The 72,089-nt window shown below is 40.7% G+C and overlaps 2 protein-coding genes and 1 pseudogene across 3 annotated transcripts; all 3 read left to right on the top strand.

Annotated features, from left to right (window-relative positions):
- Window positions 1-18,834: 18,834 nt before the first annotated feature.
- NXF3 (nuclear RNA export factor 3) lies at window positions 18,835-30,109 on the top strand. Its single transcript, XM_025989208.2, has 19 exons — window positions 18,835-19,370; window positions 22,091-22,265; window positions 22,487-22,640; window positions 23,255-23,338; window positions 23,433-23,537; window positions 23,662-23,742; window positions 24,303-24,401; window positions 24,566-24,675; window positions 26,493-26,529; window positions 26,882-26,950; window positions 27,036-27,091; window positions 27,241-27,348; window positions 27,469-27,527; window positions 27,638-27,753; window positions 27,847-27,889; window positions 28,434-28,506; window positions 29,061-29,243; window positions 29,675-29,724; window positions 29,836-30,109. Exons 1-18 carry the CDS (start codon window positions 19,172-19,174, stop codon window positions 29,676-29,678), a joined length of 1,755 nt encoding a protein of 584 aa, XP_025844993.2. The 5' UTR covers window positions 18,835-19,171; the 3' UTR covers window positions 29,679-29,724; window positions 29,836-30,109.
- A 16,100-nt stretch (window positions 30,110-46,209) lies between these two features.
- LOC112912523 (protein BEX1-like) lies at window positions 46,210-47,739 on the top strand. 2 transcript variants are annotated; one of them, XM_025989207.2, is made up of 3 exons: window positions 46,210-46,330; window positions 46,676-46,760; window positions 47,110-47,739. In XM_025989207.2, the coding sequence occupies exon 3, from the start codon at window positions 47,115-47,117 to the stop codon at window positions 47,499-47,501; it is 387 nt and encodes a 128-aa protein (XP_025844992.1). In that variant the 5' UTR covers window positions 46,210-46,330; window positions 46,676-46,760; window positions 47,110-47,114; the 3' UTR covers window positions 47,502-47,739. The 2 variants fall into 2 exon arrangements, with proteins under 2 accessions (XP_025844992.1, XP_072599244.1); XM_072743143.1 differs by lacking the exon at window positions 46,676-46,760 and having other exon boundaries at window positions 46,223-46,330.
- A 12,522-nt stretch (window positions 47,740-60,261) lies between these two features.
- Window positions 60,262-61,140, top strand: LOC112912522 (eukaryotic translation initiation factor 4H pseudogene; annotated as a pseudogene).
- The last annotated feature ends 10,949 nt before the right edge of the window (window positions 61,141-72,089 follow it).

Below are 72,089 nucleotides of genomic sequence, written 5' to 3'. Positions count from 1 at the left end.
TGTAAGAGGCACAGTCCCATTCCTGTTCCTGCCTAGATGACTCTGGAAGATGGATTTTCCACTGTGATGAGTCTGAGCTTGTCATATGGGTGTATAACGGGTATAATGATGGGTCACATGGGTATATCGTCAAATGGGTATAATGATGCCATCCCCACAGAGATGTTGTGAAAGAGTACTGCACATACATAATTGTGTAATTGTGTGCATGTTTCAGCTATAAACATATAAGTGATATCAAAGTGATATGATACCCCTGAAAACCTCTTTTCTCTGAAAATAGTGTTTCTGAAATTTCTAATTTCTAATAAGGTGACTGTGGGGCTGTTTTGATATGACCAGCCATGTTGCCATGGCCATTCTTACACGTGCTTCCTGGGGCACAGGTTCTGGATTTCTCTGCAGGCCAGAAATAAGAGTGGGGCTGCTGACGGGATGCCCCTTTCCTCTCTGATAGATGTTGCCTAATGTCTCTGCGAAGGGGTTTTACCAAATTAGTTCTCCTCCAGCAGTATATGGAGTTCTCATTGCCCCATCCCAACCAATTTCCTTTGAAACAGATGCTGCATAAACAGAAACTCACTGAACAGGTTTGCTTTTCAAACTCTAGAATTATTGTAGGACCTATTCGGAGGCATACAATGGGATCACTAGCTAAACATTTAGGAATGTGTGTGAAAAATATGCCATTGAGAGAGAAGTGAGATAGGGAAAAAATGAAAAGCATTCTAACATCCTAACGAGGTGATATTACATTAGGGGTTAATATTAATAATGTTATCAAATCCATTCTTTGCAGAGATCTGGAGAAAGAAGCAGAACCTCTTTGCCATGTGTGTCTGTGCTCAGGAGCATGTGCTTTGGAGTCACACACAGTCACAAAGAGAAGAGAGCCATACCTCGCTACCAGGGTTATCCTGATATTTAATCCAGCCACCTAATGAAAAACAGGAGCTGGACCCCTTGTAAGCATTTTCCTTCATAACAAGTAGCTGTCTTTCCTCCCTGGAGCTGGGAACTCCTGTGGCAACTTGTCCTCCCCCCTCAGCCAGGGTCCCTTAACTTGGATGCTTCAGAATCACTTTGCTGATTCTTTTCTTAACCCTTGTCTGAAACTCCCTAAAAGGTGGAAATAGGACTTTTGTATGGAAGGCCATTCAGGTTATTAAGCCATAACCAGATGGGCTCCAGAGAACAAATAAAGCACCAATTGGCACCAGCAGCGTATGGGAGCGCCCTTTCCCCTTTATTCCAGCAACATCAGGTATTGCCAGCTTTTGTCTTCATTGCCCAATCCAATCTGCTCATATTCCCTAGATGCACCTCATGGGAGAGTCCTCTGAGCTGGTCGTTAAACTTACAGATTCACAGCTCTTGTTCCTCTGCAGGTTCTCCAAGAGCTGAAAGAGGAAACATGCTTCTTTGATGTTAACCTGCAGGTAAAATGAGAGGACACAAAATAACTTACTTAAGTGGAAATGGGGTGTTGATTTTAATCCGTGATCCCAAACCACGGATCAGTAGAAGAGATGGCAAATGACTGATGACACCCTACTTGCAAAGAGATGCCATCAACTGCGGATGGTGATTCCAGTGTGGGCTCCAGAGGCTGCCTCTCCTTCTCTCACTCCTTGAGTTGTTTTGTGTCATTGAAGATGTGTTCCATGTGGCTCTGAGGGCATGTGCTTCTGGGCAGTAGGGAGAGGGAGGAATGCTAGGGAAGTGTCAGCTGTGAGGGAAACCCTGAGCATAGGGGATGCTGACATAAGAAATGAGTGAAAATCAGGGTCCTAAATCATGCTGGTCAGTTATGAATGTGGTGCCTAATAATAAGGTGGCACATGCTCCCTTCTCAGAGGCATGGGAAATCCCTGTGTGGGGATGACACTTCCATCTTTGTGTAACTTGGAACCTAATTCTGAAGGCAGTCCTTGGTATGTCCTCACACGGTGGGGGTAGGGGCATTTTTGGGAAGTGGACTCCTTCAAAGGACACAGACGGTTAGAGCCATTTTTGAGACCCCGCTGCCTGTGGACAGAACAGCCTCCTCCAGCTGAGAGAAGGGCAGGAGAGAAAGCTAAGTGGGCATAGGTCTCTCTCTCTCTCTCTCTCTGCCTTTCTTTTGCCTAAAGACAACTAATGTTTATTGTGCATCTCTTTCTAATTGGACCTGCATATTTATGTAGTAATACTCCTTAACACATTAAATTAATCTGGGCATCTCCTATACACTAATAAGAATAAAAGAAAATCTAATGTATAATTCTAGTAAGAGGCCAAAGTCACACAATTAATTTCAGAGATATGATAATGACAGGATAATATCTTATTCCTATTCCTAGTTTATAAGACAATATGTAGCTTAATAAAATACTGCTTTAGTAGAACTGTGGGAGCATTTATGTTGTTTAGTAGGTGTCTCTTAAAGAAAGAGGCAACCACTGGTAAAATGACAACCAGGATCATCAACTCTGGTTGAGAAATATGTTGGCCTGAGGACTTTTACATGTTTCATAAACTTGAACTAGGGCTCAGTTTTGCTGATTCTCAGCTCTGTGTGCTCCTCCTGAAGTACTGCAGAGCTGCTCTTCAAAGGACAGGCAAGATTTCCTTCTTTTCTTAAGGCTGAATAGTGTTCCATTGTGTGTCTTGTGTACATATACACATACAAATACACACATACACTCATTTATATGTGGAAACTTTTTGAAAAGGTCAAACTCCTAGTAACAGAGAGTAGAGTGGTGGCTCCCGGGGTCTGGAAATGGGAGGAAAGGGGAGATACTGATCAAAGGATACAAACTTTCAGTTATCAGATGAATACGTTCTGGAGATCTAATGTACAGCATAGTGACTATAATTAACAACAGTGTATTGTATACTTGAAATTTGCTAAGAGAGTGATCTCAGGTGTAATCACCAAACATGCAGAAAAAGTGGTAAATATGGGAGCAGATGGATAGGTTAACTGGTTTTATTGTAATCATTTCACAGAGCACCCAAGTACCAAAACATCAGGTCACACATCCTAAATACGTATAGTTTTTAATGTGTCAAATGTAAAGAAATTAAAAAAAAAAAAACTAAAAAAGTATAAAGGCCAGTCTTGGCTCTTACTGGTTTGAAGACGCAGTTTCCTCACCAAAAGGGGGGGATTGACACCACTCCCTCACAGGTTTGTAAGAGGTAATGCCAACCTGTGTGTGCATAAAACAAGACCTGTGCAAGTATAACCCCTTCCTGTTAATGAGACACTGGGGTGACTGGAACATAGAGGGATTGGCCAATGGTGCAGTTTGCCCAGGGTACAGAGGGCTTGGCACACAGGGCTAGAAATACGGGCTGGGTCCATAGGATGTGGGGCCTTGGCAGGAAGAGGAGGTGAGGCCTGCCTTTGCAGGTGTTTTGGAGGAATGATCATCTTTATCCACTTTCCTAATAGCTCCAGCATTAACAGGAACTGCTATTCCTTCCAGGGGACATATTTGGCTCTCAGCCTCTCCTGCTATGCACAAGTCTGCCTCTGAGATCACAGCAGGACTCAGGGACACTGCTCAGGTCAGCTGGGTCCATAACATCCTGGAGAGGGTCAAGAGGTGGCAGTTAAGTCTGGGAAGTCTTCCCAGGAGTGGGGTCCTGGGTTCTGGAGCAGCCTGCTCTTTCAGAGGGGCCCACTCCACAGTGTGGACATGTCCAGTAACATCAATGAGGGAAGACAGTGAGTAAAAGGGGTGGATCAACGAGCCAAATACAGATATGGGACCAACGCCAAATAAAGATTATGTTCAGTCTTTCCACATTACACAGGATTTTTCCAAACAGAATGGGTGACACATTCTCCATATGTGTCATGAATTATTCTAACGAATAACACATGTTTTTTCACTTCAAAAGTCTGGAATACTGGGGCACCTGGGTGGCCCAGGGGTTGAGCGTCTGTCTGCCTTTGGCTCAGGCCCTGATCCAGGGGTCCTGGGATCGGGTCCTGGGATCAAATCCTTCAACAGGCTCCTTGCAGGGAGCTTACTTCTCCCTCAACCTATATCTCTGCTCTCTCAGTGTGTCTCTCATGAATAAATATATAAAAACCTTTAAAAAACCACCAAAAAGTTAGGAATATTAATATTAAAGAAAGCAGAAAGCATAATGCGGATAGATACCCTTTTGCTGGGCAGCCGGGACGGCTCAGCGGTTTAGCGCCCCCTTCAGCCCAGGGCCTGATCCTGGGCACCCAGGATCGAGTCCCACGTCGGGCTCCCTGTAGGGAGAGGAGCCTGATTCTCCCTCTGCCTCTCTCTCTCTCTCTCTCTCTCTCTCTCTCTCTCTCTCTCGCGCGCGCGCGCGCGCGCGCGCTCTCTGTCTCTGTGTGTGCCTCTCTCATGAATAAATAAATAAAATATTTTAAAAAATAAGTATTAAAAAAATACCTTTTGCTGGTCACATGGAGATTTGCAGTCCTAAAAATCTTAGATGGGGACATACAGCCAGAGTGGTGGAAAGGAGGAAGAAACAGACCTGGGCTTGAGGGGACCAGAATGAGCTGTCTCTCAGTTTCTACCCCCTGGCAGAAGTCCCTCTAAATCTGTCACTTTTTGGCGTCTGTAAGTCCCAAGACAGAAAGCCCACCCCTGCCTGAGGTGAAGAGAAAGCTGCACTTCGAGCGTATGTATGGGGTGATAGAGCTTGAGACACAAAAACGCAGACAAGCAGAATGTTGTGTTTCATTTTTTTTTATTTTTTTATTTTTATTTTTTTTAATGTTGTGTTTCAACCATAGAAACACACACACACACACACACACACACACACACACACACACACACTTTACTATCCCTAAGCAATTAGTTTTGAATTTGCTTCTCCCCCCCACCATGAGCACTCTATTCATACCTATTTCAAAAATAGTAAGTATATGTGTCTGTTTTTCTTTGTCAATCCACTTACAAATTCCTCCTTTCCAAATTATTACCTTGATGATTTTCCTGATGTAGCATTTCAAATAGTAAGTGAATGTGTATTTATAAAATAACGTTACTTGGTATCTGTCATTTTCTGATCCTCACCCTCTGAACAAAAGGGGCCTCTGTCAATAGATTGGTACGTATTCTCTAGATGTGGCTAGCTATAGGTACAGAATTAGCTTGTATTTAGAGATAAACAAATATATATTCCCATTCACATGCTTTTCCAAAATCATAATTACGTTATATATACACATCTCTATGTTGCTTTCCCATTTATTCACCTCAGTTATTATGTGCATTTCATTGGTTGTTGGGGTTTGGGTATTTATTTATTTATTTATTTATTTAAGATTTTATTTATTTATTCATGAGAGACACACACAGAGAGAGGCAGAGACACAGGCAGAGGGAGAAGCAGTCTCTATGCGGGGAGCCGGATGTGGGACTCGATCTCGGGTCTCCAGGATCACGCCCTGGGCTGAAGGCGGCGCTAAACCGCTGAGCCACCCAGGCTGCCGCTAGCTTGGACATTTAAAAATGTTTTTGTGTGCATACATTTTTTCAGTGAGTTCTCCATAGCAGTCTCATTTTCATCTCTTTGGTTAATACATGTGCTTCATATTGCAAGCCAGGTGCTTTTAGCTTTACTACGTACTTAGAAAGTGTTGCCATATTGCTCTCCAGAGTGGCTGTACACTCATCGGTGGCACCTGTCAGTTCCCCTTGCTCAAATCATGCATCCAAAGGGGGAGGTTGTGTTCCTGGTTCTAAACATTGGCCTTGGAGTCAGACAAAGAAGCCAGATGATACTGGCTCTATCTCTTAGGAGCTGTTTGAACTTAGAAACATGCTTAACTTACTCGAGCCTCAACTTTGTGGTGTGTAAATGGAAATCCTGACTCCTACCTGAAGGAAACATTGGGAGGAGTTCAAGGGGAAACGACCCTCAGGATCCCAGCATGATATTTGGCACATCATTCACAGTGTTTGCTGCCTTCCCATCCCACCTGCTCCAATATTTGACAGGATGAGGTTTCTTACCTCAATAGCATCATCACATTTTAGCGAGTATTTTCCAATATAAGAAGAAGGGAAACACACATACTCATCTATTTAACATAGGTATCTCAGTGCCATCTCTGTGGCATGCAGTGTAATGGAGCTGCACTGGGGCAAAGTTTTTAGCATTTCCATGGAACAGTTCTGCTTCGCCTGTCCTCAGTTGGTACCCTCTGTGTTCACATCAGGACTGCACCTGACCCGGGTGTCTGGGAAGTTCTTTATGCCCAGAAAGAGGTGACTGGGAATCTGCTGGGAGGGACACTGGAATGCGGGTCAGGAGCTCTTCCTGGGTCTCAATCCCTGAGCCATCCCAGGGTAAGTTCCTTCCCCCGCATGCCCTACACTGTCACATGGGTGTTCACTGAGCATCTGTCACTCTTCACACCTCCAGTGGCCCAGGGGCTGCAGAGCTTATGGTAATGGTTTCACATGGTCCAGGTCCTGGCGGAAGTTACGGTAAACCTCTGAAGAACCTCTTTAATGTATAAAGAGGATGAAGGACTCACTGGAGTCGTCAGAGATTCCCCAAAGATGAGCTGGCACTGGCACAGCGGGCAGGACTAATGGAAGCTGGATGAGAGGGAGGGGATGGGGAGTCCGCCTGACTGGTGAAAAGTGGGGGCTTCCAGGTGAGCAGACATGGCTCAGAGGTAACTGACTGGACACTCCAGGGGACTGAGACCATCCTGGGTTAGGAGTAATTGCAAGATCATTATGGATTTGCTTCTTTGTGATATTACATGATCTTCTAGGAAGTCTGGGTGAGATCAAGGCCTTGCCTGACCCAGGATATACTTGGTTAGAGGCGTGTCCTCCTACCACTACCTCACCACCACCTTTCCTTATGCAGGCTAGGGTACTAAGAAGAGCCAGGCATCACTTCTTTCTGCTTTATTTTATTTTGGAGGGATGGGGACAGTGTCTAACCTTGTCTGCTCTAGGTCTGATATGGCCATTGGAGAGGTTATGTGCTCACATCCAATCACTGTCTTCCTTCAACACAAGGTTATGGGATGATGGTGTCACAGGGCACTGTGAATGGAGGGGAATTCTGGGATCACTGAAGGCATGATGCCACTAAAGGCTTATGAGAAGCCACATGGGATCAATGGAATCCATGTTTAGGAAGACAAGTAGTGGTTATGAGTTAGGGCTGGGGCTGGGCACCACAGGGCAGGATCCCAGGGCTAAGGGTATCTGATCAATCAGAGATAAGTTCTGAGACAAAGTATTGGGAGCAGAGAGTAACACACAGGATCCGGAAGTATTCTGAGTGAAGGCACACAAGTTAGTTGGAGATGAGGGATGGAAATGGCCACTCCCCCTTGGAGTTTCTGCAGCTGCTTCTGGGCCTCCTTCTTCTCAGAGGCTCCTGGGCCCTGATGGGGGATAGGAAGGGGTCCACCACCCACCTCCACCAGCAGCCTTTGTGAGATGTGGTCCAGGTACTTGATGCCTTTGTGCTTTTATTTCATGAGCTAAGCCCACGTGAAATTCCACAACCCCAGACTCTCAGCCACCCTATCGTGAAGCAGAGTGTGCCAGGGTGTAGGGAAATGATGACAGCAGCTGCCGCCGGACCTTCCTGTCCAGACTCCCATTGGCTACCCTGTACCCTTGGTACAGCCATCTACAGTGGACTCTGCCCCTCACAGATATTTGATCCGCATGAAGATCAGATACTGCGGAAACAAGGAGTGATATAGGACTTAGGAAAATCTGCATCACCGCCCACTCCCCGAAGTGGCCAACCAATTCAAGATCATCTGCTGTCAGTGTTCTCTAGCCAAAAGACCACCAGAAACACGTCTGTAACCATATAATCTTGGGCTTGTTCCTCATTGCAGTGAGGCAGGATGCACACCATGGAGATCCATGAGGTGTCTCAATAAGAGGGCATTAGGAGTGAAGTATTATAAGATTTGGAGTTGTGCTAGGTGATTTTGGAGAGGGTTCAAGGAAGTAGGGGGATGGTCCATATTGAGTGCTACCAGGAAGTGGTAGTGATTCTATGATTGGGTATATTGACAATTTTTTTCTGAAAGGAGAGAAGCACAGGGTAAGATTAAAGCTGTAATCGATAAAGAAGCGTCAGTTACTCATATTAGCCAGGAGAAGAGGGTGCTTGGTCATTTATGTGGTTTACTTGGTGATTTTGTGTTGTTTTTACCCCCAGCTTTTTTGAGATATAATTGACATAACATTGTGCAAGTCTAAAGTGTACAGCGTGATGATTTGATATATGTACATATTTGAAATGCTTCCCACAGTAAGTTTAGTTGGCACATACATCATCTCACGTCACTTACCATTGTGTGTGTGTGTGTGTGTGTGTGTGTGTGTGTGTTGTGTGTGGCGAGAACATTCAAAATCTACTCTCTTAGTAACTTTCGAGTATACAGTACAGTATGGTGAACTGTAGTCACCAGGTCTCCAGAACCTATTAATCTTATAACTGGAAGTTTGTACCCTTTGGCTGCCATCACCAATTTCTCCCACCTCCAGCCCCTGGCAACCACCAAGCTACTCTCTGTTTCTATAAATTTGCTTTTTTTAGATTCCACGTACAAGTGAGATCATACAGTATTTGGCTTTGTCTGTCTTATTTCAGTTACCAGAGTGCCCTCAAGGTTCACCCGTGTTGTTGCAAATGACAAGACTTCCTTCTTTCTTTTGGCTGAATTCTACTCCATTGTGTATACACGTACCACATTTTCCTTATCCGTTCATCCATTGATGGACAATTAGTTTGTTTCCGTGTTATGGCTGCTGTGAATAATGCTGCAGTGAGTGTACAGGTGTAGACGACTTTTCAAGATCATAATTTCACTTCCTTCAGATATATACCCAGAGGAGGAATTGCTGAATCTTATGGTAGTCTTATTTTTAATTTTTCAAGGAACCTCTCCATACCATCTTCCACAGTGGCTGTACCACGGTTCATTTCCTCTAACAGAGCACAAGGATTCTCTTTTCTCCACATCTTGGTTACCGCTTGCTATCTCTTGTGTTTTTTATAATAGCCATCCTAACAGGCATGAGGCTATATCTCATTGTGTGTGTGTGTGTGTGTGTGTGTGCACGCGCGCGCATTGAAGGAAGGTTTATACTCAGTATATTTTCAAGTAATCACATGGTTTTTCCCATATGCTTCTACACCTATGTTGAAAAACACATATCTTACAGAAAGCTGTTACTTGATCAACACATTATACACAGTGTAGTTTCAAACAAGCACACAGCTATTCCCATATGCTCTCACACATAAGTTTAAAAACAATTCTATATGAATAAAAGAAGATGTTGTGTGAGGGATGCCTTACACACTGTGTAGTTTTTTTTAATCAAGTTTTTAATTCCAGTATAGTTAACATACAATGTTCTGTTAGTTTCAGGTGTACAATATAGTGATTCAAAAATTCCATACATTATCCAGTGATCTTCACCACAAGTGTACTCCTTAATCCTCATCACCTATTTCACCCATCCCCCAACCCACCTCCCCTCTGGTAACCATCAGATTGTTCTCCACAGTTTAGAGTTTGATTCTTGGTCTCTCTCTCTCTCTCTCTCTCTCTCTCTCTCTCTCTCTCTCTCTCTTTTTCTTTGCTCATTTCTTTTGTTTCTTAAATTTCACATATGAGCGAGATACTTTGGTATTTGTCTTCCTCTGACTGTCTTATTTCACCCAGAAATATGTATATGTATATATACATATGTATATATAACACTTCTTCATTTTCTATTCATCTACCGATGGACACTTGGGCTGTTTCCATAATTTGGCTATTGTAAATAATGCTGCTATAAACATAAGGGTTCACATATCCCTCTGAATTCATGTTTTTGTATTTTTTGTGTAGATACCCTGTGGTGCAATAACTGGATTGAAGGGTAGTTGTATTTTTTACTTTTTTGAGGAACTGCCATACTGTTTTCCATAGTGGCTGGGCCAGTTTGCATTTGCATCAACAGTGCAAGAGGGTTCCCTTTTCTGTACATCCTTACCAACACTTATTGTTTCTTGTGTTTTTGATTTTACCCATTCTGACAGGTATGAAGTGATATCTCATTGTGATTTTGTAACATTTCCCTGATGGTTAATGATCTTGAGCACCTTTTGTTTTCTTTCTTTTTAAAAAGATTTTATTTATTTGTTAGAGACAGAGAGAAAGAGAGAGAGAATTCAAGAGAGCCCAAGCAGGGGGAGCGGCAGAGGGAGAGGGAGAAGCAGACTCCCCATTGAGCAGGGAACCCGACATGGGACTCCATCCCAGGACCCTGGGATCATGACATGACCCGAAGGTAGACACTCAAGTGACTGAGCCACCCAGGACCCCAAGTACCTTTTCATATACCTGGTGGTCGTTTGTATATCACCTTTGGAATAATGTCTATTCAGGTCCTTTGACCACTTTTTGATCAGATTATTATTTTTATGTTAGAGAGTTGTATGAATTCCTTATATATTGTGGACGTTAGCCCCTTATCAGACATATGGTTTGCAAATATTTTCTCCTACTCCATAGGTTGCCTTTTAACTTTGTTGACTATTTCTCTTGCTGTGCAAAAGCTTTTTAGTTTCATGAGGCCCCACTTGTTGATTTTCGCTTTCACTGCTTTTGTGTCTTTGTATCACATGCAAAAAGTCATTGCCAAGAACATTGCTAGGGAGCTCTCCCCTTATGTTTTCTTCTGGGAGTTTTATGGTTTCAGGACTTACATCTAAGTCTTTGATCCATTTTGAATAAACTTTTGTGAGTGGTGTAAGAGAAGGGTCCAATATCATTCTTTTGCATGCGAATGTCCAGTTTTCCCAGCACCATTTCTTGAATCGACTCTCCTTTCTCCATTGGATATTCTTGGCTCTCTTATGAAATATTAGTTGACCGTTTATGCATGGCTTTGTTTTGGGGCTCTCTGTTCTGTTCCATCGGTCCATGTGTATGCTTTTATGCCAGTATCACACTGTTTGATTATGATGGCTTTGTAATGTAGTTCAAAATGAAGAGGTGGGATGCCTCCAGCTTTGCTCTTATTTCTCCAATTGCGTTGGCTATTTTGAGTCTTTTGCGGTTCCCTATGAATTTAAGGCCTTTTTTGTTCTGTTCGTGTGGGAAATGGCCTTGATATTTTGATAGGGGTTGCACTGAATCTCTGGATTATTTTGGATAGTATGGATATTTTAGCAATATTAATTCTTTCCATCCATGAACATGGAGTATCATTCCATTTATTTGTGTTTTCTTCAGTTTCTCTCATCAATTCAGCATATAAATATTTCACCTTCTTAGTTAAATTGATTCATGAGTATTTCACTGTTTTTGATGCTTTGTAAATAGGAATTTTTTTTCTTGGTATTTTTTTTAGATGGTTCTCTGTTAGTTTTAGACATGTATCTCATTTCTATATGCTGAGTGTGCATCCTGCAACATTACTGTATTCACTGTGATCTTGTTTTTTTTTTTTTTTATCTCATTGTATCATGCTCACAGAGTGACTTAGTCTGATGTTGGTGTTCTGTGTGATGGGTGATGTTCAACAGGAGAATTCTATAACCCAGCTGTGTCAGGTGATTTCATGATGGAGAATAGTTGGGTAGACAGTGAGGAAAAAATTTGAGAGACTGTATATTCTCAATGGGAGAGACAGAGATTGTTGGTGTGGACAAAGCCAGGTGTAGATGGAACCAGTGAGGACAACCAGACCAGTTATATAGAGATAAAGGCTCTACTTTTTTTTTTTTTCATCTGAGTGCATGGTGAACAAACTTGAGCACCACCATGCTAGAAAGTAATGGAAACAGGGCTCAAATCCGGCTCTGCCTCACTTCTGTGCACAGGCCTATAATCAGCGAGATTTGGTGCTGCCCTCTCTTAATGATGAGGCCAGCACAGGGGAAAAGAGTAAATTTGTCCTGGTGGCCATTTTTACATAAGGAAGTAAGGCAACAGACAGATCTTAGGCTGTGGCAGCCAGTTAAGGGTGAAGACCAGGTTGAAATAAATGAGGTGTGGCTGTTTATGCTCATACAATTCACTATCACACACCCCTGGGATTTCTACAGGAGAAAGCTTGTCATGTTTGAGGTTTTTCAACCATTTTCTTCTCATGTTCAGTTTAGTGTTTAATATACTATATAATGTGTACATCATACTTTCACCAGGAGGAAGTCGATTTCCCTTTCATTGTGGACATTCACTTCTACCCTTTAAACAAACACACTGTGCTCATGCAAATATTTTCTGTCAAATATTTTCTATTCCCAGCTCCTGAAAATGGATTGTCTCAAAGGGAGGTCAAGGATTGCTTTGTATCCAGCCATATTTGTTTTGAGAAAGTAATGGATGGTACTTAAACTGGGTTTTGGTGCACTGCCAAATTAGTCAGATTCAAGGGTTTCGTTCAAAGTGTCCATCGAAAGATGAATGGATAAAGAAGATGTGGTTTATGTATACAATGGAATATTACTCAGCCATTAGAAACGACAAATACCCACCATTTGCTTCGACGTGGATGGAACTGGAGGGTATTATGCTGAGTGAAATAAGTCAATCGGAGAAGGACAAAAATGATATGTTCTCATTCATTTGGGGAATATAAAAAATAGTGAAAGGGAATAAAGGGGAAAGGAGAAAAAATAAGTGGGAAATATCAGAAAGGGACACAGAATATGAAAGACTCCTAACTCTGGGAAACGATCTAGGGGTGGTGGGAGGGGAGGTGGGGGGGTGGGGGTGACTGGGTGTTGGGCACTGAGGTGGGCACTTGACGGGATGAGCACTGGGTGTTATTCTGTATGTTGACAAATTGAACACCAATAAAAAATAAATTTATTAAAAAAAAACAATGTACCCATGAATATGTATGAAGGCATCTTCATCTTAACCTCAAATTCTGTGTTTTGAATTACCTATTAGCAAACATGTTGTAATGCGGATTCTAACTGTAATGCTTAAAAATGAAGCTCTTTACCTTTGAGAAAACCATTCCTTTTTGAGAAGCACATATTTCCTCCAGGGCTTGTCAATGACATTCTTACAATTGTTAATTTGTTTTCCCTGAGAAAAGATGCATATAGCTTTCCTTCTCTGTTAAAAGCAATGTCTGGGTAATAGATGTCTGGGTGACAAACTGTAGAAATAAAAACAAAGAATTGTCTCAAATAGTTACAGTAAATTGAAGCTAGATTTTTAAATAGTTTCCAGGTGTCAAGAAGGGAACCCCAAAAGTTTATTATGTTTGTGAGTGTTTTGTGGCATTGCTAGTTATTTGCAGTCACCACCCCCCATCCTTGAATGTATTTTCCACACCGTCTAGACTGAGTGGGAATTCCCATTATGTTCATAAACAAAGCCTATAAAAGCATATCCAATAGTGAAGGCAAGACCAGATGAAGCAGGAGGAAGAGTAAAGGCTTTGGCTTCAGAAGATGTGGGTTCCATTCTGGGCTCGGCCAATGAATAGGAGCATGACATGTGACAGCATGGAACATTAAGGCCCCAAGTGCCAGCTTCCCTGTTCAGGGATTGTGGATTCTCTTCTTCATAGGGTCTTTGCCAGAATTTATTGAAATCACAAGGCAGTGAAGGCCACACAGGTGCTTAGACCTCAGCCGTGCCTGGAATCTGAGGCTCGGTTTCCTCATCTGTAAAGAAGGAATCACCATGTGGACTTTGTGGTTATATCAAAGGGATTAAATGTTATTATGTAGATTAAAATGTAATTCAGTGTCATAATACGCACATAGTTAGTGAGAGTATAAAGAAAGATGAGATCTCCTCAGGGCTTAATGGAAATTTTGCTTCCTTCTTTAATATTTTTTAATGATATTTGAAATTCATTAAATATTCTGAAATATGTTTAAGAGCATTCCACAAAGCAAATCACTTAAAAACTTCCAAACTTATTAGAGAGGATATGGAGGAAAAGGTACACTGTTGATGGGAATGTACATTGGTACAGCTGCTGTGGGAAACAGTATGGAGCTTCCTCAGAAACTTAAAAATAGAATTACTATGTGATCCAATAATTCCACTACTGAGTATATAGCCAAAGAAAATGAAAACACTAATTCGAAAAGATATATGCACCCCTATGTTTATTGCAGCATTATTTACAATAGCCAAGATATGGAAGCAACCCAAATGTCCATCCACAGGTGAATGGATAAAGGAGATACACACACTATATATATACTATGCTATATATAGTATATATACCCACACATATGATATATATATATATATATATACACAGTATGATATGTATATAAAATATATGGTGTATATATGGTGTATATACCATGGTGTGTGTGTATGCGTGTGTGTGATGGAATATCACTCAACCATAAAAAAGAATGAGATCTTGCCATTTGCAACAACATGGACTGACCTAGAGGATATAATGTTAAGTGAAATAAGTCAGTCAGAGAAAGACAAAGAGAAATAACATATAATTATAATATATTATTAAATTACATATTATAACATATTATGTCACTCATAGGTAAAATTTAAGGAACAAAACAAATGACTGGAGACAAAAAGAGACAGACAGGAAGAAAAAGAAAGAAGAAAGAAAGAAGGAAGAAAGAAAGAAAGAAAGAAAGAAGAAAGAAAGAAAGAAAGAAAGAAAGAAAGAAAGAAAGAAAGAAAGAAAAGAGAAGAGAAGAGAAGAGAAGAAAAGAAAAGAAAAGAAAAGAAAAGAAAAGAAAAGAAAAGGAAAGGAACGGAACAAAAAAAAAAAAAAAAAAAAAGAAAGGAACGGAACGAAACGTAACAGACTTTTAAATAAAGAGAACAAATTGGTGGTTACCAGAGAGGAGATGGGTGGAGGGTTGAGTGAAATACATAAAGGGAATTAAGAGTTCACTTAATGATAATATTATGATAAGCACTGAGTAATAATGTACAGAATTGTTGAATCATTATATTGTACACATGAATCTAATATAATACTATATGTTAATTATGCTTCAATTTGAAAAAATATCACGACTGCCACCACAAACAACAACTTTCTAACTTACAATTCTACCTCTGGAAGGTTCATGTGTTGTCTGCCATGCAAAACCATATCTCCTAAAAATCATAGGCTGTCATTATAGTACTCTCACTGGATCTTTTAGACAAGGAAGCATTAAACTGCAGCCTTGACAGCTTCTCTGAAGTACACACCCTAGTTGTTGTCCGTGGAACAACTCTACAGTTCAATTTCTGAACTGACCTGTGTCCTGGACATCTCCCTCAAAAGTAGAAGTGGCAAATCTGTGGCAAATCGTCAGGTAAAATATTTTTAAAACTTCAGAATCTTTAGTCCACTGTCTGAAGAAGCCACAGCCCATGAGAATGTTTGACCTCATGGTCTTTCATCCCCTTTCACATGAAAAGTGTATCTGGAGATGGTAAGGGTGACGGAGTTACTAGATGCCTAAAGGTATTCAAACCAGTAGGATGTGTCTGAGACGTCTCACAGGAAGGGAATGCTTAAACTGAGATTGGAAGCTAAGGAGGCATCAGCCAGCAGGAGAGGAGAGGGTGGAGACTAACCAGATACAGCAGGAAGGAAATACCTTGTAACCTGGTTCATCCCTTGGGAAATCCAGTGTGGAAATCCTTTACACAGCAGTTTGGCATGCTGAGAAAAACTTCGTAATACTTAACAGGACAATTGTAGAAAGTTTCTGAACCCTTTCTGCCCTCTCTGCTCCCACCTCAGGCCTATAATATCCACCAGCCCTGTAAGAGGTGTGTGATATTATTACTATGATTTCTCTCTGTGAAACCATAAAGAGGAAAATCATGAGGTAAGACAGTTTGAGCATGATTTTATATTACATGCTGTTTCATCACTCACGGTGCAAATTTTAACTTTTTGTCAATTCTTTTCTCCTTTTCCCAGATAATATTTTTCACTGGGGAAAATTCAGGAATTGGAGGTCTGTGCCATCTGATGAACACATCTAGAATGGCAGCTTGGATATCACTTAGCAGGGAACCTTGGGAGGAGAAAGGGATAAGGTCCCGATCAGAGGGAAACTTCTGGAAGATTTTGCGGAAAATGAAATATTAAGGGTGAGTCAGAACCCACATACATTAAATCCAGTAGCAAGAACTTTTCTCCAGGCCCTCCCTCCTGACTATGACAGGAAACTGATGTGTTTGTGATTGAGAGACAAAAGTAATGTGGAAAAAGAAAATAGATTTAGATATATACAGTTAAGCCACATACATGCACATGATTTTTGTAATAAAATTTCCAACCAGGTATATACTAACTACAATACTATGAAATCTTTTATCAGTTATTCTTTGGATGTCAAGTTAATGTATTTATTTCAAAATCAAATGCAGCATAGGAATGTGTATTTACTGGAAAAATACTTTTGTATGCATTTTTTATCTTGTTACACAGCAAGATGTATTTCCTTGGTAATTTTGTTTATATTCCCCAGATATACTTCCCTGTACACAGTAATATATAAGTATATTTACATGAACATATATATCATTCCAAATTTTGATCGCAATATACTGTTCTCCATATGTTTTGTACGTGTATTTATGTATATGCGTATATGGAAATATATGCACACACAAACATACATACACCCATGTGTAATTGTTTTCGTACATGTTTAATCTTATGTTTGTAATGTATGGTGCTCATTTGAATTATTTCAATGGACTTTGAACCACATTCTTCTATCAATCAGATTTGTTTATATAACAATATTAAACAATTGCCTTTAAAACACATTCCATGCATTTCCCCCCTAAGTTTGCATTTCTTTACATGTGACCTTTCTGTTTGGGATTGAGAAGGGTTTTTTTTGTTTTTGTTTTTTTATTTAACTTCCCTTTAATTTGTCCAATAAAGTTTGTAACAGGGCTCAAAATTTTTCCTGGGTCACATATCTGGTTTTGAATGCCCCAGGTGTTCCTGTCCTACTAACAGGGCACTCAAACAGTCTTTTCCCCAATGTCTTTGTCTTGAAGATGATGGTGGAGGTGAAATCCCATTCCTCAGGCCTGGAGGCCTGGAGGCCTGGAGAGAGGTCCACATGGATAACACTGTGCTGGGGTGGTGTGTGGGGCCCAAGCAGAAGCAGAGGAAAAGTAACCTCCACGGAGGGAAGGAAATGATCATTTACATAATTATTTTAAGCCAGAGGCTCCCTACATGGTATCTCGAATAACCTGACAAGTATTCAGTTATTTTCCCCATTATTTACACATGTAGAATTAGGTCTGAGGCCTTTTTCCATTGTGCCCTGAAGCCTTCAATGCTTTGAATGAAGAATTCCCATTGGGCTAGTACTTGACGCAACCCTAAGTATTTCTTGTTTTGTTTTCTGTCATAGCTATATTATTTTTAAATGAAGAAAAACCATGAAAGCTAAAGCAATGTCTGTACTACCAAAAGAAAAAAAGTTAAAAGCTTGAAAAGGTAGGAATGAATATTTGCAAACAATATTACAGAATTTGTGCTAGTGGGCTAGAAAATGAAGGACTTTTGTTTATCAGTGGAGAAAGGGACAAATGATAACAAATAATTTACGTAAAAAGCAAAGTACTTCTCCAGTAAACATCTGGAAAGATGCCACACTGCATCAACTGAAGAAATGGCAATCTGGAGATGTTGTAATAAGTAAGTGAAAAAATAAATTTGCAGAAAATTATTTATGTGATTGCAAATTTTTAAAAGTATGTATCTGTAGCCACGTAAGTACACAAATATTTTAAGGTAGGTGTACACACTACCTAAACAGAAACACCTCTGGAAAATGTGCACCAATCTATTTACGTCGGATATCTTGGATACCTGTGAGCTGGAGTGAGGGGATCATATAGATGGAAGGTGCAGAATGATTTCATTTTCTAAGTATACATTTTTAATGTTTAGCATTTTGCAATTAGGCAAATTTGTTGAGGGGAACACTTGAATATATCTAATAGCCAATTCACAAGAAAAGTTCACATGTATTTACCATGTTATGAAAATGTTCCCATGATACTGCTTAATAAACAAATACAAACTTCAGCTTTTGATTTGACAGTTTATCTGTATATGTGTGTGCTTCTGTCTTACCCTTCCCTTACCCCAAATGTTCACGCTCTCCTGTGCAAAGTTTTCTTCACCTCTCCCAGGGACTGAATTTTCTCTCTCAGGGCATGGAGATCCAGAAAGGGATTGTGGACAAAGAGTAGAACATTCCAAAGGTAGTGGAAAATTCCAGAAAGTTCTGGCTAATGCACCGGAGCCCAAGCGCCTCCCTCCTTCTTTCTGCCTTGCAAAGCCCTCTGGTCGGAGACTTTCAGAGCTACAGTTCTGGCTCTGACCACTACACTGACTGTACTTTTTTTTTTGTAAAGGAAAAGGCACGATTTGTTTCATTCTACTCTCATTACGGTGACCAACCAAACTCTGTTTGCTATCTCCTTTATAGTTTCCAGGTCTGCTATGTGTGTGTGTTTTGCTTTATGGTTTTGGTTTTGGTTTTGGCTGGTGTGTGTGTGTGTGTGTGTGTGTGTGTGTGTGTGTGTTTGCTTGCTATTATCTCTCTGGAATGAGGTGGAGACGATGCCAGCCATATAATTATTTTCAGAATATTCTGTTATTTTGCTCTAACTTAAAAAAAAGTCCCAATATTGAAGCAAGAATTTAGCTAGGCTACGTATGCATGGACATGTCACCGCCATTCTGTGGAGCTCAGTTGCAGTCTCTGTTTCTCCAAGTAGCATCTGAATGACCCCAAACAAGCTCTGGCACCTCATTAAACCTCAAGAAACCTCGAAAAGCTGGTGACTGCGATATCAGAGTCCCCTTGTTAAGGAATACATGACAGAGCAGATGCAATGTAACAAGTCCAGAGTCTGGCCTACAGCTGGCACTCAGAGTTCTCTGGATTCACAGAATGAGGGAACAAGATGTATTGCAGTGGATACAGAGTCTGGCATACAGAGTCCCCTGTGTTTGTAGCTATAAGTACCTGGGTCCGGTCCCACCCCTCCTGACTCTAGTTGGCCTTTTCTGCAGGGCAGATTCAGTTGGAAACAGTTCCCTGGTAGGCTGGTAGCAAACTCAGGGGACAGTAATTATAAGAAGTAAAGTCGCCTCCGGCGCCTGAGGTTGTCTTCTCCATGCCTTTGAAGAAGGGACTTCCCATAAAGACTCCATCTTGCTTGTGTGGCGCTGACAAAGGGGTTCGGGACCTCCCCTCCCCTTCCTCAGCAGCCGTCGTTGATCTCCAAACCTCCAGCTCCAGACCCCACGGACTCTCTTCACAAGCAAACCGGGAAGACATTGGTGACGGATCACTGCCTTCAGTCCACACCATGGGTGAGTTGGTCAGCATGAGGCCTTGGTCTCAGATCCCCAGAGGGTATGAGGGGTTCTGGGCCCCTTCCCAAACCACATCACCCCACAGGACACCCAGCCAACCCCCTTTTAGAGAAAGGGTGGAGTGGCCCAGGCTGACTATTCTCCACTCTCTTGAAATGGGCTAAGTGGGCCCTGACGTTCCCATCCTGGTTCCATTCCACATGGAAAACTTCCCCTCCTATGGAAGTGGTCATGGCTGAGGTGAATTTTCTTCACTGGTTGAGGGGATAGACCTGATTTATGTGGTCTTCACAGGTCCAGAGTTTGGAGAGTGGGGAGGGTCTCCTAGGTTGGTGAGGTAGGAGGCAAATGGGAGGGGGTGTTGGTATAAATTAACATTCTCTGGATGCCTGCTAGAGGCTGGGGACAGGCAGAGCACCCACCATTACCCTTGACTCTTACATCAACTATTCAGGGTAGACTGTATTACCCCCATAGAAGTTTCTTGAGGTTTGTTTTATAACCCAGCATATGACCTCTTCTGGAATGTTCCACGTGTAGTGGTCATGTGCCCTGTTCCACGCCAATTAAGTAAATTTGTTAGTTTACTTAATTCTCATTTTAAAATATCCACCTAGTGGAATTTATGTCTGCCATTTTATAGGTCACTCAAGGAGGTGTGTTAATGTTTCCCACTGTAATGGTGAATTTATCCATTTCTCCTTTTGCTGTGATCACTTGCTTTGCACCTTTTGGCTCTGTGTTAAGACACGCACACAAATTTAGAATTTTGTACTAATGGCTTCTTTTTACATTGAAACTTTTATAATAATGAAACATCCCTCTTTTCTTTAGCAATGTTTTTCCCCCTTGAATTAATACCTTTCCCTTTAGTAATATGGTTACACCAGCTTGCAGTACATTAGTGTGTAAATGGTACACATTTTGCCTTGTTTTAGTTTTATTTTCAAATTTTCTAGACAATTAAACTTTGCATGTGTCTCTTTTAAGGAGCATTTGATGGAATTTTTTTTTTCTAGGTTCATAATATCTGGTTTTCTATTTGGAATATCCAGTCTGAAACTTTTAATGTAAATATAGGTATAACTTGATTTCTATACAGCGTGTTAACTGCACATTTATTTCTGCCTGTTGTAAGGCCCTTTTCCTCTCCTTTCCTTGAAATTATTTAGTATTTTTTTAGAGGGAAGGAGAGGTGGGGAGGGGCAGGGGAGAGGGAGAGAGAGAGAGAATGGCTCTCTCTGAGATCATGACCTGAGCCAAAATCAAGAGTCGCACCCTTGGGGCACCTGGGTGGCTCAGTCAGTTAAGCCGCGACTCTTGGTTGCAGCTCACATCTTGATCTTGGGGTCATGATATCAGGGTTGTGAGAGAGAGCCCCGCCTTGGGTTCCATGCTCAGCGTGAACTCTGCTGGAGATGATCTCCCTTTCCTTCTCACTCTGCCCCTCCCCTGACCCCTCCTCTTTCTCTGTCTGTCTGTCTGTCTGTCTCTCTCTCTCTCTCATGAATAAATAATAAAATCTTTTTAAAAAATTGGACCACTTAACCAACTAAGCCACCCAGGCACCCCTATATTAGTATTAAATTGTTACCTTATTTGGCCGGACAGTTAAACATTCTCATAGTATTTACCCTTAATACCATAATGTACTTTTTTGCCTTTTCACGGTCTGATGTAAATTACTTCTTTAAAGCTCTTCATTTAGACAGTGAAGGAATGTTGAAACACTTTGATTCCACTCACACCCTCCCAAGGTATTGCCATGAATTTTAATTCTATGTATATTTAAACCCCTAGAAGAAATTAGCCTCATGGTGCTATATAGTCGATACTCATTTAGACTTGCCTACATATTCACAAATGCCATTCATTAGTCTTTCTTTCCTGCATCTCTGTGCCTCCACGTGGGATCATATTTCTTCTGCCTGAAGGAGAACCTTTAATATTTCTTTTAGTCTGAGTCTTCTGGTCACAAATTTTCCCAGTTTCGCTACATTAACATCATTGTGAAATGTACATCTTTTCTTTAGGAATGTTTTTCCTTAAAGCATACTTTGTCTCCTCTTAGTATTGTTATACTGACTTGATTATCCCGTTACTTTGGGAAGGTTCTCAAGCAAGATCTCTTCAAATGCCACTTCTCCACGTTTCCCTCTCCTTCATTCTGGGACTCAAATGAAGCAGGTGTTAGCTATGCCTACTACATCTCATTTAATTCTCTCCTCTCTCTTCTGGTATTATCCATATGATGTCTCTCCAGGCTATTCTGGATATTTTCATTAAATCTAACTTTCACTTCTCTAATTCTTTCTTCAGGTGGGAACTCACTCTTGACCCTTGAACCATAACACCAAACTTTCAGGGTGGATTTTGTTATCCCCCAAGGCAGAGGAGGGAACTGTGAATTAGAGGTGCTAAGCAACCTGTCCCAGGTCACCTAGCCTGAAAAGGGCAGAGCAGGGGGCTAACATCACAGATGAAACCCTAGGCCCAACCCCTTTCCTCTGTGCTCGATCTCTTCATGGCTGCAAATGCTCCCCACGTCTCATCCTCCCAGGAAAGGGAACCACAGTGAAGTTTTTCAACCTTTTTGGCGCTGTGCCCTATTTTGGTTTTGGATGATAAAAGTCAGTGATATTTCTTCATTAGCCATGGTATTTCCCCAGAACCTTTTGTGGCATTTGGGACCACTGACGTGTTGTTCTCAATTTCAGGGCATAATAACGTAGGTAACTCCCTGCAAAGAAGAGCAAGATGCTGGAGTATTTACCAAAGGAGATATAACAACTGGTCTGAACAAGTCAGTTCTGGCATTCGTCCTTCATCCCACCAGCAGCAAGATGGAGATCCAGCAACAAATGGCACTCACATGAGCACGCGAGTAAGATAGTAAGTGACCAGTCAGCATAGCTGAAATGTACCAGCCAGTGGAACACATAGCCTTGTAGTTGAATACGTCAGTCTCTTCTCCAACCTGGAAGAGTGAAGAATGATAGAATCAGGATAATGATTGAGCAAACTTTATTGTACCCTGGGATCAGTGGGAAAATGTGTAATAGAAGACTTTCTGAGCACATGTGGACTACTTTCTTCTCTCCACTTGCCCACAGCACTCCCTATGCCATTCCACCGTGTCATTGGAGAGGCAATTTTCAGAAACAAGACCAAGTCCAAGCTAACATGGAGGGAGAGCAAAAGCCTCCAGAGAGAAAAATGGAGGGGGAGAGGCAGGATGAGACCTCGGGGAGCTGGTTCAAGATCATAGTGAGTGTCTTGGCAAAAGGGGCCTAATATGCAGAAGAAGGTGAACAGAGGAAATTGTGTTGGACTCATGTAGAGATGCTGGGTACTTTTCTGGGGCAGAGGAGTGGGTAAGCAGTCTTTTTATTAACAGGAGTTAACATCCTAGATCAAGTAAGGGCAGACTCAGAGAAGCAATATAAAGGGAACAGACTGACTACAGGGAGAATCCGGTAGGTTGTCTAAGAGCAGAGGAGACTACAGCCAGGGAGATGGAGCAACTCCACACCGGAAGGCTCAGTTTAACTCTAGCTGAATGTGGGAGGAGGTTGAGTCTCTGGTGTCCCCGTTGGAGAGGCAGGCTAAGGCACCCTGCCCTGAGCTAAGATCACTTGGAACTTTATAAAAGGAAGTACATGTTAAACATCTTAAGTTGATTATTTGAAGAAAAGCGTTTGAATGGAAAGGAAATCTATGTCTGGTACAAACGTTTGCAATAATGGATAATGTCCTATCAGAAGAAATTATTTTAAAGCCCCCCCAAAAAAATGTATGGGACGAAGACAATGGTCTTCCCTAACCTTCTCTTAACCTTGGACTCCATTATGTGAATCTCTTCTCCCGTCTCTGCCTCCTAGATTCCATTCGGCATCAAATATGAAGAGACGTGGCTGCTGAATCTGATTCAGGGACAATGCAGTGTCCCCTTCACCCCAGTTGAAGTAAGAGAAGACAGTGAGGCAGATGAGAAGAAACAGGGCAGATGAGCAGTGTCTTGGGTCTCATATTCTCTTTCTCTTGCCATTCTCACTCTAGTTTCACTATGAGAAAATGCAGGCCCAGTTCTTTGTTGAGAATGCCAGCATTGCCTTTGCATTGAAGAGTGTCAACGGGAAGATCTGGGATGAGAATAATGAAAGGGTGCGTGCCAAGGGCATGACTGTGGCTAGTTGGGGGCAGGAGGGCAAGAGAGGGGTGAGGTCTTGCGTGATCCCAAGGCTCAGGTTTCCTGGTACTTACCCAGCCCCTCTTGTGTTCCCTACAGGTCTCTGTCTTTGTCTACCCCTCTGACGCACCCCACTCTGTGCAGAAGGAGCTGATGTCAGAAAAGGTGGAGCAAACAAAGGTAATGCAGACTCAAGACTAGTTGTGCATCCACATCCAGACCCACATCTTCTTCCCACACCTATCGCCCCCCCCCCCATCTCCACCTCAAACTCAGAGCCACTGACCCCATCTCTAACTCTGCAGCGGACCATGAACAAATGATACGTAGTTTCCCAGCAACCTCTTAAGAGCCAGAGAGTCCCCTATGCCTCTGGTATGCCCACAGCAGTAATTCTAGGGCATGTGAGGGCATAGGGGTCTGTCTGGGAGGGAGACATAGGGATGGTAACGTGGGGAGGGGTTGGAGCTAGAGCTGTACCAGCCGGGCCTCTCCTCAGCCTTCTGATTGCCTCCTCTGGGCTTCTCGGAGACTTGATCACCCATGATATTGCAATGGTACTGAATCCTAGAAACAGCATGGCTGCCTCCCTGCAGACCCATGGAAAGAACATTTCCAAGGTGAGGACTCAAGCCCAGTGCTGAGACTGATGGTGAAGTGGGAGAGGTTAGGTAGAAGAGGCACATTGGCCCCAGATATTCCCCGTTGGGGTCCTCACTCTAACTTTTTCCTCATCATAGCTTTTGCCCTTGAACCCAAGCAACAAGAAGCCTTACCAGCGGGATGGCCCATCCAGCATTATGCAGAATGCCTCCAGTATCAAGCCGTTGAACAGTGAGGTGAGGTGTGGTACCCAGGTCCCTCTTTGAAAGGAAGGCGGGAGTGCTCACGGAGTGGTGACAAGAGTCAGGAAGTGGACTTGTTGGAAAAGGGAAGGGTTGTGGGTGCAGGATCATCCTGGCCATCTTTCTCTGCTCCATGTGTTTCCTCCCTATAATTATAGGTGAAATCCACAAGGGAGTTGGACAAGAGCAAAAGCCTGCAGCCAGAAGAGATGAGTGCCAACAGAAGCTCCCTGTGCACCGCCTTTCCTGATAAATCAACCAACATAAGGTCAGTTGTACACTATGTCACCCCATGGGACTCTGAACTATGCCTTATGATGCCTGTTTGGAGGAGGCAGCAGCTCTGTTCCTTTGGGGGGGGGGGACCAGAGGCCCTATGCTCTCCTCCCTCTGTCCCTCACCTGTGCTTAGAGGTCTCCTTCCCTTCCTCTGACCTGCTCACCTGTTTGTATGGTCTGGGATCTGTTTGCAGGCTATCTGCACACAGTTTTCTCTAGCGTGCCCTCTGCAAAGTGTGATCCATGAAGCAGGGCTCCCCTTCCTCACTAGGACCAGAATGACCACCTTGAACCACATGCTGTGACCTGGACAGAGAAGGGCCCTCTAGCCCAGAGCCTCATGCTGAGACAGGCCTTCCAACTGCCTCCTGAGACAGCATTTCCCTCCCTTGTTTTGAGAGGGAGCCTCCTTTCCTTGAACCAAATGTATTGCCCGCCCCCCCCAACCCGCCCAATCTCAGGCAGCCATGATGGCTTTCCTGCCCCATGCTGAGGGCTGAGGTCCTGGGGAGCTGTTCCCTGAGGTCCTCTTCCTCTGGCCCAAAGCCAATATCTGGGCCCTCCCTGGGAGACACCAGGGTTCCCTGAGTCAGGGGGCCAGAAGTGGGTGACTGCCAGTGAGCCGAGGGCTTTCCTGAAGCAGGGATGGAAGGCAGAGGGCAGAAGTGCTTGAGCATAATGAAAGACAGGCCTCTCAGAGGCACTTCCCCCTCCCCTCCTTCCACACATCTCATCAACCCGACTGGTCCTTCAGGGGAGCCCTGGGGATCCTGACATTGGTATAATTCCTCAGGCTAGGAACCAACTGAGACAGGCACAGGTGCACAAGGGCCATCAGGAGGGAAAGCAGGGATCATAAGAGGAGGCCACAGAACCTCAGCCGTGCTGACCTGGGGCTTGACCTTCTACTCCTTCTGGGACAGGTCTCCTGCCCCCATGGTTGCCTTGTTCCCCATGCCCAGCTTGGATTGAGCTCACACAGGTGACAAAGTTTCAACCAGCATCCAATGGGCCCCCAGCCCAACACATGCATGTTTTCCATTCTTACCTTGGGTGCTAGGGCCAGCCAGGGCAGATGAAGGAAAAGGCTGCAGCCATGGGGCCATTTCCTCCTTCTCTCTTCCTTCCTGACCCCCGCCACCATGGTAGAGCTTCTTTCCCTTCCCTTTGCTTTGCTTTCTCTTCCTCTTAGTCTGTGGTTCTCCTATGTTTCTCTCGCCTTTCTCCTCCTACCCTCTCCCCCTCTTCTGTCTTTATCTCCCTCCCTCTCCCTCCCTGCCTCCTGGTTCTTGCCTCACTCACTCCCATGCCCCAGCATCCTGGGCCATCCCTTGGTGGTGGTGGTGGGGGGGTCATAGTGCTGCAGAATGCTGGACCCCTAGTGAGGTAGCAGAGTCCTGGGCGCCCACCCCATTCCCCCTTCTCTCTGGAGCCTTCGGTAGGGATCTGAAGGAAAGAAGGGAGGCAGGGAGGGGAATTCAGCCCTGGAGCCTGAGCTCCAAATGTTGCTTCTGGTGGCACTGGAGAAGGGAGTCAGGGCAGTCTAGGTGGGAGCCGCCCAGGCGGAAAGAGAGGGAGGAGGGGGTGGGGGGGAGAAATGGAATCAGAGAGGAGGGGAAGAGAGTGTGTGCTTTCCCTATAGGTCAATCCACAGTGGAGGTGCCAAGGGCCCCGGAAGGCTGGGACACTGTGGTGTAGGTGGGACATACTGGGCTGTGAGTCAGTTGTAAGTGTGCTTGCTCCTATGACGAAGGACACTTGCAAAGAAAGTTTCACTAACTTTTCTATTTTGTCTGGATTTATGCAGCTCCATCCTGGAATTGTTTCCCAAGTTATTATGCCTGGTAGGTGTATTCCTTGATCATTGACTTCTCTACTGGCACCGATGCTTCCCACAACCTGCCCTGAAGCCATCTAGGTCTTGCAGAAGTTACAATTTTCATGACCCTTAGACCTCATGGAGGTACAGATTCGTGTGGGAACCCGACAAGGGCTCCAGATCTCCTTCAACCATGTTCTCCACAGGCATCAGGGACCTCAAGACGACGATCCCAAATGTAGTCTTGCCCATGTAATTTCAAGGGCCATTTTACACCTGGCCTCTGACCCTCACCCTCTCTGGGGCCCATCCTTTCCCTGATTGTCCAGTACCAGCTCCTGGTCTACACTGCCCACTTCCTCTTTTCCTTTTCCCAGGATAGCCAGGAGTCGCCTTCACCAACCAGCATTGGTATTGCAGCTCACAAGAAGTTACCAACCTGCAAGGTGAGAAGGGTGGATCAAGCAGGGTTTTGGGTGGTGCGTGAGGAAGGGGTATCAGCCATGGTCCTGAGGACCATTGTGATTTCAGGGAAGCTTCTTTGGATCTGATGCACTGAAGAGTCTAATCCTGCAATTCCTACTGCAGTAAGTACTCCTGGGAATCTGGGGAAGGGGATGGCTAGGATGGGTGAGGTCACCCAAGCTCAGGACTGCTGACTGGGTCTTGAAATCTCATTTGGGGTCTAGACCACAGAGATAGACTATCCTCATTGCCACCCCCCATCCCCCCACAGGTACTACTTGATCTACGACTCTGGAGACCGTCAGGGTCTCCTCAGTGCCTACCACGATGAGGCCTGCTTCTCCCTGACCACTCCCTTCAACCCCAAGGACCCAGCCCTGTGAGTAGCAAAACTCAGACTCTGCTCCTGGGCCCTGTGGCTCCCCAGCAGACACAGGGCAGCTCCTGGAAACACTCACACTGGCCAGACCACCACCTCTTGTTCCCTTTTCTCTCCTAGAAGCAGCTTGTGTGAATACTTCAAGGAGAGCAGGAATTTGAAGAAACTTAAGGACCCCTGTGCGTGTGTGATGGGGAATACTGGACAGGGAAAGGGGGTGTGAGGAGATAATTATAGGGTCCCAGGTGTGGCAACCCCTGACCTTTGCTCCTTTCTCCTCTCTTCATAGCCCTGCGTGTTCAGCTGCTGAAGCATACGAAGTGTGACATCGTGCGCTCCCTCTGTGTGCTGCCCAAAACTCAGCATGACCTCAGCTTCTTCGTGGTGGACATGTGGTTCCAGACGGTGAGCATCAGTCTCCTCCCTCAGGGCAACCCCAGAAAGCCACAGGTGGGTAGAAAGTTTAGGTGACTTAGCACCTGGGCTCTTCTCTTTCAGGACATGATGATCTGCTTCTCCGTCAATGGGGTGTTCAAGGAAGGTGCGTGTGTGTAGAACCTCCTCCCCAGACGCCCCCACTGCTCTCCCCACTGCTAGCTGGGCTCCCTCTCAGAACTCTCCCAGCTTTTCTGGTGCCTTCCCTCCCCTTCCTATTCCTGCTATGTTCTCCCATCTCCACTCTGCCCTCAAATCATCCCGGTCTGAACTAGGTCTGTGCCTGTCTGCCCCACATAGTCTGGGCATTAGGGACACGGTCTGTGGAGTTTGACGGCTCTCATCCTAGATCCTTACTCTGTGACCTTGGGCTCTTAACCTGTAAGTTTCCTCATTTGCTAATGGAGCTAATGATGCCTATCTCTTGAGCAGCTGTGAAAAGTGCATCAAATGCACTTGATAGGGTCCCTGTCACTGGTAGAGTCCCTGTCACAGGGAATAGATTGCCTTCCCCATCCAGAACACCTTGACTCCCCAGAGAACAAGTGTCCCCTTCAGCATGAATATCAACTCAGACCCTGACTGGGGAATGCTGTGTGAGTATGTAAACATGTGGGATGCTAAGGGGGTATTGTTGTGTGTTGCTGAAGTGGAAGGAATGTCTCAGGATTCTGTTCGCGCCTTCACCCGGACCTTCATCGCTACCCCTGTCAGCAATTACAGGTGAGTGCTTTGTTGTGGGTGTAACACCCAGTTCAGTATGAGTTTGGGGGTATGGGAATGGGGAGGTACAGTCTTTGGGGTGTTCTCAATATTGTGAAAAACCATCAGGTACATCCAAGGAATCACGTCTCCTAGTGATTAAGAGCATTGGCTCTGAAATCAGATTATGGGTTCTTTCCCTGATCCCCACACTCACTAGCTTTGTGACCTTTGCCAAGTCACATGATCTTTTTGTGACACAGTGTCTTCCTCTGAAAATGGAGATTAGACCGTCCACTCCTTGGCAGGTGTGTTCGGTAAATATGGACGTAAAATTGTCCGTGGTTTGGGGATAAACCTATAAATGTAGTGAAATTGGTTAGACAATCTCTCTAAAGGTTGGCTCTCTGAGGGGTGAAGGAAAAATAGAGGTACCGGCCAAGGAACCTGGGTGGCGTGCCCAGTAGGGGTATGGAAAGAATCTGGTTTCTGAGTGGCAGTGGGAGCAGGATCGTTGTTGGGGTGTGGGGTTGTCTATCTGTCCAGTTTCTAAGGTCCCATTTTTTTTCCTTCAGCCTGTGCATCATGAATGATGACCTGTTTGTGAGGGACGCCAGCCCCAAGGAAACCCAGAGCACATTCTCTATCCCAGTGCCCGCACGCTCCTGCAGTTCCTGGCCCACCCTCTGCCAGAAGCAGCAGGAAGTGGTACAGATTTTCTCCACTCAGTCTGGGATGAATCTCCAGTGGCTTCAGAAGTGAGTGTTGGGGGTGCATGGGGATAGGAGGGAGCTGGGAGGAACCAAGATTGAATCATGTCAACTTGCAGGTAATTTGTTTTGCTCATTTATTTCACTAATTATCACCCTGAACATTATCCTTTCATTACTTATAAGCTGAGCTCTTCCTTCCTTCCTTCCTTCCTTCCTTCCTTCCTTCCTTTCTAGCTAGCTTCATTTTGTTTGTTGTTTTACTTTCCTAAATCCATGGACCTGTGCCTTTATTGACAAACATTTTGGTTTCAGGAGTTTTTCCCAGTGCTCACTGTGCCACAGGGTTCATTCCATTGCCTACATTGTGATAAATGTGGTGGCATGTTTCTTTTGCATAGGTTGGGAAATGGTACTGTGCAGTTAGATTGTGTCTGCTTTAGTTTTAATGGATATCACCTATGCTTTCTCCACACTAGGTAACTTCATGACAGCCAGTGGGACTACACAGGTTCTCACTTGGCCCAAGGTGAGGCTGAGGAATTCAGGCCAAATGAGCCGAAACTGGGTGGCCTGGGGATGAAACTCAGGGCTCCTGGCTCTGCTGATCTCCCAACTCCTTCTCTTCACTTCCCTCCAGGCCAAGCACACAATCCCAAAGGAGGCCCTCACCCAGACTCATCCAGGATCCTGAGAACGCAGCCCTGACAAGAAACTCTTGGATGTAGTCATCTTCATCTTCATCATCTTTGTTGTCTTTTTTCTGTAGCCTGAGTTAGTTGACTGAGTGGGAGGTTTGCTTGGGGCTGGGATGCCAACGTTTAACTGACACTAATCCGCTCAAAGACCAGTTGTGTATTTTCCCACTCAGGATCCTTGATTCTCTTCTTAATAAATAGTGACATAGCATGTTATGTTGAATCTATGCAAAATCCATTCGAGGCCTGTATTTTGATCACTGGTCCACAGAGAAAGAAAAGGAGAGTCAAAGAGGCTCAGTGACTCTTGGAAAACAGTAAGGGTAGAGGCTCAAAAACTGGACCTCTCTAACGCCCAGGCTATGTGTGTGCCCTGTGGCTGTGTGGCTACCACAGTGGGGCATGTTCTCTCTCACTCTGTCATACCTGGGGATGCTTTTCTGTGCCCCTAGTGTATTAGTCAAATAGTTTTAGGCAGAGAACAGTATTCCTTCTTAGCCATAAAAATCTATTCAAATTTAGCAACAATCCATTTAGGGAAAAACAGCAGTAAAGAGCACAAGAGAACCTGAGGAGAAAAGACTTGTCTTCATATATTACTGACATTGACACATAAAGACATAAGTAGAGAGAAAGGAAACTGATATTAAAATTGTTAATAAGATCATTAGGAATACCCAAGGAAATATATCAAAAGCTCTGTAAGCATAATAATCTACAAAATCACAACTGCAAATATTGTGATAAGGTAATAAGTGACAAAAGAAAGGTAATGATTGTATTATCAGAGATATGTGTGTGTGTGTGTGTGTGTGTGTGTGTGTGTGTGTGTGTGTGTGTAAATGCATGGTATCATGCATGTTTTCTGTACTGATGTATTAGTTTCCTAGGACTGCCATAACATTACAATAAAATAAATTAAAATTTAAAATTTCAAAAGTTGATCATCTCACCATTCTGCATGTCCAAAATCAAAATTACGGTGCTAGAAGGGCCATTTTCCTTTGAAGGCTCTTGGAAGAATCCTTTCTTGCCTCTTCCAGCTTTTGGGTTTTCCTGGTGATTTTTCCTGTGTGACAACATAACTCATATCTCTGCCTCCATCATACCATGGCCACATCTCATCTAAATATCAATTTTTTAGAAGATTTTATTTATCTATTAATGAGAGACACAGAGTCAAGGAAGAGACATAGACAGAGGGAGAAACAGGCTCCTCACAGGGAACCCAATGTGGGACTCCATCCAGGAACTCCAGGATCACATCCTGGGCCAAAGGCGTCTAGATGCTCAACCACTGAGCCACCTAGGAGCCCATAAATATTAATTTTAAAAGTCCCAAATCTCATCATCTAAATCAGGTGTGGGTGAGACTTAAGTTGGGTAAAATTTTTCTCCATCTTGGACCTATAAAACTTGAAAACAAGTTATTTGCTTCCAAAATAAATGGTGGTAAATTCATCTGATATACATTCTCATTTTGAAAGGGAGAACTTGAAAGGATTGAAAAAAAATTGACTATTCCCAAGTAAATTTGAAATTCCAGGAAAGTAAATTCTGATAGGTTTCAACAGCCTGGAATAATCCTCTGTGGCTTGAGGCTCTATTCTATGGGCCCATCACAGTTGCCCTGTGTTCTCTGGACTCTGCCTCTATATCTGTGTCTTTGCCCTCATAATCATTCTATATTTTTCTTGAGGAATGACCCATATTAGCAGCCAAGTAGCTCTATCATCATGTTTCCTACCTTTAGAATCCTAGAAGTCTGACAGCCTTCCTTCACTTTGTGCCTCCTTTGTTATCTTCAAGTCAAATTGGCAGTGTTATAAGTCCAAAGTAGTCTAACACTCTTCTTAAAAACCTTGTGAATCTTCCATGTATGACTAGGAAATCCATGCCATCAGACAAGGGGTTTTTCCACAGATATTTACTGGATAACCTCATCTTTATTTCTGGAATCTGCTGAGAAATTGATTGGATCCATTAGCCACACATCTAATGTCTTGAGCAAAGGGTGGTCAACCATAAGCAGCTCTTTTTCCAGAACACACTTAAAATCTTTTGCAACCTAAATATGCTGAGAAGTAACAATTCAATCTTCAATTTAACTCTTTCTTCTCACCTTTTACTGTAAACAGCAAGGAGAAACACTGCTTGGAAATCTCCTCAGCAAAATAAGCAAGTTTATTGTTTAGAAATTCTACTTTACATCCAACAAAACATAATTCAGCCAAGTTTTCTCACATCTTATAACAAAGATTGCCTTTCCTACATTTTCCAATAATATGCTCTTCATTTTTGAGACCTCACCAGAAGCACTGTATTTTCACGAACAGTCTCTTCAAGACCACCTAGGCTTTTTCTGTCATGTACTTCAATTTTTTCCATTTTCTACCCATTTCCCAATTTCAAAGCTATATCCACATTTTTAGGTATTTGTTGTCACAGCCCATCATTCCAGATGCTAGAATCTGTATTAGTTTCCTAGGACTGCCATAACAAAGTACCATGAAGCAGATGTCTTAAAACAATAGAGATTAATTCTCACATTCTGGAAGCCAAGAATCCAAAATCACAGTACCAGCAGTGCCATGCTCCATCTAAAGGCTCTAAGGGAAATTCTCTCTTGCCTCTTCCAGATTCTGGTGGCTGTGGGGTTTCCTTAGCTTGTGGCAGCATAACTCAAGTCTCTGCCTCCAATTCACATGGCCTTCTTCCCTCTAATTTTGTCTTCTCCTTTTCCGTTTTTTTTTTTAAATTTATTTAAGGAAATTTGTCATTAGATTTAGAATCCACCTTAATTCAGGCTGCTGTCATTTTGAGATTCCTATCTTAATTACATCTGCAAAGACCTTTCAGATCACCACTTCCTGGGAAGCCTTCATGTTGTTGATTTCTGCAGTTGAGTAACCAGAAATCCTCTTAGGTAAGAACATCCCAAGAGTCATGAAGGGCCTGACACCCACAGAAAGTCCAAATGCACTACTTTTTGTTTACTTCATGCCTACTCTCCATTTTCATAACTTTCAATTGGGACTCACTACCCATAGACAGCCAACAGAGGTTGTCATCCTGTTGTACTTTGTGCAAGGTAACTGTTTCTTGCACCAGCTAAAATGAAAGTACTTATCATTTTTTGAGTAATATTTACTGTTTTATACCCACAGAGACAGTCCAAGAGATAGATTGTCATATATAAGCATGTGGGGTACTGAGATTTTGGTGAAAGAACTTCAGATACCATCTATTTAGAGCCATAGTTGACACAATTAACCATGCCAGGATCCCCTAATGTCTCACACCTCTATTGAAATCCCTGCCTCTCCATCCAAAAATCACACACCCACTCAATCAAAATTGGTTAGGTTTGAGGTCACATTGGTTAGGTTTGAGGTTAGGTATGAGTCAGGGCAGAACAGATCCCTTATGGCCCAGTTAATGTCTACCATTGCCAGTTCTAATACCTTTTGTCTTAGGAAGGACATGACTTGGTGCTTTAGGTTGAGAATTAAAATCACAATCCCATTTCTTATTTCATATACTTTTATGACCCCAGTTTTTATCATTTATGTTGTCCATCCCTTTTGTACCAGCAAAAAAATATTGCTTTAAGAGATACCAATTGCCCTTCTACATCATCTTTGGTATGTTCTTTTGGCCAACATTATCCTCTAGGATAAAAACTGAAATAGTTGGATTAGGTTTTTAAATGCATTCTGCCAATCTATGTCTTTTGATAAGGGAGACTAATTTACATTTATATTAAACTTATATTTACATTTAAAGCAATTACTGATAAGGAAGAACTTACTGTTGCCATGTTATTGTTTTCTGTGTGTCTTATAGTTTTTTGTGTGCCTCATTTTCTCCATGATGGCCTTCCTTTGTCCTTAGTTGATTTTTTTGTAGTGACACATTTTTATTCTCTTATTTCCTTTTTTGTATATCCTATAAATACTTACTCTAGTTACTGTAAACATGATATATAAGATCCAAAGTTTTAACAATCTATTTTAAACCAATAGCAACTTAACTTGAATCACATACAAAACTCTACAACTTTCCAACTGTCTCCTTCCCTCATTTGATGTTATTGATGTCACAAATAATATCTTTATATATTGTGTATCCATTAATATAGATTATGTTTTTGTCTTTTAAATCCTGTAAAAGAGTAAAAAGTAAATTTTCAACCCAAAGTTACAATCATGCTTTTTTTATATTTGCACAAGTAATTTCCTTTTCTACCTTTCCAAACTCTCTCAGTTTGTGTTTCAGAATGTTTTAATTTTCCCTCATATTTGAAGGACACTTGCTGGGCAAAGAATTCACATTGATATGGTTTTTTTCATTCACCATTTTAAATATATTATCATGTTGCCTTCTGGCCTGCAAGTTACTACTAAGAAAACCACTGATAATCGTTTTGAATAAATCTGATGATAGTGGAAATGTTTATTTTATTTTGGATCTTAGATATATAGCATTCATTCTGGCACCATTATCTACAATGCTAATTGCAAAATTGTTGTTTTTTTCAAACATTGCTTCACTCTATACACACACATGCAAAAGTGTAATTAGAGCTAATAAACGAATTCAGTAATGTTTCAGGATACAAGGTCAATATATGCAAATCAGTTATATATCTATACTTGTCAATGAACAATCTGAAAATGAAATTGAGAACACTATTTTATGTACAATAGCATCAAAAGGAATACAATACTGGGGAGCAAATTTAACTAAGAAAGTGCAAGACTTGATATTTGAAAACTACAACACACTTGAAAGAAATTTAAAATACTAATAAATGGAAATATGTTTATGTTCATGAATTGGAAGACTTAATTTTTTAGATAAAAATATACTTTGATGTTTTCTATAGATTTAGCACCATCTCTATCAAAATTCCAAGTACCTTCTTTGCAAAAACTGACAATCATATCTTAAAATTCATAATGAAATGCATGAGACACACAGTAGCTAAAACAATCTTAAAAAATCAGAAGACAGGGCAGCCCGGGTGGCTCAGTGGTTTAGCACCACCTTCGGCCCAGGTTGTGATCCTGGAGACCTGGGATCGAGTCTCACGTTGGGCTCCCTGCATGGAGCCTGCTTCTCTCTCTGCCTCTCTCTCTCTTTCTCTCTCTCTCACTCTGTGTTTCTCATGAATAAATAAAATCTTAAAAAAAAATTAAAAAAATCAGAAGACATTTATAGATCTTACACTTCTAAATTTCAAATTTTACTACAAAGCAATAGCAATTAAGACAAGTGTGGTACTTGCAAAAAGATAGATATATAACAATGGAATAGAATTAAAAGTCCAGAAATAAAACCATGTGACTATTGTCAAAGTATAACACAAAACTCTTAAACATACAGATTAATTATTTGTGATCTTGAGTTAGGCAGAAGTTTCTTAGGTATCACAACAAAAAAAATTACCAACAAAGGAAAAAAGTAAATAATTTGTACTTTATTGAAATTAAAAGCTATTGTGTTTTAAATGGCACGATTTAAGAAGGTGTAAGATAACCCAAACAATGGGCTGAAATATTTGCAAATTATATATATATGATCAGGGATTTCTACCTAGAATATATAAAAACTCTCATATCTCAAGAATAATAAAAAGAAAAAATTCAGTTTAAAAATGGGAAATCAGGACAACTACATGCAAAAGAATGAAACTTGACCACTATCTTACACCATACACAAAAATTAACTCAAAATAGATTAAAGACTTGAATATAGGACCTGAAGCCATCTAGAAGAAAACACAGGTGGTTAGCTTATTGACATAGGTCTTTGGCTTTTTAAAAAATCTGACACCAAAACAAGAACAACAAAAGCAAAAATAAACAAGTGGAACTACATCAAGCTAAAAAGCTTCTGAACATCAAAAGAAACCACCAACAAAATGAAAATGCAACCTAACGAATGGAAAAAAAATTTGCAAATCATATACCTGACAAAAGTTTAATATTCAAAATGTATAAAGAACTCATACAACTCAACAGAAAATCAACAAACAATATCATTTAAAATGAGCAGATCTGGGATGCCTGGGTGGCTCAGTTGGTTAAGCCTCTGCCTTCGGCTCAGGTCATGATCCCAGGGTCCTAGGATCAGCAGGGAGCCAGCTTCTCCCTCTCCCTCTGCTGCTCCCCTGCTTGTGTTCTCTTGCTCTCTCTGTCAAATAAATAAATAAAATCTTAAAAAATAAAATAAATAAATAAAATGAGCAGATCTGAATAGATATTTTTCCATAGAAGACATAAATATGGATGACAGGTACATGAAAAGATGCTCAACATTATTAATCATCAGGGAAATGGAAACCAAAACCACAATGAGTTATCCCCTCATGCCTGTTAGAACGGCTATTATCAGAAAGATGATAAATAATAAGTGTTGGTGAGGATATGGAGAAAACAGAACTATTGTGCACTGCTGACGGGAATGTAAATTAGTGCAGCCAGTATAGAAACAGTATGGAGGTTCCTCAAAAAATTAAAAATGGAACTACCCTACAATCTGGCAATTCTACTCTGGATATTTATTTAAAGAAATAAAAATATCAACTTTAAAAGATATATGCACCCCCATGTTCATCGCAGCATTATTTACAATACCCAAAACATGGAAGTAACCTGTGTCCATTGATGGATACATGTATAAATGTGTGTATATATATACACACACAATATACATACACAATGTAATATTATTCAGGCATAAAAATGGGATTATGCTGTTTGCAAACACATGGATGGACCTTGAAGACATTATGCTAAGTAAAATAAATCAGGGAAAGAAAAATGTTGTATGATCTCTCTTATATGTGAACTCTAAAAAGAAATAAAGAAGAAAGCAAGAAGCAAGGAAGCAAACTTTTAGATGCAGAGAACAGATTGGTGGTTACCAGAGGCAGGCAGTAGAGGGTGGGAGAAATAGGCAAAAGGAGTCAAAAGATAAAAAGAAGTGAAAAAGATGGAAAGGTGAAACTGAAGAGTGAGAAAAAAATTATGGAACATCCACACAAAGAGTATTATACTGTGTATTAGATAGATAATACTTCATTATCTTAGTATAGTAGATTGCTAGTAAATATCAGTAAGTAAAATATGAAAATGGAGAAGTATATGTAACATATGCACTATTTATCCAAAACAGGGGCATACCAAATTTATGTATACATAAATTTTTTATGTATACATAAATTTTTTATCTATACATAAATTTTTAAAAAATTATTTGCTTACATATATTTATTAAATGAAGAAAAAAGAAATAGGAGTAAGATGAGTAAAGGAAAAGAGGAGTACAGTATTGGGGACTGTTTAAAAAAAAGGCCCAAAATGAAGTTACTTATGTTAGCTAAGCCCCATATGCTCAAACCAAGACTTAAATTACAGGTTTTGTTTGTTTGTTTATTTAGAGAAGGAGAGAGAAGGGGGAGGGGCAGAGGGAGAAGGAGAGAGAACATATTAAGCAGGCTCCATGCTCAGCACAGAGCCCGACACAGGGCTTGATCTCACAACTCTGAGATCATGATCCGAACCGAAATCAAGAGTCAGATGCTTAACCAAGTGAGCCACCCAGGCGCCCCTTAAATTACAGTTTTTGATTTTTCAGAAATTTAATCTTAAGCCACTCAATCAGGAATCACCTAAGTAGCACTAGTTAGGTGTCTGTGCTCCAAAGGAAAGTGTTTGCTAGTATGTCTTCCTTGTTCCTGCCACCTCCTGCCTAAAAAAAATTTAATTTTGTACAGTTCCTCAGACCTCCTTTTTGTCTGCTGAATTAAATGCTGCTTGATTCCTAAATAAATGAATACAGTCAATAAGATCCTAAAAATTAATCAGTTGATTTTTTTAACAGTTTTGGTGGCAGCAATGGGATCTGAGGCAGATTTCCGAGACTTTGGGGACAATGAGAAATAGGCATTGAGACCTGCAAACTCTTTGAGTTCTCTGTCTTTCCCATCATTTCTGAGGACCATGGGTAACTTCTTCTTGATTTGGAGCTCTGCTCACTTTCCATTGAGCTCCTGAGATAATTGACACTTCAGTTCAAAGCCTAGCAGGTCAACCTGAACTAGCAGATGCTTCCACCTAGAATCCAAGTCCTCAGCCTTTGGTTAGTCCACAGTTCCCATTTGTTTGGAGACTGCTGTTTCAGTCGGTAGTTCCACTTTGGGAACTGCTGGTGGTACATACCTAAGGCCTTTTCTTGGTCAGTACCATCTCTATCTCTTTGGTTTCTGCTGGTGCCCAGAGTCCTATTTCCACAATTTCTGTTAGTTTCTGTTAATATACACATAAGATAAAGTAAGAATAGATCTATTGTAAATGAGAATCTCAGAAACCAGGGCCATAAAATTGGTGGGCATGGGTGAGCGATCAAAAGCTGTTAGAGCAGTCATCACCTAAGACTTGTGTTAGAATATGTTGATCATGGAATGAGTTAGATTGACACTAGGTCATCTGAAAACCTCAAGAAAATTTCCAAGCAATGAGATACACTTTCATATGTACAAACCCTAACCCAGCTGCACATCACTCTTAGGTATTAATTTGCCTCCAAGAGACCCAAGGCTTAGCTAAAGAAATGGAATCCTCAAGTTCCAAAGAACTGAACACACCACCTTCCAGCACACCTGCTTATTTTATGTCTAAGAAATTTGGTCCTGGAAGCTGTAGATACTACAGAAAAATGGCAAAATCTTAATAAGGACAACCTAGAATTACAATGGCCATTATGCAGAATGTTCCAATTAGAAAAGATTATTTAAGAAGTGCACTTGAAATTAAGTGTTCCCAAATCAAACAGAATGGGACACCTATTTTAACTGGTATTCAGAAGCCTCCATAAGGTTTCAGCCTCCAGAATCAATAGCTTGATTGAAGATGTTATTACAGGGATCCCTGGGTGGCGCAGCAGTTTAGCGCCTGCCTTTGGCTCAGGGCGCGATCCTGGAGACCCGGGATCGAATCCCACATCGGGCTCCCGGTGCATGGAGCCTGCTTCTCCCTCTGCCTGTGTCTCTGCCTCTCTCTCTCTCTCTCTCTCTCTCTCTCTCTCTCTCTCTCTGTGACTATCATAAATAAATAAAAAAAATTGAAAATGTTATTACAAATAGCCAGTGAAAAATCAAAGACACAAGAGCTACCTAAAACAAAAGACTATAAGACTGACATGATTCCTACTGCTCCCCTCTATCCTCCTTTACCTAAGTTTTCACAGTATACTAATTCTTTATCTAAATTGTCCTTCTACTTTGAAGAAAGTATTAAACAGTTAACTCTTAAAATAAAACCACTCGAGGCTGCAGGTGATCCTCTCCATGTATCTTTTACTCCTTTGTCAAAGATTTAACTAATGGCTATAGTTAATTTCTTAAACCCAGGGAGTATCCTCAAAATTTTTCAGAAGAATTTAGATTCCTCATAAGAGCTTATAATCCTTGGCTGCAAGATCTTTATCAACTTGTGCACACACTGGTAGGACCTGATGAAGTCCAAAAAAGGATGTGGAAGCAGAATGGCAAAACTCTGAGGATGATATTTGAGATCCTTGATCTTCGACATGGTCCCCTTATGGACCAGAAAAGGCTTGTAAAATAGCAAACCATCTTTTAAAAGCTATTCCTAAGGTCATGCCTGCCTTCAATCATTGGCCTATTATTCAAACATGCAAACAAAAGAAAGATGAATCCGTGGCAGACTTTAAAGCTTGTCTGGAAGCTCTCTTTCTATGGCATTCTGGGTTCCATACAATAAGTGATGTTTTCCAACCTGCTCTAGCTGCCTTATTTGAAAATGGATTATCTTCTGAGATTAGTGGGTTAAGAGACAGAAAATAGTATGGAAAGCCACTTGTCTGACTGAATTCATGGTCATTGCTGTGCATTTTGAAAGGATGTTGGAACAAGACTATAAACAAAAGTCCAAGTTATTAGCCTTATAGCTGCAACAGCTCCAAGGCCAGAAGCCCAAAACAACACCTGCACCTCCTCCATTACATCTTCTTAGGAGTTCATCATCAAAACACTAACTCAGGAAGCAGTGTTATTTGAAATCAACTGGGACACTGAGAAAAAGGTTGTCCTCAAAGGTTTTGTGCAAATCCTTCAACATCAACTTAAATGCTTTCATTTCTACCCTCTAAGAAGAGCCCCCATATAGATCTCTTCCAAGATTGACAGGACTGAAGGATTCTCTGGTACACTGCTATCAGTATGTCCCTTAAAAAACCAAGAGGAAACTAAAATCAAGATTAATGGAAAATCTTGCCAACGTCTGGTAGATACTGGAGCTACTTTAAACCCCAGTCTCATAAGACAATAAATCTCTCTGAATACAGAAGAAACTTCTAATAGTGGAGGTATCTAATAAAATTCAGAGAAAGCCTCTATCTCAATTAGTGCAATTGACTCTGGAACCTTTCACCGAAAAACATTTCTTTTTGCTATGTGACACAGCTCCAGTCAATGTATTAGGTAGAGATCTCCTTTCCAAATTGAAGAGGCTGATATATTTTGCCTCAAACAGAGAGCTTACTTTAGAATTTTCTGACCAAACTGAACCTAATATTTATGTTTCTCACAATCTTTCTTTGATATAGAATAGGAATAATTCTAGGAAATGATCTTTAATTTAATCCAGGTGTTTGAAGATTCATGGGCTAATTCTAACACTAACAATTGGAGAATAGAAAATGGAGAACCTATAAAAGTTCAGATAGACATAACTAAACCTCTTCCCAAATCACCTCAATATCCACTACAGCCCAAGGCCATATAGTGCCTCATGCCAGTAATTGCCTATCTTGCCTCTCAGAAGGCTATTGTCTCTTTAAGGGTTGAAACCCAACTATCACTTGCCCTCCATGCTCTTCTAGTGGTGAGTCAGCTGGCTTTTAAAACTCCAGGTTCCAATGGAATACTACTCAGCCATCAGAAACAAGGAATACCCACCATTTGCTTCAATGTGGATAGAATTGGAGGGTATTAAGCTGAGTGAAGTAAGTCAATCAGAGAAGGACAAACATATGGTTCCACTCGTATAGGGAATATAAAAAATAGTGAAAGGGACTAAAAGGGAAAGGAGAGAAAATGAGTGGGAAATATCAGAGATGGTGACAGAACATAAGAGACTCCTAACTCTGGGAAACGAACAAGGGGTAGTGGAAGGGGAGGTGGGCGGGGGAATGGGGTGACTGGATGACCGGCACTGAGGGGGGCACTTGACAGGATGAGCACTGCGTCTTATACTATATGTTGGCAAATCGAACTCCAATAAAAAATATACAAATAAAATTAAATATTCATAAGAAACTAATAAAATAAAATAAAATAAAACTGAAACTCCAGTTTCCAAATTCCACTGGTTATACAAACTCATGAATTCATCCCCTCTGGTTTTCAAGGACAGATGTTTGGCGATTTGTTTTCCACCCACCCCCACCCCCAACTCCAGGTATTCCCTGGTGCTTTCCCCTCTCTGTGACTGCAGTTGCCTCCTTCCTGCGGGCAGCTTCCTACTACCGTTTCTGCCCTTCCTAACCTCTTAGATGTGGCTTCTTTTCTACATTTAGTTGTGGAGTTTGTTCTGCCAGTCTTCAGCTTGCTCTCCTGTTTATTTATTTGGCTGTGAGTGATACCTAGTTGTAAACATGGAATGGTGTGAGCTTAGGTCCTTCTACTTTGCCATCTTCCCAAACTCCAGAAATGGCATTTATTAACAAACTCCACATGCTCTCCAATATCTTCTTAATTCTGAATTGACTCAGCAGTTTTCTGCAATCAGGCTATCCTTCTATGAGAACCTCCTGCTTTTACCACCTAATCTCCATCTTAAACATTGCAACACTCTTAATCTTATAGTTACTACCCTTGCCTGACAAGGGCAAAGCCCATGACTCGGAAGTAATAATGTTGAATTTTAGGACACTGCATCCTGATTTTCGAGATGCCTCTTTGACTAATCCCAATGGAATTTTGTTTGTTGATGGATCATATTGTAAAAATGAAAATCAGAATTTCCAGGCAGGCTATACTGTTACTATCCAGTACGTACTACTTGAGAGGCTAAACTTTCCTAAGCTAAATCAACTTAACAACCAGAGCTCTATATCTTTATCAGAATATGCCAATTATCAAAAGGACATATTATTAATATTTATATTGACAGCCAGTATGCCTTTGGGGCCATCTGTGTTTTGGGGATGTTATAGAAACCAAGGGCTTTCCTTTATATCCACTGAGACTTCAATCAAAAATAGACAGCAAGCAAATGATCTTCTTGCAGCTATTCTCTTACCTTCTGAAACTGTTGTGACCAAAATTGAGGCTCACAGGAAAAGGACTGAAATTAAGTATCAGGGAAATGCCCTGGATGACTTTTGTGCAAAGGCAGCAAGAACAGAAAGTATAAAGGCTTTGGCATATATAGATAAAGTCCATTCCTCTTCTGCAAAAAATAATCTCTTGTTGCCAGACGTTTGTCATCTTGATGTGCTGTGACACGGCAGCAATCTCCTCCTGATTCAGAAAAATCACAGTGTGCAAACAATGGTTGTAAATTCAATGAACAATTGGAGCCATGAGAAACCCAAGATTGTCATTTGTTTTTATTAATACAAACCCCAACTTTTGGTTCTTGCATTCTTTCATCAGACATTATTCAGCTTAAAGGACTCAAATTATGCAAAACACACCACTAGAACAATGAGCAAAGAACACAAACACAATCAAGTTACACACACAAAAAGAATATCTAAAAACCTTGAGAAAGATTCTCAAGTATATTAATGAAATGAAAAATAAGGTGAGATTTTTGTATATTTTATTTTTAAAATAAATTTAATTAATTTAATTTACTAGATTTGCAAAGATGAAAAAGATTGATAATGCTTGGGTTGGTTTTGTGCCTCTGCCACAAAACTCCCCAAAACCTTTGGAATTTCCTAAGAGATACGAGCAATAAAAGTGTGTTTTTTGTTATAATATTTGGTCTTTTGTCACTTCAGAGCCAAAAAACTGAAATGAGTGTCATTGTTACTTATAACAAGTCCCTTTCAACCACAACTGAGTTTATTAATAAGGTGACTTTTGGAAATCCCCTAAAGATATGAGGCTGCTTGCCAGGAGAAACAACCATGATTGGAGGGCTGGAACTTTCCGTCCCACTCCCTGGATTTCCAAGGAGGGGAGATGTGCAGGAAAGATTGAATCAATCCTCAATAGCCAATGATTCAATCAATCATATCTGTGTAATGAAGCCTCATAAAAACTCAAAAAGGATGGGATTCAGAGAGCTTCCAAGTTAGTGAACCACATGCTGCTGAGCAGGGTTGAAAACTCCATGGTGACAGAAGCTCCTTTGTTCAAGATCTCACACTATGTATTTCATTTACCTATTGATTTATATTCTTTGTGATAAATGAGTACTCTAGTGAGTAAACTGGTTTCTGGAGTTCTGTGAGCCTGTCCAACATATTAATCAAACCTAAGGAGGGAGCACAAGTAATAACTTGAACTTGTTATTGGCATCTGAAGTGGAGGGCAATCTTGCAGGATTGAGCCCTTAAGCTGTAGAATCTGATACTATCTCCAAATACATAGTGTCAGAATTGAATTAACTCAGGTGATACCAGAGAATTGCTTGGTGGTTTGGCAACAAAACACACACATTGGAATGGGAACAGAACTATAACATGAAAAGATGCTCAACATCATTAATTATCTAGGAAATGCCAATCAAAACTATCATGAGATACTACTTCATCTTCACTAATATGACTAGAAGCAAACTTTCAGAAAATAACAAATGTTGATGAGGATGTAGAGATAACAGAATCTTCATATACTGCTGGTAAGAAAGTTTAAAATGATCAACCACTTTGGAAAAACATTTAGCAGTTCCTCAAATGATTAATTGTTTTGTTGCCATGAACTCTGAACACATTGTGCTAAATGAAGAAGTCAATCCCAAAAGAACACATATTGTATGATTTAATTTAGGTGAAATATCCAGAATAGGGAAATCTATAGAGACATATTATGTCAATGGTGCCTTGGCTTGAAGAGAATTGTGGAATGGGGAGTGATTAGTGAAGGTGTACTTTTTGAGTTTCTTTTTGATGTACTGAAATGTCCTAAAATTGACTATGGTGATGAATGAACATTTCTTTAAGTATATTAGAAACCATTAAATGTACACTTTAAGTTGGCAGATCTTATGGTATGTAAACTATAGTTCCATACTGCTGTTTTAAAAAGATATGAGAGTCTTAGCCAGATGTGATTATTAATTGATAATTAATAGGAACAATGATGAATAATTAGAGGAGCAATGATGAGGGATTCAAGGATAATGCCCAGATTCTGGGTTTGCCAATGGGTGGATACTAGGCAGAAAACAATTGAAAAAGAAGCAGGTCTAAGGTGAAAGTCAAGAGCTAGAAAGAGAGTGAGACAGCATATATAGAGATTTTAAAAAGAATTAATGATTTTATTTATTTGTTCATGAGAGACACAGAAAGAAAGGCAGAGACATAGGCAGAGGGAGAAGCAGGCTCCATGCAGGAGCCCGACGGGGGACTCATCCTAGGACCCCGGGATCATGCCCTGAGCCCAAGGCAGACACTCAAGCACTGAGGCACCCAGTAGTCCTAAGATTTTAAAACTTTTTTAGAGGTGATGAATCATGGCCTCTTTGAGAATCAGCTAAGAAGTTTGGCCCCTCTCCCCAACAGAAATGTGAATATATTACCACCTTCTCACATATACAGATAATATTTGAATATCTGTTCCACAGACTTCTGTGTTGAAAATAACAAGTTTACTCAGGATGGTCAGTAGTCAGTGTTCCTTGGTCTCTGGCATAAATGAGGGAGTACCAGGGTGAGTATAGATTGGCAAATAGTGACCCTACAGCAAGGCCTGGTTCTTCCTGAGTGCCCTGGAGGTGGGGAGGATAGGGTGAGGATCCCAGCAGTCTGCACTTCCTAACCCAGGTTAAAGATAGCAGGAATGTCCCACAGAGTCTTCCACCTGGACAAGGTAACAGAAAGAACAGGCCGACTTGGGAGGCTTTCCCCACAGCAATCAAATCTCTACTGTTCTTGGAATCCTCTACCATAGAGGTATAGAAGAGGTATGAGAACAGAGCCCTGCCCCTACACATCTGTCTGGGAGGTGAGTCACTAGGTGGGAATTTTTTTTGGGGGGGGGGAATAAAAAAACTAAAGGAATTTACTTAGGTCATTACCTTGATCACTTGTCTATCTGTATTCTTGGATTAAGCAGTCAAGAGCCTGAATGTAGGAAATAAAAGGCCCTTGTATGTGGCATTGGGAAGACAGGCACCTTCCCGATTTCTTGTCAGGGCAGGGACAATCTATCTCTGCATCCCTCAACCTGCCACTGCCTCAGAGCACTTCCCTTTGCTTAGGTATTCAAAATCATCAATAATGGCCATCAAATTTCAGCAGATGGCTTCAGTTGTCAGCAAATACTTTTCCATACATAATGAATGTTATCATAGAATAAAATATAAATGTTTATTAACAAATCTTAAAATTTGTTTCAGAAATAGGGGAAACAGTGGATTATTTATATAGAATGACCAAAATCTGACACCTGGATTTCTCTTTGAGCATTTTCAAAACACTGTTCGTGTTCAGGAAGATTCCCTGTCCCCCAATGCACCCCTCCCCACCTTTTTTCACAAAATATTAAAACAAGGTAAAATGTTCTAAAATGAAGTTTTGTGAAAAATAAAATAAAAAATAAAATAAAATGAAGTTTTGTGGAGCCCAGAGAAAATATTTTCTGTGTGATGCAGAACATAAAAAATGAGTTTCCCGTGTTGAAGCATGTCTTATAAGAGTGAAACCTCATAATTATGTTTCTTGAGCAATACTTATTTTAAAAAGATAATAAAGAGAAAATTTTAGGAAGCAGATACACAACTAGGGAGAAGAGAAGAAAAAACTGAAAAGACCAAACCAATGCCAAGGCCTTGGGGAGAGGGGGAGGGTGATATGCAGACCTTCCCTGGTACCCAAAGATGGGCAAATCCCAACCGCTAAGCAGTGAGGCCACTAGCTGGCCCTCAGATTGGAGAGTACAAAAACTGAGTGACTGACAATACGGTGAGGGTCGTGGCACAGTGCACAAACCCACAGAGGGGTAGTTGGTACATAGGGGACGTGGGGGTCAAGGTCCATTAGAGCTCCCTGCCCCGTCCAGAGGGAGTGGAGTGGGAGGGGAGAGAGCTCATCCGTGACGCGGGGCGCTCACGTGACGTGGAGCTGCAGAGCAACGCAGCCTTCAGTGCAGTCGTCACTCTCCTCTGGGTACCAGCTCCCAGCTGTTCTGCGCCCGGCGGGCTGGCGTCAGTCCCGAGGAAAGCGGAGCAGGTAAGGGCTCCGGGGCCGGCTCCTAGGATCAGCGCAGGGGGTCCGGGCCAGCTTTCTTCACCCTCGGCATTCTTGGGGACATCCGTAGTGGCCCCCTGGGGTGGGGGTGCTGGGGCGGCCAGAGGGCAGCAGAGCAACTAAGAGCGACTGGAAATCACCCCCGACTACCTGCAGGAAAATAGTGAACCTCCCGGGCGGGGTGGGGGGACGCTAGGGTTGAGAGCCGGAGATGGGGATTAGGGGGGCGGCCAGGGGGGCCCGGGACCCGGAAGGGACCAGGTGGTGGCAGGTCGGCGCCAAACGCTTCGCAACACTCCCCACTCCCTCCACGCTGGCCCTTTGCAGGACTGCGGGCCTAGGTGTCAAGTGACGAGGCGGCGCCCACACGGCGAGAATCGGGAGAAGGAGGAGACAGCAAGGATAGGCCCAGGTCGGTGCGGGGGACAGAGTGGGGGTCGGGTGCAGAGCCGAGTTTGAGGCCCCCTCCCATCTACGTCATCCCCTGTCCCCCATCCTCCATTTTGGTGACTGCAGAAGCCTGGGGATGGAACTGTAGGAAAATGGTGGGTTTGGAGGGAGGTAAGACAGAGAAGAGAGAGAAGGGGGAGGGTCCGAACTGGAGGCCCCCTAGAGGGCGCACAAGGCTTTTCAGGTAGGAAATGAAATTTTTAAAAACCGTTGATATCCAGGGCTCTGAAAGATGAGCAGTAAGGCTTCTGTCCTCGGTGCTGACCTGTCCACCAAAAACTCAACCCCTTCTTTTATCTTTTGTCTCCTAGGAGCAATGGCGTCCCAAGAGGAACACGCAGTAAAAAATCTCAACATGGAAAATACTGACCAGGAGAATAAAAAATATGATGAAAAGGAGCAAAATACTAATAACGGAGAGCCCTTGGCCCTCCCTTTGGAAACTGGTGAATATTGTGTGCCTAGAGTAAATCGTAGGCGGTTCCGTGTTAGGAAGCCCATCCTGCAGTATAGGTGGGATGTGATTCAGAGGCTTGAAGAGCCACAGGGAAGGATGAGAGAAGAGAATATGGAAAAGATTGGGGAGGAGATGAGACAACTCATGCAAAAACTGAAGGAAAAGCAGTTCAGTCATAGTCTACAGGCAGTTAGCACTGACCCTCCTCACCGTGACCATCAGGATGAGTTTTGCCTTATGCCTTGAATTCTGATATTAACCCTGAGATTAATAGGGAGACTCTTGCTTTCTAAACTTAAGTGTTCGTGATATACGTTTGTTGTAAACTTTTTGATGTCACTCATTTCTGATATGTCTATTATTACTTAGAGTTAATTGTGTTTTTGACCCAATCTGTAAGATTTTGTTAGCAGGAGAATTTTACCTATTGCATGGAAAGATGCTCATATATTGTGAAACCAATAAAGCAGTTTTAAAAAAGCAACCTCTGTATTTTTACTTCAAATCTTATATTTACGTATTTAGTACATGAAGAAAAAATGCTGAAATTAAATATACCAAAAGGATTTATTTAATACAGGGACTCATTTTTGTGAGATGAGTTGATGTGTTTTCTTTTATATTTTCTGTATTTTTAGAAGAAATGGAAACTATTTTTAATGACCTTGAAAGTAGGAGGGTCACATAATAAATAATTGGTTATGAAATTTGGATATTTTAGCCAGAAGAATATACCCAAGAATTCTTTATAAATTAAGGACTCTGCTTGTTTCACATGACTGCAATAGGATCAGGTATGTGAGCTATGTTTACCTATTTTTGTCCTCATCTCCACCTATTAGGCAAGACCGCCTATGCTCAAATTTTCCTTTCAGATATTTATCAGAGTTTCCAAAGATAACTCTCACCAGTCCAGTATCTTCTTCTGCTGGTCAAGCTGAATTCTGCCTGGCAAGAGGTAGGCTCTTAACAAAATACAGTTAATAATGATTGAGTTAGGAGCTTTAAGTTCTTGTCTCAGTTCAGTCCCTAAATAAAATAAACTTGGATATGCAGCTTCACCTGAGGAGTATGTGGGAGGATCACCTAAGGAATTTCTTGAAAATCTAGACTCTTGGGGTGCTTGGGTGGATTAGTCAGTTAAGCTCAGGTTTTGGCTCAGGTCATGATCTCAGGGTGGTGAGATTAGTTAGGCATCTTCCATGCTCAGTGAAGAGTCTGCTTGATATTTTCTCTCTCCCTCTTTCTCTGCCCCCACTCCCACGTTCCTTTATGCTCACTCTCTAGCTCTCTCTCAAGTAAATAAATCTTAAAAAAAAAAGAAATGTAGACTCTTGGTCCTCCCCTAAATCTACTGAATGGAGATCCAGAACTTTAATATTTAGCAAGAAATCCTGGTAATTCTGATGTACATTAATGTCTAAAGGGCTGCTAGGTGTATATATTTATTGTCTCAACTCTTAAATAGGAACCATAATGAAGAACATAAAGGTGAATACCTGAATTCAGTGGAAAGAAGCATTAAAATGTAAAGAGTAAGAAAATTTAAAAGGCCTTTAGATTCACTATATAAAAATTAAAAGTATGTACTCTGAAAAATGGGAATATTGAGCTGCATGTGGTTATTAAGAACTTGAAACATGGTTAACACAATATGAGATGTGCAAAGTGTAAAGCATACAGAAGATTTTTTTAAAATTTTTTATTGGAGTTCAATTTGCCAACATATAGCATAACACCCAGTGTCCATCCCGTCAAGTGCCCCCCTCAGTGCCCGTCACCCAGTCACCCCCACTCCCCACCCACCTCCCTTTCCACCACCCCTTGTTCGTTTCTCAGAGTTAGGAGTCTCTCATGTTCTGTCTCCCTTTCTGATATTTCCCACTCATTTTTCCTCCTTTCCCCTTTATTCCCTTTAACTATTTTTTATTTTCCCCAAATGAATGAGACCATATAATGTTTGTCCTTCTCAGATTGACTTACTTCACTCAGCATAATACCCTCCAGTTCCATCCATGTTGAAGCAAATGGTGGGAATTTGTCATTTCTAATGGCTGAGTAATATTCCATTGTATACATAGACCACAGCTTCTTTATCCATTCATCTTTCGATGGACACCGAGGCTCCTTCCACAGTTTGGATATTGTGGACATTGCTGCTATAAACATTGGGGTGCAGGTGTCCCGGCGTTTCACTACGTCTGTATCTTTGGGGGAAATCCCCAGCAGTGCAACTGTTGGGTCTAGGGCAGTTCTATTTTTAACTCTTTGAGGAACCTCCACACAGTTTTCCAGAGTGGCTGTACCAGTTCACATTCCTACCAACACTGCAAGAGGGTTCCTTCCCCTTTCTCCACATCCTCTCCCAACATTTGTTGTTTCCTGCCTTGTTAATTTTCCCATTCTCACTGGTGTGAGGTGGTATCTCATTGTGGTTTTGATTTGTATTTCCATGATGGCCAGTGATGCGAGGCATTTTCTCATGTGCTTTTTGGGCATGTCTATGTCTTCCTCTGAGATTTCTCTTCATGTCTTCTGCCCATTTCATGAATGGATTGTTTATTTCTTTGCTGTTTAATAAGTTCTTTGTAGATCTTGGATACTAGCCCTTTATCTGATACGTCATTTGCAAATATCTTCTCCCATTCCATAGGTTGTCTTTTACTTTTTTGTTGACTGTTTCTTTTGCTGTGCAGAAGCTTCTTATCTTGATGAAGTCCCAAAAATTCATTTTTGCTTTTCTTTCCTTCATGGATGTATCTTGCAAGAAGTTGCTGTGGCCAAGTTCAAAAAGGGTGTTGCGTGTTCTCCTCTAGGATTTTGATGGAATCTTGTCTCACATTTAGATCTTTCATCCATTTTGGGCTTATGTTTGTATATGGTGTAAGAGAATGGTCTAGTTTCATTCTTCTGCATGTGGATATCCAGTTTTCCCCGCACCATTTATTGAAGAGACTGTCTTTTTTCCAGTGGATAGTCTTTCCTGCTTTGTCGAATATTAGTTGACCATAAAGTTGTGGGTCCACTTCTGGATTCTCTATTCTGTTCCATTGATCTATGTGTCTGTTTTTTGTGCCAGGACCACCCTGCCTTGATAAAGACAGCTTTGTAGTACAACCTGAAATCTGGCATTGTGATGCCCCCAGATATGGTTTTCCTTTTTTAATATTTCCCTGGCTATTCGGGGTTTTTTCTGATTCCACACAAATCTTAAGATGATTTGTTTCAACTCTCTGAAGAAAGTCCATGGTATTTTGATAGGGATTGCATTAAATGTGTAAATTGTCCTGGGTAACATTGACATTTTCACAATATTAATTCTTCCAATCCAGGAGCATGGAATATTTTTCCATCTCTTTGTGTCTTCTTCAATTTCCTTCAGAAGTGTTCTGTAGTTTTTAGGGTATAGATCCTTTACCTCTTTGGTTATGTTTATTCCTAGGTATCTTATGCTTTTGGGTGCAATTGTCAATGGGATTGACTCCTTGATTTCTCTTTCTTCAGTCTCATTGTTAGTGTATAGAGAGATGCTACTGATTTCTGGGCATTGATTTTGTTTCCTGCCACACTGCCGAATTGCTGTATGAGATCTAGCAATCTTGGGTTGGACTCTTTTGGGTTGTCTAGGTACAGTATCATGTCATCTGCGAAGAGGGAGAGTTTGACTTCTTTGCCAATTTGAATGCCTTTTATTTCTTTTTGTGGCTTGATTGCTGAGGCGAGCACTTCTAGTACTATGTTGAATAGCAGTGGTAAGAGTAGACATCCCTGTCTTGTTCCTGATCTTAGGGGAAAGGCTCCCAGTGTTTCCCCATTGAGAATGATATTTGCTGTGGACTTTTAGCAGATGGCTTTTAAGATGCTGAGGAATATTCCCTCTATCGCTACACTCTGAAGAGTTTTGATCAGGAATGGAAGCTGTATTTTGTCATATGCTTTGTCTGTATCTATTGAGAGGGTCATATGGTTCTTGGTTTTTCCCTTGTTGATATGATCAGTCACATTGAATGCTTTGAGTGTAACCTTGCATCCCAGGATAAATCCCATTTGGTCATGGTGAATAATCTTCTTAATGTACTGTTGGATCCTATTGGCTTGTATTTTGTTGACAATGTTTGCTTCTGTGTTCATCAGGGATATTGGGCTAGAATTCTCCTTTTGGTGGGGTCTTTGTGTGGTTTTGGAATTAAGATGATGCTGGCCTCATAGAATGAGTTGGGAAGTGTTCCATCCCTTTCTGTCTTTCAGAACAGCTTTAGTAGAATAGGTATGGTTTCTTCTTTAAACGTTTGATAGAATTCCCCTGGGAAGCCATCTGTTCCTGGACTTTTGTGTCTAGGGAGGTTTTTTATGACTGCTTCAATATCCTTCCTGGTTATCGGCCTGTTCAGGTTTTCTCTTTCTTCCTGTTCAGTATTGGTAGTTTGTGGTTTTCCAGAAATGCGTCCATTTCTTCTAGATTGCCTAATTTATTGGCATATAGCTACTCATAATAAGTTTTTAAAATCGTTTGTATTTCCTTGGTATTGGTGGTGATCTCTCCTTTCTCATTCATGATTTTATTAATTTGAGTCTTTTCTCCTTCTTCTTTCTAATAAGGCTGGCTAATGGTTTATCTATCTTATTAATTCTTCCAAAGAACCAACTCCTGGTTTTGTTACTCTGTTCCACAGTTCTTCTGGTCTCTATTTCATGGAGTCCTACTCGAGTCTTTATTAACCTTCTTCTTCTGCTGCGTGAAGTTTTCATATGCTGTTCCTTCTCCAGCTCCTTTAGGTGTAAGGTTAGCTTTTGTATTTGAGTTCTTTCCAGTTTTTGGATGGATGCTTGTAATGCGATGTATTTCCCCCTCAGGACTGCTTTTTGCTGTATCCCAAAAATTTTGAACGGTTGTATCTTCATTCTCATTAGTCTCCATGAATCTTTTTAATTCTTCTCTAATTTCCTGGTTGACCCTTTCATCTTTTAGTAGGATGGTCCTTAACCTCCACGTGTTTGAAATCCTTCCAAGAAAAAAAGTAAAAGTTAAACAATTTTACAGCTGACTAATAGTTACGTGGAAAAAATGACCAGTTTCATTGGTAAGGAAGGATATGCAAATGAGACCAAAATTTTTTTTTAAAGTGACAAGTTGGTAAATAATTTTAATAATAGCAACCAACATTTATTGATCATTATTATAATCTAAATATTTTACATGACTTATTCAATTTCCCTAACCACATAAGTTGCATGAGGATACTATTGTTAGGCCATTTTATAGTTAAGAAGAATGAACCACATACCCAAAGCCATGTGACTATTAACTTGTGGAGCTGGAATTTGAACACAGTGTGACTTTTGAATCCAAGTCATTATTAGTGATTTATACCTAGAGATAAGGGTTCCTTCATATAGTGAAAACATAAAAGAGCGTGGGCAGTTTCATACAGTGTTGGTGAGACTGAAAACTGGTTCAACTTTTCTGAAATATAGTTTGAAAATATGTATCAAAAGTCTTAAAACAATTCTCTAGTCTTTAATCAGAAATTCTATGCTTATGACTACATTCCAGGTGAGAAATCATAAAAATGATTTGTATTGGAACTGTGAAAACATCCAAATGTGCAAGCATGTAAATAAGATGATCCTTGAACAATGCAGAGGTTAAGGGTGCTAACACCCTGCACAGTCAAAATTCCACATATAATTTTTGACCTCTAAAAACCTAATTACTAATAGCATACTGTTGATTGGAAGCCTTACCAAAAATATAAAGTCAGTTAACACATATTCTTCATGTTATATGGATATATAACATAATATATATTAGTATAAAATATATATTTTAGGGATCCCTGGGTGGCTCAGCAGTTCAGCGCCTGTCTTTGGCCCGGGGCGTGATCCTGGGGTTCCAGGATCGAGTCCCATATCAGGCTCCCTCCATGGAGCCTGCTTCTCCCTCTGCCTGTGTCTCTGCTTCTCTCTCTCTATCATGAATGAATGAATGAATAAATAAATAAATAAATATCTTAATAAAGAATTAAACTTCTAAAAATATATATATATATATTTTTTACATATATAGTATTTTTATGATAAAGTAAGCTAGAGAAAAGTAAATGTTATTAGGAAAATCGTAAGGGGGACGCCTGGGTGGCCCAGTGGTTGAGTGTCCTGGGATTGAGTCCCACATAGGGTTTCCTGCATGGAGCCTGCTTCTCCCTCTGCCTATGTCTCTGCCTCTCTCCCTCTCTCTGTCTCTCATGAATAAAATAAAATCATTAAAAAAAAGGAAAATCATAAGGAAGAGAAAAATATATTTACAGTATTGTACTGCAAAAAATTCACCTATAAATCAACCCATACATTTCAAACTGATGTTGTTCAAGGGTCAATTGTTTATGGAAGAGCAGGATGTTTACTTTAGCAATTTTGAAAAATCAAAAACCTGGATATGACTTTAACACTAATAAGGGAAAGATAAATACATAAGATGCATTAATACTTTGGAAAGCTATCTGGCCATTATAAATAATGTAGTAGTTCTGAATAGGAAGAAATGGAAAATTCTCTAATATTGTTATTTTAATTATATTGAGTAGGGAATATCAGCTGTATGTAAAGAATAATGGACTAAAATTTGCTTAAATATTAAGGAAGTTTATTTTTCACATAGGAGAAGGAGCAGAAATAAGTAGAACAGGCTTCAGGGCTGATTGATTCAGGACTTCACCAAGGACCCTGGTTTCCATCTCTGGTTAACTTCTACCATGCCTGGTGTCAGCTTCATCCTAAGGCTGGTGTTTACCCCTGATGCAACAAGATGGCTATTGTGGTGATTGAGGATATATTCATTTCTGTTTCTGCCCCTCAGGAGAGAAAGGATAACCTCTTTCCCAACCATGGAATATAAGACCTCTTCAATCTGACTGGGCCATTTTAAGATCATTAGTCATCCTCAACCAGTAACAGTCTTCAGAGAAATTCCAAATCCTGACAGGTTCAGAATAGTTAGAGCCTGCCTGCTGAAGGTATTACTAAGGAGGGGTGGGGAGGCAATTTATATATTTGGAGTTTAGTTAAGAGATGAAAGAAGAAGCTGATGTTGGATAAGCATACACTATACTGGGAGCTCAAAAATGGGAAGGACTCAGAGTACTCTGTACCTCCAATAGGCCCTGAGTGTAAGATCAACAGCAAGAAGACATACTGAATAACCTTTGAAAGGAGAAGCAGGGCATAAAAAACTAAAGTAGTCCAGAAATGCTAATTCAGAGGGAAGAGAGTAAGAATGAGAGTGAGAGCAAGAATAATGAATATGATTCAACAGAGTCTTCCCAACTAAGAGAAACCTAAGAGATTCCTGGAACCCTGGGATTAAAGAATCAAAAGGAAGAGCAGTTTCTCCAGAGTTTAGTAAAACCATTCACTAGGGTTAAGTGGAAGTCACGTGTGTCTATGCCCAGAGATGCCCAAGAAGCCAGTCAATGAGGAACAGAACCATGTGGAGGGAATTCTAAGAAAATTAATTTTTAACAAAACTTCCACTTTTGTAACATTAATACTACCTGCCTTCACAAATTCTTGACCTGCTTCATGGACTGGTGCAAGATGTGTTGGGCACATCCCTTCCTCCTAAAGTACATTGAAAGTCAGCCTTGAATGTTCTTGATAATATCTCTTAAAAGCAAATACTTGAGTTGTTTTAGCTTTGAATCTTACCAGAGTTTTTGGAGATTTTCATGGAGCATTGTTTGCTCACTTAGCAGACTCATGACCTCTACCTCAGCCAAGCTACTCTATCCCTCACCAGCCCTTTCCAGAACTTCTCTTCATCCTCCCGATATTTCAAGGCTCAACCTAGATCCTTCTTCCTCAGGACAGCTTCCCTGGCTCTATGAGTACCACCCTTTTCTTATTCCTATTAAGCTCACAAGACTTCATAGTTTTTAAATTTATTTTTTCCCAGAAGTTGGTATGTGCAATAGTGGACCTGCCCAGGCACCTCATGTGCTGCTTTCCCTGTGATGTCTTAGATTATGTTTTATAAATGTTTTGTATCTTTCACAGATTCACTGAGTGATCAGTAAACTGGTCTCTGTTTCTCCTCTTGATCTTCTCTATTCCAGTCTCTATCTGACAATACAAGTAGTATTTTATTTTTTATTTTTTTTAGAGATTTATTTTTTATCTCTTTGAAAGGGGTCAGAGGGTGAAGAGAGAGAATCCCAAGCCAACTCCTCACTGAGTGCAGAGCCCAACACAGAGTTCAATCCCACAACCCTGAGGTCATGATCTGAACCAAAATAAAGAGTTGAACGCTTAACCAATTGAGCCACCCAGGCACCCCAATCCAAGTAGTATTGTAAAGGAGAATTAGAATGTGCTCTTCCCATCAATTATATCCCTTAACATGCCTCCATTGCATTTAAATATTTAAAAACAAAACAAAACAAAACAAATCTTTACCCTGGCCTTCAGCTCTGCAAGACCCAGCTCCTGGCCACTTCTCCCACTCAACTGGGCTACTCTCCCCCTCTATTGATAAGCTCCAGACACACTGGGTTCCTTTGGTTCTAAATGGGCCAAGGACTTTCCTACTCTAGAGCATGTACACATACTGCTTCTCCTTCTGGAAGGCTAATCACTTCCCCCTGGCTAATTCTTATTTACCCTTTAGGACTCAACTTAGTTTTATGGCTTCTGAGAGTCCCTCTCTCATTCCTTGATCTATCCCTTCATGCTCTCTCTTGCAGAACCATGTTCTCTATCACAATTTAGGATTATGTTTTTATAATGTTTCTCTTCCCCCACTAGACTGTACATTTCATGCTCAGAGGGACCATGTCTACCTTATTCATCAGGACATATTCAACATCTAGCCCAGTGCCTGACACATGGTAGGTCCCAAGAGATAGTAGGTCGAATGCCACGAAACTGATACTTTTTAAAATTAAAACCAGGCATATGTTGGGGCACCTGGGTGGCTTTGTTGGTTGAGTTTCCAACTCTTGGTTTCAGCTCAGATGATCTCAGAGTCATGAGATTGAGCCCTGCATCAGGCTCTGTGCTCAGTGTGGAGTCTGCTTGAGACTCTCTCTCCTTCTCCATGTGCCCATCCTCACTGTGTGCTCTCTCTCTCTCTCTCTCTCTAAAAATACATAAACAAACAAACAAATAATCTTTAAAAAACAGGAATATATCAGCAACCTCATAAGTTTCAACCTAATACTTTTTGAACAAATGAAAAATGAGGCAGGTGAATTATTAAGAGAATGAGAAAGTAGCCTCAGGAGTATGTTCTAGTCCCACATTACTATTTAATCCCATGACCCTGAGATCATGAACTGAACCAAAATCAAGAGTTGAATGCTTAACCAATTGAGCCACCCAGGCACCCCTATTCAAGTAGTATTTTAAAGGAGAATTAGAATGTGCTTTTCCCATCAGTTATATCCCTTAACATGCCTCCATTGCATTTAAATATTTAAAAACAAAATAAAACAAAACAAATCTTTACCCCGGCCTTCAGCTCTGCAAGACTCAGGAATCTGGTTGAGTTGCTGGTCTGAGGATGTTCCCCCTAAAAGAAGGAGCACCTCTAATCTTTGTCATATGTATCTCTGTAGTGAACTCCTTTAAGTCTATGCCTTGCACCCATAGGCCCTTGTGTCCTTCCTTATGCTCTATCTCCTCCCATGATCTTTCATGTTTTCTTCCCCTTTCACAACTGTCTTTGACAACTAATTCATCAGGGGCATAGAGACTTCTACATGATGTGTCTACTCCATTTCTTTGCTGATAAAGTACTGAGTTTTCTTTACTAGGTCATAATAGAATTTGTTTTATTCAAGTGAAAAACCAAAAAGAGGAATCAAAGACACTATTGAATGATGAAGGAATGAACTACTTACCCTGAATGGATTGTAGCATTAGAATGGAGTACCTTTGAGGTGTTGGAGACAGAACCTAAAGGATTTCAGGGCTGCCTCCACTTCACACTCCCATTTTTCCTTTCTTCTATCCAAGGAACTGCAAGTATGGCAATTATGTGACTCTTAACTCTTAACTCATCCTCCTGAGAGAGGAGGAGGGTCACAGAATCTACCAGAGGAACCAGGGGTTTAAAAAGTTTGAAAATTACTGTCTTGAGCCAAAAAAAAAAATCAGATTTTAGAACAATTTCCTAGGTGTCTCAAAAAGATTGAACTCAGTTCCAAGAGGACCTAATGTTGGAGTATTAATTTTGGCTACCAGTATTTGATATAATGTAGGAGCTGCATACATACACAATGAAGAGTTGAATGAATGATTTGAGGATACACCAGCCAATGAAAAACATTAAAGTATAACTTCCTACTTTTTTTTCAATTTGTGTGTATATATTTCAAACAGAAGTAGGTTCATTTTGCATATACTGTGTCAAAATATTCCATTATGAAAAAATCAGATTGTTTTGTTGTTGACGATGTTTTTTTGTCTTTCCAGATTAAAAGTACACATTTCAACTTTAGGTTTCCAGTTCAGTATGGAAGGAGCTTGAAGGCCATCACGACCATTGTCATTGAAACAAAAAAGCTGACAAATCAAAAATCAACAATTCTTATACTACTGCAGAATTGAAATCACAGAACAAACTACTGCCCTTACAAACTGGAGAGATAGATAGGTGTATATAGAGAATCACAGCTTACTGGAGCAGAAATTCAGGATGAAATCACTGCTGAAGCCAGCATCATAGTAGAGAAATAAACTATAATTGATCAATTATTAGAGGCTTATTTTGGACAAGTTTAAGAATTAAAAATTCGAGGTGAATCCAGTCTTTTTTTTTTTTAATTTTTTTTAATTTATTTATGATAGTCATCAGAGAGAGAGAGAGAGAGAGGCAGAGACAGAGGGAGAAGCAGGCTCCATGCACCGGGAGCCTGACGTGGGATTCGATCCCGGGTCTCCAGGATCACGCCCTGGGCCAAAGGCAGGCGCTAAACCGCTGCGCCACCCAGGGATCCCGGTGAATCCAGTCTTAAGGGGTACTCCACGTTTTCATGAATTTTACCTCCAAGAGTCCTACCAGCTTCTCACAATGAAGATCAGAGTAAAATATGGTCCTGATTCCAGTAAGAAGAGGGAAAATATAGCCATTTCAAAAAACACGCAGAGCATTCTGTTCTTTTTATCCATCTCTAGTCTTCCTGGCTCACCTACTTATGGAGGGAGAACTGAGAAGCACTTTTGAAGGTCATAGCCCATTGCACAAGCTCAAAATGGATCGAAAACCTAAATGTGAGATCTAAAATAATGAAACTCTAAAAAAAAAAGGCTTCACAACATTGGATTGATTTGGCAATGGGTTCTTGGATATGACACCAAAGACACAGGTAACAACAAAAAAATTAAACAAATTAGACTTCAAGAACATTTAAAAATTTTATGCATCAAAGACTCTATCGGCAGAGTAAAACAGCAAGCCATAGAATGAGAGAAAATATTTGCAAATCATATTTTCTGAAAATCATATTTTTAATAAAAGATTAATATCTAGACATTTCTCCAAAGAAGATATACAAATGGCCAATAAGCTCATAAAAAATGGTCAACATCACTATTCACCAGGGAAATGCCAACTAAAACTATTATGAGATACCACCACTCACCTTTTAGTATAGCTACTATCAGAAAAAAAAAAAAGAAAACAACACATGTTGGTAAGCTCGTGGATCCTTATGCACTGTTGATGGGAATGTAAAATGGTAAGGCTTTGTGGGAAACACTATGGTGGTTCTGCCAAAATTTTAAAATAGAATTACCATACTATTCATGAATTACATTTCTGGGTATATACCCCGAAGAATATAAAGCAGAATCTCAAAGAGATATCTGTACCCTACCTTTATAGCAGCATTATTCATAATAGCTAAGATGTGGAAGCAACCTAAATGTTCATTGAAAAATGAATGGATAAGCAAAATGTGGTTTATACATACAGTGAAATATTATTCAGCCTTAAAAAGGAAGGAAATTCTGGAACACATGAGTGGCTCAGTCAGTTAAGCATCCAACTCTTGATTTTGGTCTCAGGGTTGTGAGATGGAGTCCTGCATGGGGTTCTGTGCTCAATTGGGAGTCTACTTGAGATTTTCTCTCTCCCTCTGACCCTCCTCTCCTCTCTAAAATAAATGAATAAATATTTTTTAAAAAAAATAAAAGGAAAGGGAGATCCCTGGCTGGCTCAGTGGTTTAGCACCTGCCTTCAGCCTAGGGCGTGATCCTGGAGTCCCAAGATCGAGTCCCACATTGGGCTCCTGCATGAAGCCTGCTTCTCCCTCTCCTTCTGCTTGTGTCTCTGCTTCTCTCTGTGTGTGTCTCTCATGAATAAATAAAAAAAAATCTTTAAAAAAATAAAAAAATAAAAGGGAAGGAAATTCTGACATATGCTACAGTGTAAGTGAATACTGAGGACAGTATGCTAAGTGAAATAAGCCAGTCACAAAAAGACAAGAACTGTATGAGTCCACTTATATGAAGCGCTTAGAATGGTCAAACTTATACAGACAACAGGTAGAATGGTGTTTGTTGGGTACTGGTGTGAGGAGAAAATGGGAAGTTATTATGTATTGGAGATAGGGTTTCAGTCATATAAGAAGAAAATAATTCTGGAGATAGATGGTGGTGATGATTGCACAACATTATGAATATATTTAATACCACTGATGCATATACTTAAAAATGATGATGGTAAATTATATATTTTTCTTTTAATACAATAAAAAATTAAAATTCATTTAAAATATAGGTACACAAATATAGGGCATGGAAAGTAAAATCCTTTGGTATTCCACTCTTTCTATGACAACTGGTATTAAAGTTCTATTGCAGGTTTTGTTTTTTGTCTATGCATCTCTTAGTACTTGTTATGTAGTAATTCTTCTTTTTAAAAAGATGTCACATATACATGCCATTCAATCTGCTTTGTTTAATTAAAATTAATATACACGGGTTCCTCTCGGAGCGGAGACGGCAAATGGCGGATTTCGATACCTACGATGATCCGGCCTACAGCAGCTTCGGCGGCGGCCAAGGGTCCCACGGCAGTGCATGGTTCCCGCAGCCAGAAGGAGCTGCCCACAGAGCCCCCGTACACAGCGTATGTAGGAAATCTACCTTTTAATACAGTTCAGAGAGACATAGATGCTATCTTTAAGGATCTCAGCATAAGAAGTGTGCGGCTAGTCAGAGACAAAGACACAGACAAATTTAAAGGATTCTGCTATGTAGAATTTGATGAGGTGGATTCCCTTAAGGAAGCCTTGACATACGATGGTGCACTGTTGGGTGATCGGTCACTTCGTGTGGACATTGCAGAAGGCAGAAAACAAGATAAAGGTGGCTTTGGATTCAGGAAAGGTGGACCAGATGACAGAGGCTTCAGGGATGACTTCTTAGGAGGCAGGGGAGGGAGTCGCCCAGGTGACCGGCGAACAGGCCCCCCAATGGGGAGTCGGTTCTGAGATGGCCCTCCCTTTCGAGGTTCCAATACGGACTTCAGAGAACCAACAGAAGAGGAGAGAGCACAGAGGCCACGGCTCCAGCTGAAGCCTCGAACAGTTGCAACGCCCCTCAATCAAGTAGCCAATCCCAACTCTGCTATCTTCGGGGGAGCCAGGCCCAGAGAGGAAGTCGTTCACAAGGAGCAAGAATGAGCTTGAGGTTGGGAGGGAATGGGGTGTGGGGGAGTTAGCTCGAGACCACAACCTGGCCAGCCCCTTGGGTTGGCAGTCCTGCAGCCACCATTCCTGTGCCTGACTTTTGTCCTCCTTTCTTATAAGGGAAACACAGCTTGTGAGTGCATGTCAGCAGTTAACAAGTGGTTTTTAGTACATTCTTGGCTTTGCTGAACCTATCTAGTGCCTGTTCGTGCTTTTTTTTTTTTTTTTCTGCCATTCCTTTCGCCTTTTCCTTCTGTCTTTTCTCCTTCCTGCTTCTTGTTTCTTTCCAGTATATGAGTGTCTCCTGAGGGACAAAGCAGCCACCCATGGGCGTTCTCTGGATGGAGGTGCTGCTCCATTTTTCTCCTTTGCTTTCTCTTTACTTTAGAGCACTGGCCAGACCCAGGTGTTTCTTTGATTTTTCTAGCGCTTCTCTTCTAACCTGCATGTAGAGTTCTGTATTGCTGTGGCTTCCATGGGGAGGGGGGAAAAAGATGAAGAGGAAAGAAAAAAACAGGAAAGAAATCACAAATTGGGTAGCATCTTTATTCCGCTGTGATCAACATGCAGAATTTAAGGCACCTTGTTTTCAAAACAAGAGTAAAATACCTGTTGATCCTTGCAAATTCCTTCCTATTCCTATTTATAAGCAGCCCTGTCTCTGTTACTCCTGCCCAGAACGGATTTTTCAAGCAGAAGAGGCTCTCAATTCAAACATGGAACCCAAAAGAAGGGGATAGAGGTGTGGAGTGTCGGTGAGGAACTTGGATCAGGCCAGCTGAGCACATTGCTGTGTTCACACCCGCCAGTGTCCCAGGCTGCTCCCCTCCTTCCTAGCAGTAGTAGACATGCCTCTGGCCGGCTAGACACAGAACCTCCATCTGCTATCCCTCCTGCTGGCCAGGGTGCTATGGGGGCACTGACGGGTGGCCGTGGCAGAGCCGTGCCAGGGCTGCACTGCCCCTCCTCAGATCCCCGCCATGCGTGGGTCCTGCCTCTCTCCCTTGAATTTGTCCGTCCCCCGGTGTAACAGTGAGATACTGTGCTTCCCACCTTCCCTGAGTTTTATAATGAAAATGGGCCTAAAATCTGGCACTTTATTGTTTCACTTAATGAATTGAGGATTCTACTATGCAGAACTGTCCAGAACCTTCAGATAGCTGGTAGGTGGCTGTCTGTCACTGAGTCTCCTCTTTGGGGCAAATTTTCTTGATCCCACACACACTGTGTTCGGCACTTGGCCAGGGGCCCGGCAGTGTGCTGGGCCTTTGCTTTTGAGCTGGAACACACCTGTATGTGAACAACTTCCAGTTCCGCAGCACTGAGCCCTGCTCCTCCCCTTGGGAGCAGCTTGGGGCCTGCCAGCAGCTAGAGCCTGGGGAGGAGACCCTGGTGACCAGGGGTCACGGGGTAGCCCGGCCTGGGCAGCACACTGGGCTGCGGCAGTGCTTGTCACCAGCTGGCTGCCTCGGCTTCTCTTACCGTGTCTTTGTCCCAAGGTTTCAGCAATTACAGAACTCCCTCCCCTCCTTCCTTTCCCCCTGCCACCTCTGCTTCTGAAATAAGAACCATTTGTGTGACACCAATACTTAAGAAAGACATGCATTATGTGGTTGTAATCAAACCTGATGCTTTCAGATGACCTACTTACATCTTCAATGTGGAAAAGATTAAGAACAAAACAAAATCATCTAAACTTCTGGGCCATCCAGTTGACTTTTAAAATGTAAGAATGGAATTCCAAACACTTAACACATTCAGCTATATGTAAAAGAAAACCTTACGTAATAAAAAAATAATATACACAAATATGTCTACCTAGTGCTCTAAATTTATACCTCTCTATACAAATATACAACAAAATAAGGCAAAAACTAGGGCATAAAGATGCTAAAACAAATATCTATAAAAACACCACAAAAAATGCTCTTGAAAAAGTAGTCTATAGTGTTTCGCTCCAGTGAAGTACATCTTTTTAACCATGTAATTGTACATAAAAGGTATATTCTTGCTGGCAAGCTAACTTTCAATCTCCTTGCACCTCTCATCTGTTGTCTGAATAATTTCCTAGTTAACATTACCTCAGAGTACAGTCTGCCTCATTTTTGTCCCTTTGGCTCCCACTTATATTTTATAAACATTGTGTACATGTAGAGATATAATGAAGGTACCAGATAACCAATAGCCCAACCACGCTGTTAACATTGTGCAATGTTTCCCCCTGTAGGTTTTTCATAGGAAATAGAAGGCCTGCTGGACACAAAAATAGTGCTTGTTTCCCATCTACTTCACCATTAGTGAAATCTGACAACCCTGTGGCCCATGAATGATTGGCCTGGGTGGAAGAAAGGGAAAACTTTCTCAACTTGATAAATAACATCTCACTGAAATTGTCCTCAATTAGGTTACCATCCATTCTCCCTGTCCATGTTTCCAAAATGGAAAGTTATCTGGTTCCTTCCCCAGCAGGAGGGTGGCCATGCAGTATTTAGAATTAAAACCCAGCTGGGCCTTCAAACACCCCCAACCCCCGTCTCAGACATATTTTTTGGTGACCCCACTCCTAAAAGGAATTTTAGTGTTGGAAAATAAGATTAAATGTTTTTACCTTTTTTACATATGGAAAATGTAGTCAGATATAAATAATGCACATAATAATTCTACCACTCACTGATAATCATTGTAATATTTATGTGTTACATTAATATTTCTGTCCTTTTATTGTTAAAAAAATCTACCATACAGGATGATTGTGAGCACACATATAAACCATATGCATATAATAATAATAATAATAATAATACATATATATAAATATGTCAAGTATATAAGCCTATATATTAATATATGGATATAGATAACTATATTAAATATTATATATATGTGTGTATGTGATTAGCAAGGAGAAAATGTTTCAATAGTAATTATCATTATCTTTGACTATTATTCAGTTGCATTTTTCTATATATGTGCATCTATGCACATGTGTATGTATTCTATATATGTGCATAGGTGCACATATGTATGTATTACACACACAATAAAAATTAAATAGAACTATACTGTAGATACTTTAGTATATAGCTCTGCTCTTTTCTAAATACTTTACCAAATGACCCAGGACCATTTATCTCTTCACTCATCTCAGATGACATCTTACTGACCCAGTCATAAAAGGAATATGTAACCATATTCCACTGGGGAGATAACATATTCAACCCTTTACATGAAGAAGGAGTCTTCTGGGGATGCTAGTAGTGTGTATATTTCAATCAAGTATAAAGAAGAAAGTGCATATAATCAGGGATTCCCACTAAGCACTGACAACTAGTTTAATAAATAGGTATGATATCAATATTTCTACATTTTGGTTTCTTTGGCTTGACAAAAATGTATGCTATAAGGCTTTTATAAGAAATAAGTTTATATAAATGAGACTGTTTAAAAGTATGTCTGGCATAGAATAAATACTCAATCAGTATTGCCACTACTAACAGGTCCATATTATTTATATATATGTATATAAATGCATACATACATAAATTGCATATAAATTTTTGGCCAAAAAAAGTCATATTGCATATGCTGTGAGAAAAAAGATAATCTTACTTTATCCAAATGGTTACTTAGCATATAAAATGTTGTTCAACATCATTATTCATTGGGAAAATGCAAATTAAAGCCAAATGCAATGTTCTCAGCAATGGCTTAAATTAAAACTAACAAAACCAACTGTTGATGAGAATGTGAAATAGGTGGAACTCTCTGATAGGGTATGAATTGATGCAAGCACTTTGTTAAACAGTATCTATGAAAGCTGAACTTGCACACATCTGATAGCCTACCAACTGCACCCGTAGGTATATTCTCGACGAATAATTTTTTGAGCACCAGAAGTATATGCAGAGAAGTGTTCATATAAGCATCATTCATAATAACCTAAAGCTGAAAACAACCAAATGCCCATCAGCAAGAACTAATAAATTAAGCTTGGTAAAGTCAAAGAATGGACTACTGTAGAACAATGAAAATAAATTATTGCAAAATGTGATAATTTGAATAACAGACCTAAAGAAGTCAGGCACAAAAAAGTTCATACTCTATGATTTCTTTTTTGTAAAGATCAAAAACAGGCAAACTAATCTATGACACAGCCATCAGAATAGTAGTGAACGTTACACAGAGGGAGTGGTAGTAATGACTTGGAGGAGGACATGGAGGAGCCCTCGGGGGTACCAATAATGTTCTGTATCTGGATCAGGGTGGTTGTTATGTGATGGTGTTTATAAAAATTTATGTTGTTGGACTCAGGCCCTGTACAGCCCTAATACCCCATGTTTCTGAGAGATGAAGGGTTTGGCTAAGGATTTTTATTTTACAGAGTGGAAACTTCCTATTGTTAATGGTGTGCATCTTCATTATGCATCTGTGATTTCAGGTAAAACTTGTAGATCCTCTCAGTTTGAAAGACAGAGTTAATCATCTAAAAACAAAAACTATAGGCATTGGCTGTCCAGGCCTAAAGGTAGGTTGAGAAGTTAACTTGGATGAATACAGTTCAGATCTTGATGTTTGTTCCCTTTACCTATCCCCAATACCAAAATTAAACAAGAAACAAGCAAACAAAAATACAGAGGTTCTAATGCTGTCAGGTTTGGAAACAAACAACCTATAGGGTATAGTATCCTGATTGTGTGGTCACAGTGTTTAAGGTTCTCAGAGACTTGGCTGGCCCTATCTTTCTATAATTCCTCAATTTATCCATACAAATGTCTTACAGTGAATTAACGCTGGATTATCTATGGTAACCACAAAGTATACCATTGCACATTCTTTCATCTGTACCATGGACCAGACCTGACGTGCTCCCTTGGAGAACTTTCCTTGACTATTTATCCTTTCTCAGCTCAAATGGCACCTCCTTCTTAAAGTTGCACGACAATCCCATCTCACCATGTGGAGGTACCACCTCATGCTCTGTTCACCCACAGCATGCCACTTGTCCTTCTAGTATGTTCCTCTGATGCAGGTAGTGTGAGGACTATCAGGAAAGAATGCTAAATATCAGAGGGTGGTAAATTTAGGTAATAAGCACTTTGGTGACTTATTACCTAAAAATTAAAATTATTCCTTGTACTTTATTGTACATATATAAATGTATATATATTTGCCATATTGCATTTTAAAATGATTAAAATTTAGGTAATAAGCACTTTGGTGTCTTATTGCATTTTAAAGTGTCTTATTGCATTTAAAATTTAGGTAATAAGCACTTTGGTGTCTTATTACCTAAAAATTAAAATTATTCCTTGTACTTTATTGTACATATATAAATGTATATATATTTGCCATATTGCATTTTAAAATGATTTTAGTGAAAGTATGGGTATTATTTATAATACACTACGTGTGAGAATCTAAATTTTACAATCTTTCTGGAGGGTAATTGACATTCACAGAGCTTCATGGAAGTGATTTGATGATTGTGAAATTTTGTTAAGAATCCAAAATTTTCAGTGTTTTTCAATAGGAGCTATGTTGGTGCTTTGTGGGTAAAGCAATCACATTTAACAATTTTTGGTACATCAATACACTGGAATTTTATGCACTCTAAAAGGAATGAAATGTTTCTATATACACATATAATTTATGTGTGATTCTGTGTAATGGAGGTATAAAAAAAGCAGACAATATTTTGCATTTTATTTAAGACTTAGGGAAACTATCCCACTCATATTGGTTTCTATCTCAACTGGAATTTTAAAAAATAATTCTTTCTGACATTATCAAGATGAGTTGGCTTTTGTAGAGAAGGAAAAAAATTCTTTTAAAAAATATTATCAAGCTCTGAACTGGATATGTTACATTAACTGTCACATATCTTTTTTAACTGCTACATATTTAAAAACATCAATATTTTTCATAATCACTATTGCTCTGTGTCTTGTGTTATCACGTGGAAAAATATTTTGATTTGAAACAAATGCGACAAAAAATATTTAATGACCATGAAAAGAACAGTAATCACGGAAAAGAACAGTTTCACTTTCAGCATTAGGACAATTCTTACCTACCATATAAGCGTTACAGGATTAGGAAAGAATGGTTTCTTGTATAAGGGATACTTTACATAGAGGTTATTTATCATTCTAGGGGTTCCTGGGTGGCTCAGTTGGCTAAGTGTCAGATTCTTGATCTCAATTTAGGTCTTGATCTCTGAGTTGTGAGTTCAAGCTTTGAACTTGGGGCTCCATGCTGGGCACGGAAACTACTTTTTAAAAAAGAGGTTATTTATTATTCTAAATATTCTTTGTATTTTCCTTGGATTATAAAAGTTGTCTTTTGTGTATGTATTCACATAGTAAAAATCAATAGGAATGTTTATCAAATTTGTTAACTTGCTACATTATGTATGTCTGTATTTTTTAATTTTTAACCTAATCATTAAAGATAGTGAAGATATAAAAGAACAGAAATTGAATTGCACTAAAAATTAAAGAAAAACAATTTAAAAATTTTATAAGATTATTTCTTATTAACTGATCAAAGAGCTTCCCATATGTTGCCTGATTTTGGGAATACTTGAGGCACTACTGAAAAACACAAGCTTCTAGACCCCTTAACTGACCTATGAATTAGAAATTTGAGGATATGGAACTGGGGGATTCTGTTTGTTTAGCAAACACCTTGAATGATTATGTAATGGCAGATTTGAGAAAACGACCAGACAAGATTGATAAAATACTGGTACATTTGTTGGCACAGGAGGGAAAAGGACTAAGAACAATGATATCCATTCACTCTAATACCTTACATAACAAGAATAATTATGAGAAATAAAGATAAAAATAATGCCAACAAACATAAAAAGCCTTGCATTCCGGGGCACCTAGGTGGCTCAGTGGTTGAATGTCTGCCTTTGGCTTTGGTAGTGATCCTGGGATCCTGGGTTTGAGTCCCACATCATGCTCCCTGTGGAGAGCCTGCTTCTCTCTCTGCTTATGTCTCTGGCTCTCTCTGGGTCTCTCATGAATAAATAAATAAAATCTTTAAAAAACAAAAAACCTTGCATTCCCATCAACAGGAAAACAAACAGATTGTGGTGCATTTATACAATGGGACACTATGCTTCAGTTAAAATAATAGACCTATAAGGGCACCTGGTTGGCTTAGTTGGTTGAGTGTTTGACTCTTTGATTTTGGCTCAGGTCATGATCTCAAGGTCCTGAGATCAATCCCCATGTAGGGCTCCCTGCTCAGTGGGGAGTCTGCTTTCCCTTCCTCTGTCCCTATGCTGCTCCCCCTGCTGATGCATTCTCTTTCTCTAAAATAAATAAATAAATATTTAATAAAAAAGAAAATAAAAGACCTATACTTCTACATATCAATATGTATGAATAACAAAGCATAATGCTATGCAAGAAAGATGTGTTTCAAAAGCAAACATTTCTTATAGGACCATTCTCAACAGTTCTTAAGTCTCTAAAAGTAATGTTGTATATTACTTATAGTCATAAAAATATCCAGTAAAAATATAAAAACATACGTAAGGGCACATCAGCCTTAAAGTGCAGTTGCCTCTGGGGAGAGAATGGAATGAAAGAAAAGTGAGATGACTTGAGGTATACCTATAACTTTAAAAAAAAATCTAAATAGGGGCAGCCTGGGTGCCTCAGTGGTTTAGCACCACCTTCAGCCCAGGGCCTGATCCTGGAGACCCGGGATAGAGTCCAGAGTCCCATGTCAGGTTCCCTGCATGAAGCCTGCTTCTCCCTCTGCCTGTGTCTCTGCCTCTGTGTGTGTGTGTGTGTGTGTGTGTGTGTGTGTGTCTGTATCTCATGAATAAATAAATAAAATCTTTAAAAATAAATAAATAAATAAATAAATAAATAAATAAATAAATAAATCTAAATCACACATGATAAAATGTCAGTAAGTTATAAACTGGTTGATGAGTACATTTGTGTCTGTTATGTAATTCTATCTATATTTTTATATGTTTAGGTATTTATAAATGATTATGTTTTGTGTTAATCAGAGCATGATAAATCAAATATTGTGATATATTCAGTGCAGGTGGGAGTATATACTGGCACATAGTTTATGGAGGACTATCTGTATAAGGTGTAATTGGTACAATATTAATAATAAACAAAGTTGGAAAACTATGGGATTAATTCAACAAATTATAGTATAACTTCAAAAGACGTGTTCTTGGGAACTTGCAAGAATGAATACTTGTAGAACCAAACATCGACATCATGGCAGCATAAGATGTCCTTCCTTTTGATCCCGCCCTTTTTGACAACTAATTAGAAATCCATCCACAAACACATGTGCTTCTGTTTGAGTTCTGGGATCTAATAACAAACACCAGGGGACCCAGGAGAGGTCTTGCCCACATCTACATCTGGTAATAGACTGACAAATCTCTGAACAGGCTGTGAAATCAGCAGGAACCTACAAAAGTGTTTTAACCCCTCTTATTCCATTATAGGGAAAAATCTGGAAAGTACTGACTTGGGCAGACATCCACAGACATAAGAAGCTTTGTAGAAGTGCAGCTTTCCTGAGTAGAGATTCCACGTCGCTATTTGAACAATAAAAAATTATGAGTCTAGATGCATTGAAGAGGATAAGAGGAACATTGCTAGTGCTGCTCATCCAAGACAAAACAGCATGATGCTGAGCTAGCTGGGAGCAAACTCTCATGCAGAAAAAGGAGACAGTGAGTGAGTACTTCACTACCTCAGCTTTATTGGATGCTGCTGGACAAATGTGTTTGTCTCCAGCAGCACCCAGAGTACTAAGGCAGGACTTCTATGACTTGAGTCAGGGTGGGGACAGAAGACACTGGGAAATAAGAAGATAAGAACATCAAAGGGCATTAAAGGGACATGACACTTGCTGACTACACACAGAATTTCAGCAGGAAGTTGGCCCACAAGGCTCTGGGAAAACTTAACTAAAGGATTCCCCATAGTGGGCCTGCAGGCACTCCCATAACCTGAGGGCTAAACCCATGGCTCTCCTACTGTTGGGCAGGCTCACAGTGTGCATTCTGAAGTGCAGTGGTAATAGAAAGCTCGAATAAACAGAATGCTTCACAAAAATGGACCAGGATCTCTGGGCAGACCAGAAAACACAAACTTGAACTATAGTGCCACCTTATGGAAAACAAAAGAGGTTTTTGGCAACCAGCCTGGTGAGTTGTTAAGAACAAGTTGCAGTAATTTTTCTGACATCAGCTATAGCAGCATTCTTTTAAATATGTCTCCTACAGCCTTGTGTCCCGGGGATAAATCTTACTTGGTCATGGTCAATAATTGAAAAGACCCCGAATAGCCAGGGGAATTTTAAAAAAGAAAACCATAGCTGGGGGCATCACAATGCCAGATTTCAGGTTGTACTACAAAGCTGTGGTCATCAAGACAGTGTGGTACTGGCACAAAAACAGACACATTCATCAATGGAATAGAACAGAGAACCCAGAAGTGGACACTCAACTTTATGGTCAACTAATATTCGATAAAGGAGGAAAGACTATCCATTGGAAGAAAGACAGTCTCTTCAATAAATGGTGCTGGGAAAATTGGACATCCACATGCAGAAGAATGAAACTAGACCACTCTCTCGCACCATACACAAAGATAAACTCAAAATGGATGAAAGATCTAAATGTGAGACAAGATTCCATCAAAATCCTAGAGGAGAACACAGGCAACACCCTTTTTGAACTCAGCCACAGTAACTTCTTGCAAGATACATCCACAAAGGCAAAAGAAACAAAAACAAAAATGAACTATTGGGACTTCATCAAGATAAGAAGCTTTTGCACAGCAAAGGATACAGTCAACAAAACTAAAAGACCACCTACAGAATGGGAGAAGATATTTGCAAATGACGTATCAGATAAAGGGCTAGTTTCCAAGATCTATAAAGAACTTATTAAACTCAACAGCAAAGAAACAAACAATGCAATCATGAAATGGGCAAAAGACATGAAGAGAAATCTCACAGAGGAAGACATAGACATGGCCAACAAGCACATGAGAAAATGCTCTGCATCACTTGCCATCAGGGAAATACAAATCAAAACCACAATGAGATACCACCTCACACCAGTGAGAATGGGGAAAATTAACCAGGCAGGAAATAACAAATGTTGGAGAGGATGCAGAGAAAAGGGAAGCCTCTTGCAGTGTTGGTGGGAATGTGAACTGGTGCAGCCCCTCTGGAAAACTGTGTGGAGGTTCCTCAAAGAGTTAAAAATAGACCTGTCCTACGACCCAGCAATTGCACTGTTGGGGATTTACCCCAAAGATACAGATGCAATGAAATCCCGGGACACCTGCACCACGATGTTTCTAGCAGCAATGTCCACAATAGCCAAACTGTGGAAGGAGCCTCGGTGTCCATCGAAAGATGAATGGATAAAGATGTGGTTTATGTATACAATGGAATATTACTCAGCCATTAGAAACGACAAATACCCACCATTTGCTTCAACGTGGATGGAACTGGAGGGTATTATGCTGAGTGAAGTAAGTCAATCGGAGAAGGACAAACTGTATGTTCTCATTCATTTGGGGAATATAAATAATAATGAAAGGAAATATAAGGGAAGGGAGAAGAAATGTGTGGGAAATATCAGAAAGGGAGACAGAACATAAAGACTAACTCTGGGAAATGAACTACGGGTGGTGGAGGGGGAGGAGGGTGGGGGGTGGGGGTGAATGGGTGATGGGCACTGAGGGGGACACTTGACGGGATGAGCACTGGGTATTTTTCTGTATGTTGGTAAATTGAACACCAATAAAAATTAATTAAAAAAAAAAAAAAACAAAGCCGGGGGCATCCCAATGCCGGATTTCAATTTGTACTCCAAAGCTGTGATTATTAGGACAGTGTGGTACTGGCACAAAACCAGACACATAGATCAATGGAAAAGAATAGAGAATACAGATTTGGACCCTCAACTCTATGGTTAACTACTATTCAACTACTATTCAAAGCAGAAAAGACAATCCACTGGAAAAAGGACAGTTTCTTCAATAAATGGTGCTGGGAAAATTGGACAGCTATGTGCAGAAGAATGAAACTAGACCATTCTCTTACACCAGACACAAAGAGAAACTCAGAA

Source organism: Vulpes vulpes, chromosome X (assembly GCF_048418805.1).
Source record: "Vulpes vulpes isolate BD-2025 chromosome X, VulVul3, whole genome shotgun sequence".
Classification (NCBI taxonomy): domain Eukaryota; kingdom Metazoa; phylum Chordata; class Mammalia; order Carnivora; family Canidae; genus Vulpes; species Vulpes vulpes.
Note: the sequence above shows the minus strand (reverse complement) of the source record. Positions and strands in the feature narration are given on the sequence as shown.

What these genes read in the sequence shown, in the direction of transcription:
- NXF3 (XM_025989208.2), top strand. Translation starts at nt 19,172, where the DNA reads ATGCCTTTGAAGAAGGGACTTCCCATAAAGACTCCATCTTGCTTGTGT. An exon ending in AGAAGTTACCAACCTGCAAG is followed by an intron (nt 26,951 to 27,035) that starts GTGAGAAGGGTG and finishes TTGTGATTTCAG; the next exon opens with GGAAGCTTCTTTGGATCTGA. An exon ending in ATCCTGCAATTCCTACTGCA is followed by an intron (nt 27,092 to 27,240) that starts GTAAGTACTCCT and finishes ATCCCCCCACAG; the next exon opens with GTACTACTTGATCTACGACT.
- LOC112912523 (XM_025989207.2), top strand. Translation starts at nt 47,115, where the DNA reads ATGGCGTCCCAAGAGGAACACGCAGTAAAAAATCTCAACATGGAAAAT.